Genomic DNA, 72,089 nt, shown 5'->3' with positions numbered 1-72,089 from the left:
TTTCTTTTCTTAATTTATGTTGACTCCTAATTCACCAGTGCTAAAGCTAATATAATAATTTCGTTCCCGGTTTCATCGCCGTTACAGCTATCCCTATTCTCCGCTTAGTTAAATAATTGCATTCCTTAAGATACACCTTAACTCGAGCATTTAATTTGGATGTTATTTGCATTAAAAATAACGTACTACATAGACGGTCTTCACCTTACATTCAGTATCTATTGCCAGCAAAATCCAATGCTGAGCAAAGCAACGTCATGCTGCCGATAGGCTCTTCGGCTAGTGGCGCCTCTACTGGCCACAGCTTATGACTGGCTTCAAAATAGGAACATGCATAAAGCCCTAGTTCAGGGGGGCTGGTCAAGATATTACTGTGTTCAACGTGTATTTACCAAATAAGTTTTCTTCCGCCCATATTCTTCCTTGCTTGGACAAATCCACGAAAAAAAATAGAGCGAAGGGAGTTTGACGAACTTTTCTCCTTTCTCTTGTCACTTCCGTTTCCGGTCTCCCAGCGCCTAACCATCGTAAAGTGGCAACGTTCGGAACTACGTGACTATTGTCAGGACATGCATTCACACGGCTAGTTCGCCCAACTATCGTTAGGACGATCGCTCGGATGTTCGTCACGTGGACGCATTTCCGTGGGTTTGCCGAAAGTTTCCAAGTGTCCGCCCAGTCTTCGTACTTTGAAGAGGCTAAAAAATAAACCATATGTTATTGTAGTTCATGATAGGGAGAGGAAATATACATTTTGTTAGTCCATTTACTTTTTACAATGTGTTTGTACATAGATAATTGTAAATTTGTACAAAGATCTTGTTTTGTGCAAAGGTGATCGATCACTTCTGATATAACGATATATTGGCGTATAACGAGAACGAAAGGCATTGCTCTGAGGCATTGGAGAAATTACTCACACTGCAGATGTTGGACGCTGAATCTGGACACCGTTTTTCAATAAGGGTGACAACGAAGTCGCCGAGTAGGAGTATATAGTAAACAGATGTAAATTCAACTGTGATTTCAGTAAATATATGTATAGCAAGCCCTATCTATCCGTAGATATCCTCGTATCTCCCCCAAAATGGACTAAGATGTGTCTGAAAGCGGCCTTTACATTCAGAAGGCAACAAAAATTATTAAAAGGGGAATGTAGAATAAGATACGATGGTAAGAACATATATCGACACATCAATTCTCTTGTCATAAATTAGAATCTGAGGAAAGGTAAGATATAAAAATAATTGGAATGAATTAATGATTTATAATAGTCGTGAGGTATTATAAGTGAATATGTTTCAAGTGAGTAAAGGATAGAATACCTTCTTTATACATTACTATGGTAATGGGATTCATTTAGAAGGAGTAGGTATGCAGGGGTAAATGCAGTCCAAAGTTTCTTGGTATACTTTGTGGAACCTCGATATAGGAAAAGAAAATTCATTTTAATGATATTCGAACATTATCATTAATATTCAATGACCATAATCGCCTCATTTTTCAATTAAAACCATATCTTCGATTTCATAATCCCAGTCAGCCCGCCCTCGTTCATTTCCGCCATTTTGACTTCGCTCCTGACCGGTCCGAAAAGAAATTCTCGTAGCGAACGTAGCGCCCACGAACCGGTGCTCCGGAGCACTTCCGTCATAAGGTAGCGAATGTAGCGTGCTTTGGACCGCACCCTGGGTTACTATACCATTCAAGTACTATTATATTTATTCTATTTGAGATCGGGACGAGAACGTTGCTCTGAGAAACTCACAGGATGCTTCTCTTTATCCCACCGCCAATCGAGTCAGCAAAAAACGTATTTCTCGGTAGAAGCCATGCTGATAACGAGTGAATCACATGCTATCTTTGGTTGCCGTGTTTGGAGTAACTAGATAAATAACAGATAAAGCGAAGTTATCGAAATGGGTGGGAGATAAAGCTGCCAGTCCGTGTCACATCGAAGACGACTGCACGAAGACCGCAGATAACTTCTTTATAAGACAGGCATTGAGTTTGTTTGGACCAATTTATTTGTATTTATTTGGACCAATTTGTTAGTATATATGAAATCCAGACAAGACATTTAAATTATTTTTTGATTTCTCTGAGGTTTTTTGGGGGGGAAATTGTTAGAAAATCGGAAAAAGATGAATCGATGAATTAAGATCCAACGCTTTCCGGGCGAATATATTCGAAAAAGGCTATTCGGGCTTCCAGCCGGGTGGTCTCTCTCCGTTCCGCTGACGTTTCGGAACATTAGTCGGGTCCTTCCTCAGGGCTAACGGTGAGTGGATGAAGTTTGCCAGCTTGTAAAGTCTTCATGGTAGCTTATATAGCCGTGATTGGCCGAGAGGAAACCCATCTTATTTTCAGAAGCGCCGGTTTCCATACATTAATTTAGGTGCGGTCCGTTGAAGGCTCATACTCCGGGGCGCCACCAAGCGGTCCGTTATTCACTACGGAGCGCTACAGGTTAGGCTTTGACGTCACGGCAAACGCCATGACGTACACCTGTTTCCCGCCTCGCTCCAGACACTCCTGTAAACTTGGGTCAGCGTAGAAGCGAATCATTTTTTTGGCGGAAATTCGAAGGGAGTGCACTGAGGCAATGGAGAATTACTCGCGGTGCAGTTGTTGGAAGCTGAATCTGGACGCCTTTCTTCAATAAAGGTGACTCCAATTTAGCGGAGTAGACGTACGTAGTAAATAAATAGATTCAAACAATACTGTCAAACATCGCATTTTTTAAAAATACCATTTTTTTGTTAAAACCTCGACTGAAATATTGAAAAAAAATTAAAAAAAAAATGGTAAACTAAAGGAACTTATGAATAAACGGGGATATAGTATGCAAAAAATAAGCAATAACAAGGTAGGAGTGAAAAATGACTTCATTCGTAGTGCTGGGAATATTATGTTTAAAATACCAAATAAGTAGCTAATACTACTCACAATCATATCTCAATTTCACCTGTGCCACGATAACCACTGTTGATGTGATCGATTTTCGGTAAAAGATTTGGATAAACAACTAAAAATATTTACTTTTCAGCGACAAAAAATTCAAATTTGCGTCTCCTTTGTGAGGATTACCCTAATGGACACATAATTGTCCTCTTTTGCACTCCAGCCCAGGGGTCTCCAAAATAAGGCGTGCGGAGGGCTTTCATCCGGTCCGCGCACTCGTTTCAAGTTGCGCACGATTCTCGCTCGTTTAACTCCGTGAGACGCCGCTAGGAGCATTGCAGCGCTGTACTGCTCGTCAAAGTCGCCTTCAACTGTTCGTAAATAAGAAATACGCCACCGGATGCTTCAGTACTTCTTCAGTATACGTTGGTATCGAATACTTCAGTCATCGGCAAATTTGCTATCCGGTCCGCGGGGCGATTCGGAACTTGGAATGTGGCCCTCGTGGCCATGTTAATTGAAGACGCCAGCTCTAGTCTATCTTTCACATAATAGCTTAGTTTAAAGCCGCTAGGTTGCATGAATTGCCGGTAGTTGCAAATGTTCCTAGGTACACTATGTCCTAAGTACACCACCCTCCTCTAAATTGTGATAGCTGCTGCCCTGCTCGGAGATTTTTGGAATGAAGAACACGGAACACATTTTGAAAACGCTGCGTGCACTGAGAGTCGGATTTACGGAAATGTTAACTATGCTTGGGTTCATTACCTTAGAGTGATCTTTGAATTGAGATATGCGTTGCAGGTGGCTCCCGTAAAAGTTGTCACCGTGGCTAGTCCCGGAACTAAAAAACAGTTGAATTAGTTAACATGCCTGACTTGCCGCTAGCTTATGCAGATGGTTGCGTACGTCTATGTATCAGAGAGTAATGATTAAATAATTCATGGTGTACAGGTCATGACGTAAAATGCAAAAAGTTGTTTGCCAACGTTTCGGTTTATTTTAAAACCTTCATCAGGGCTTAGTTTTGCTCATATTTGTAAAAAAAATAAAAAAAATATGTCATGTTTTTTAATTGTGTACTCAGTGAAACCTCGGTTAGCGAACGCCTCTGATAACGACGAAACATTTCGCTAAAAATTTGCCTCGGATGGCGAACAAAATTTCAGTTCGCGAACAGATGTGTAGCGGCCATGTTTGTGTTCGGTGCTGTGCGATCCAAAATGGATACTAGGAAATACAATGTCTACAATAGAAAGTCTACAAGTAATACAATGTAATACAATACCCATAATATGGGTCCAATATACCCAGTGACTTTCATATTATAGCGAGTCAATAGGATCTAGGAACCAATTATTCCTATTTCCTTTATTTCTTATGTGGAAACTTGTTTCGGAGAGCGAACATTTCGGATAACGACCAGCTTTCTGGAATGGATTGTAGCCGTCATCCGAGGTTTTACTGTATGTGCATAACTAAGAGCTGATGAAGGTTTTAAAATAAACCGAAACGTTGGCTAACAACTTTTTGCATCATATACATTTGACCTATACTCCAGGAATTATTTAATCGTCAATATTTTCCCGATCAATTCCTTGCCTTCCCTCTCCCCTCTGTGTCGGACATTTCTTGCACAACAAAAAACATTGTGTATATACTGTTGTGCCAGAAATGCCCCGCTTTTTATATCGGCTTATCCACCACTCCCCTTTGCATCCGAATGAACGGGCATCGCTCTTCATGCAATATCGTTTCTTCTGTTTCTGCTTCCCTTCCAGTCGCCGTTCATGCTTCCTCCCACAAAGCTCTGTTTGACCAATGCTATAAAGTGGGAATATTAGCCTCCCTCCCCCCGTCTACCACCCCCCTAGAACTGAAGGACTTGGAACAGGCATGCATATGGGCTTTCCGTGCGTTTTCTGGTCCAGGACTCAACCGCGCCCATTAGAAAGAACAACCAATCCCCGTCCACCGTTTTTCCTCCCTCCATCTTAGCCCTCTGCCCTGCACCCTTCCTTATGCCCTTTTCTCACTTTCCCTCCTCTTCTCACTTGAGAAAGATGGGCTGCGTCCCATCGAAAATTTGTAAAAACAACCTTTCCCCGTAAGTTCCTCACTTTTATTTTATTTTTCGTTTTTCTGTCAATTTCTAAGTTTTTTTGTGTGCCCACCCCAGGGCAAGAAGAAGTTCCTTTACATTATTTATATATATATATATATATATAAATAATGTAAAGGAACACAATATATATATATATATATATATATATATTGTGACGGAACACGACATCACATATAGGGTAGGAAGGAGATCGAGCAAAGGAATGATCACGCCAGAGAAATCATTCTTTAACATATTACACATATATTTTCACCTTCCAAAAAAAACACACAAAAAATACCCTGATGATAATGATTACAATGAAACAATAGATTTTTACCCTCCAAAAACACACAAAAATACCCTGATGATGATGATTACAATGAAACAATATATTTTACTTTCCAAAAACACACAAAAAATACCCTGATGAGAATGATACTACTTTTCTTCAACGAACAGTACTTGAAAATTAAAACTAATTGAATCTTGAATGACAGTGAGAGATTATTGAAAATGAGTTCTTCTTCATAACACGAAGAAAATATGAGAGCATTTATCGCGCACTTGGGGAACACTTTCACGTAGGATTGGAAAGTTTCACTTTGGGAAAAAAAAGGACTGGGGCGTGGTGTGCTTACGCTTCCGTTTTTCCGGTGAGGATAACTTGTAGAGGAACTCTGCAAGAACAAACATCTACTTGCGTTTGTTCATTCGTGGCAAGTCCTCTTTTCTTCCGCTCAAACCGGCGTCGACGTCATCCACTGCCAAAATGGCCCTTTCCCACTTTCCTTCCTATTGTAGGTGTTCTCTCCTCTGCGTCCGCGACCAACTGGGCATGAATCACCCTGCAGTGCTCATTCACAACTCACTGTCTCACTTTTTCTCTCTCCCTCGTCACCTGGGGACGTTTCCCTATATATCCGTCGTCACCTACCCATAATCCCAACCACTTGACGTCGTCTGCACTCGGCACTGGCAGAGCCGACGTAGTGGCCACTATTTGAACTAAGCGAACAACATACACTAATTTTTTTAATACAATGATGAATGAATCAAATATTGCTACAGAACATATTCTTTTATTTTATTTTATTTCTTTTTTTTTTTATCCCCTGCTCGAGTCATCACATAGCCCCCCAGCGTGAATGAATTTCTTTTCCGGGGTGATGCGGTCCGGATGAGAAATGAGTTCACGCTTACGTGAGCAAAGAAAAAAAGAAATTGCCAATTTGGCAAAAAAAAATAAAAAAATACATTATTATTGTCTGTGTGGCATTTTTTAGTGTCCCCCCCCCCCAAAATTTCTGGTACCCCCCCCCCCCCAGTAATTCCTCGAACTTCCTCGAACTTCCTCCGAACTTATCCGCAGAACTTTCCCCGCTAAGGATTTTTCGCGCTAAGGTTTTTCGCGCAAAGGATTTTCGCGCAAAATCCTGTCTCGCAAAATCCTGTCTCTGGAAAATCCTGTCTCTGAAAACCCTGCCTCTGAAAACCCTGCCTCTGGAAACTCAGCCTCTGGAAACAGCCTCTGAAACAGCCTCCGAAACAGCCTCCGAACCAGCCCCGAACCAGCCTACCTGCAATGCAAGACTTATATAGGACTACTGCGGAGAAATACTTCTCCTTGGCAAGCAAGGGGAAATCGGTGCTAAGGCCTTAGTATTGCACTTGGAGTGAGAAGTTTTACCATTGTCCTATCACAATTCTCTCTCCCTCCAACACCTCACCCCAGTATCTCCTTCCCCTCCATGTGTTCCAATGAACTATCCCTCTGATTCCTCTGATGTCTCCAACCCAGAAGTTGAGGGGAAAATTCTGGGTGCTGGCTGTTGTCTCAAAACCAGGGAATGGTGTTTTGCGGAGCGGCCGTTTCTGCAGGGGCGGTGACGCATCAGTGGGCGGTTGTTGAATTCGCCTGGCTACCCCTCCACTCCCTGGAAGAAGCCCTCCCCTCAAATGCTGTCTCGCCTTGCATAGGCGAGCCCTCTTTCTGGTCGTGACCTGCTGGGAGTCACATGTCTTGTGAGCCATGGCATATTTAGAGCAATTTTCTGCTGGTAATGTTTCCTTTGGGATCATGAATTTACTATCATTGTTTTCTGTAATACTTCTGATTTTTTGAATACTCTACTTTGAATAGATATCGTACGGTAATAACTCGTAAATTATTTTTGGCTACCTTTTTCTTGTGAGCTGTTTTTCTTGTTTGTGGAGTCTTTCGCTGATCCAGCATGTGACCGACGGTTGGAGTATTTCCCTTGTCTGGACTTACGTGAAAAATCAACCAGATTTTACGACGTAACGTCACATTTTGGTAGCAGAGCGTGGTTCGATTTCCTGTCCTTTCGTCGAGGTCTCCGAGTACTGGACAATGGTGACAATTCTCCACTATTTCTCCACTTTTTGCAGTTTCTGGTTGTTTCTCCTCTTAAAAGTGAGTTATTTTATGTTCCATTAAGTGCTTTTTGGTTCGTGTGGGATTACGTGACTAGTGTTGCCGACTTTTCCTCGTGGTCATATGCCATTTGACATTAATGTTCGTAATGCTCGTAATGTTCTTGATAGTTTGGATAGCAGCTAGTTATTCTCGCACCCCTCTTTTCCTATTGGATTCTTCCAGTAATGAGAGATAGTTTTATTTCTCGCTTTTTCTCTCTCTTTTTCTCGTTGTCGTCACTTCACTTTTCAAAATGCCTGGAGGTACTGACAACCCGTACGAAAAAACTTATTTAACCACGGGCGAGGATCGTAAGGCTAGGGGTACGGCTAATGTGTCCGTAGGAAGTGAAGTTTCTAATAATGAACGGGAATCTTCTTTAGAAGTGGTTCCACCTCGCCCAACGCACGAGGAAAGCAGTGATGTTCACGTCTCTCACGAAATGTCTGCTTCTCAGACATTGCCAGTTTCTGAAGGGTTAGTAATTGTCAAACAATTACTCAGTGATTTTCCGCCATTTGAAGTGTCAAACAGTGAGAATTGGTTTAATTTCATGTTAAAAGTTAATGAAATCGTTTCTTTGTCCTTGGTTCCTCTGTCAACGTTATTGTACCTTGTAGTATCTAAACTTCCTGCCAGCTCTCGTCATTTTTGGTTGTCTATGTTAAACTTGAATCTCGCATGGTCTCAAATCACAGAAAAAGTTTGGGCTAGAATTGTTAGTGACAGAGAGTTTGATCGCTTGATCACTACGAAAGTTAAGAGATTTCAGTTCCCTCGCGAAACGCCCCACGATTTCGTGTGTTCTGTGCGTAATGCCACTCAGGTGCTGGGTTTGCAGTATTCCGAGTCTTCTATTGTGCGACTCATTATTCAAGGGTTAAATCCTTTAACAAAATCTGCAATTATGTTCTCAAATCAGCCTAACACATTTGTAGAATTGGACTCTGTTATCACGCAGGCTTCTAAACATTTAATGGACTGTGCTGAATATTCCAACACTTTCCATCGTATCTCTAGGAATCCGTCTTCTGTTGCCTCTTCCAGTGCGCCTAGGGAAGTTTCTTTTCCTATTAATTGTTCTTACTGTCATAAACCTGGCCACAAAGTGAACGAGTGTCGCAAAAGACGACGATTTACTCAGCCTGCCGTGAGTTTGATGAGTGTCCGTGACAAGTGTTCGACTCGATTGCCAATATTATCTATTAATCTTCATTCTATGCCATGCCAGGCTCTAATTGACACTGGGTGTTCAGTTTCACTGTGTGATGAAGATTTCTTTGCTTCTCTGAAATGTTGCCGGAGAAAGGTTATTCGTAAGAATGTTGACGTCGATTTAATCACTGTGTCGGGGCAGCCTTTTCATATTAATTCCTCTGTCTCACTCAAGGTTCAAATAGGCAAGTTTTCTTGGAACCACGTGTTTTATCTAGCTAAAATCCCGTTTCCCGTGTTACTGGGTGTGGATTTCATTTGTAATTCAAAGATGATTATTCGTCCGGCGAACGTCAGTTTTGAAATTGCCCCGAATTCTCTTTTTTCTTTTACGGACAATTGCGAAGCGTTTAAATCGGCGCCAGTTAGTAACTCGTCCGAATCACATGCTCTGTCGTCCACTGAAATCACGTTGTGTGATAAGTTGAAGGGCTTATTGTCAAAATTTCCTGATGTGATTTCTCAAGAATTGGGGGTCACATCTCTTATGACATATGAAATTGAACTGCTAGATTCAACTCCGATTCGATCCCATCCTTATTCGTTGTCACCTCCAAAGGCTAATTTAATGAAGAAGCACATCCAATCTTTACTTGATAAGAAAGTGATTGAGGTTTCCAATTCAAACTGGTGTTCGCCAGCTTTTCTTGTGCCTAAAAAGGATGGATCTGAAAGATTAGTGGTTGATTACCGTAAGTTGAACAAAGTTGTTAAATCAGACGGTTATCCAACACCTTCTGTTGAACATGCATTCCAATATCTTGCTGATGCTAAATATTTCACTGTTCTTGATCTCAATTCTGCCTTTCATCAAATACCATTATCTGAGAATTCTAAGAAATTAACTGCTTTTGTGACGCCGTTCGGAGTGTACCAGTATAATAGATTGCCATTTGGTTTTGTTAATTCTCCTCAAATATTCACTCGTCTCATTAATGAAGTATTGGGCGATTTGAAATATTCATGTGTCTACCCATATATTGATGACTTGTGTATCTATTCCAAGTCTGCTGAAGACCATGTATCTCATGTTAATGCTGTCCTCAACAAACTACGCAGTGCCGGTTTGACGGTGTGCGAGGACAAGGTTAAGCTTGGTGTGGAATCACTCACTTTTCTGGGCCATCTCATCACAAATGGAACCTTGCAAGTTGATCCTGAGAGAGTGAGACCAATTGAACAATTCCCAGTTCCCAGAAATGTGAAGGAAGTGGCCAGATTCATTGGACTTTGTGGGTTTTACTGCAAGTTTATTCCAAGGTATTCTGAAATTTCTATGCCACTGAATCGCTTGAAATGTAAAAATGTTCCTTTTCAATGGACATCCGTTGAAAATGAGGCTTTCTGCCAGTTGAAGAAAGCTCTCACCAATCCACCAGTATTATCTTTCCCTCGATTTGACGAGGAATTTCATTTATTTGTCGATGCCAGTAATTTGGCGGTTGGTGCCGTTCTGAATCACAAAGTAAATGGTGATTTTGTCCCTGTGGCTTTCGCTAGTAAGGCACTCTTGGAACATGAACGTAAATTTTCTTCTTATGAATTGGAGTGTCACGCAATTCATTTTGGAATTCAAAAATTCAGTGTTTACTTACAAGTAAAACCATTTCACTTGTACACTGATAATGGTGCCTTGACATGGCTTTTCTCTCATCCTAAGCAGTTGGGCAAATTAGGGAGGATGGTTCTTAAATTATCCTCTTATAAATTCACTGTGCATCATGTTCGAGGATCATCTAATTCTGTCGCAGATTGTCTTTCTCGCATTCAGCCATCCTCATCTACTAATAGTCAAACAGATGTGGAATCTAACACTCATAAGGAGTCAGCTGTTCCTTATTCTTGTGTGTTACATAAATTGCCTTTGTCATTTGTCGACATTCGAAAACACCAAGAAACTGATCTCGTTCTAAAGGATATTTTCAATCAGATTAATAATAATTCCTTGAACGACAAAAACTATTTTCTGAAGGGACAGCTATTATGTTATGGGAATTCTAAAATTAAGCGAGGAAGAGCTGTTTTGCCTACGGTCTTGAGGCCTATGATTTTTCAATATTTTCACTGCTCTAGTATGTCTGCTCACTTGGGCATGGCTAAAACTTATGATAAGATTAGCAGACACTTTTGGTGGAAGGATATGAAAAGAGAGGTTTATGACATGGTCAGAAAATGCTATCTGTGTCAAACTTGTAAACCCAGAAATGCTCCACCTCCTGGCATGCTATCGTCGCACAATCCTTCTGAAGTTTGGGAAAGACTTTATATTGATTTTGTGGGACCTTTACCTTTGACTAAAGGTGGACACCAATATATACTTTCTCTTATTGATCGTTTTTCTAAATTCTGTTTTCTTGAGCCAGTTCGTAAGGCTACAGCTGGTTCGGTTGTTTCAATACTCACTCAAAGAGTATTCCCGAAATTTGGTTTCCCTAAATATTTGGTGTCTGATAATGCACAAGTTTTTAAATCTCATGCCGTTAAGGAGATGTGTTTGCAACTGGGGGTTAAGCAAATTTTTGTTTCTCCATACTATTCCTGTTCTAATCAGGTAGAGAGATTGCATAGAAATCTAAAATCTGCACTTGCTATTTTGTGCAATAATGCTCACCATACGTGGGACTCTATGCTTGCTGACTTAAATTTTGCCTTGAACACTGCCTCTCATGAGAGCAGTGGTTATTCTCCTGCCAAAATAATTTTCGGCAGAGAACTTAAGCATCCTTTAATTAATCAGTGGGACATTCCAAAATCTTTATTCGAGAATGATCTCAGCGATAGTGACAGACAAGTCTTCCTGAATCATGTTATTGCTAATTTAAAAAAGGCCAGAAATAGGCATAAAGAATTCTATGATAAATCTCACTCCCAAATCACTTTCTGTGTGGGAGATCTTGTTCTCTGCAAAAACCATCCTGTCAGTTCTAAAGGTGAACAGAAAATGGCAAAACTGGAACCTCTGTGGAACGGACCTTTCGTCCTTAAAAAGTATCTCTCTCCTGTAACAGTTATTCTGGAAGTTTCTCTTGGGAAAGAGAAAATTTGTCATGTTTCGCATTTAAAGGCATATCATGGTGGCATTGCTAATTCCAGTAATTAAAAGGAGAGAAATATCATTGATTTTTTTTAATTTTTTTTTATTTTTCTCAATGAATGCTAATGTTTGCTTTCTCAAATACTATTTGATGCTTGATTTCGGTGTTGAATTTCTCTTGATTCCTAATAATATTGTTTTGAATAATGAATAATAAGTCTATTTCTATGCTTGTAATTGAAATTGTTCTGAAATATTGTATTGTACATGCTTATTCTCACTTTTAAATCACTCATGTTATTTAGTGTCGGTCTACCGTGGTTGTGAGATGGGGTAAGGTGGAGGATTATGGGTGCTTGGAGGGAGAGGACGGGAGAATAACTTGGGGATAAATCCCCGAGATGGCTCGTTTCCAGATAAGCTGTGGAGGTGGCCCCAGTTATTAAGATTCAATTGTGTTTTGTGTCACCTTTCCTCCACCAAGACTTTATGGACTTTCTCACAATTGGTGATTTTTGACAGTGATAAGTGTCGTGATTTTACTGTGTTCGATATTCTATCGATGGCTGAGTGATTGAATTGATCAGCTGATCTTAAGACTGCCTACTGTGTTTTAGTGTGGCTTTGGCGTTGAGTTGCGACCTTCATCGCCCGACAAGTATGAACTTTCATCTTGTCGCAACCAGCATGTAGCTCTCATGTCTATTGTTAATTGAAGAGTGAAATTTAGAGTGATTTCTTTTGTTGATGCAATATGCAGTTCTCATTTTGTTAGCATCGCCTATGATTCTTTTTGACTTGTCTAATTAATACTGAGGGATATATATATATACACATCTTGATTAAATTTAGTCAGTACTTGATCAATAGCTGACATGAATACCATATGCCTTGTAAATTGTTAATAATTATTGGAAAATCGAGGAAATTAGTGCAATCTATTGTCATTTATGTAAATCATGTTGAATTTTGGAGGATTCTTTATTTGATAATTAATTATGGACTGATAATATTTACAAACATGGAGGGTTTAAAGGGAGAATTACTAATGCCAATGTATATTAATTAAGTGAGACACATATTATGCTGAATATTTTTGCTGCTATTTTGATAACTAATAATTATTTAGTGAATAACCGTATTTTTGAATAAACTTGTACTTAATGATTATATAATATGGGGTATATATTTTGTTGGTCGACCCTAACTTTCTCTTGGGTTGCAATATGAATTTTGGGTAGAAGTTAAAACCCATTTTTTGTGAATCGTTGATTTTTGATAAGGTGGTTGAACCCAACTAATGGGACAACCCAGGGTTCTCATGAACCCAACTGCTTTACCAACTCAATCTTGCCCATTTACTAAGTGGTTGGTTATTGTATTGCCTTACTTGGTTTTAAAAACCACAAAATATCTCTGATGAGAGAAGGAACATTTGAGTTTGGTAAAGATATCCTGGTGTTATACCAATAAAAATCTTCCCAGTTCCTTCTAGTCGCTGATGATAATTATTTGTAATTTTGATTCACTGTACACCGAAACAAGCATCACATTATGACATGTTGATTATTAATTTTATTTTCTTGCTATGTAATACTAAATAATCTACTCTATATCAATTCAGCAATATTTTTTGTCTCACTCTTGTAATTATGTCATGTTACTCACTTAAGAATTCTGTTGAATTCCAAACATCACTCCTGAGGTTATTATTTACAGAGTGATAAAAATGTATGTTCTTGTTAAAACTATTTTTGAATGATATTTCTTGAAAAATGTTATCTCAATCAATAAACTTTTCAATATTCAGTTCAATTCTAACCACTGAATAATGGTTTTTTGTGAAATTCATGGGGGTTAAACAGTGGGGGTTCATCCAGTGAAAACCAGTGGACCTGTGATGCCTCGATAAGTTTTCTAGGCATTAATCAGTTCTTGGTGGACGTGTCTTGGTCCCCAAGTTCAAGCAATTTTTGTGGTCATTTTCCCACAGAGGATGTGGCATTTTTTAGTTACCCCCCCCCAAAAATTTCTGGTACCCCCCCCCCAGAAATTCCTCGAACTTCCTCGAACTTCCTCCGAACTTATCCGCAGAACTTAGCGCGAAAAATCCTTAGCGGGAAAAGATATAGGATATCTTTACACAAAAAATACCCTGATGAGAATGATACTACTTTTCTTCAACGAACAGTACTTGAAAATTAAAACTAATTGAATCTTGAATGACAGTGAGAGATTATTGAAAATGAGTTCTTCTTCATAACACGAAGAAAATATGAGAGCATTTATCGCGCACTTGGGGAACACTTTCACGTAGGATTGGAAAGTTTCACTTTGGGAAAAAAAAAGGACTGGGGCGTGGTGTGCTTACGCTTCCGTTTTTCCGGTGAGGATAACTTGTAGAGGAACTCTGCAAGAACAAACATCTACTTGCGTTTGTTCATTCGTGGCAAGTCCTCTTTTCTTCCGCTCAAACCGGCGTCGACGTCATCCACTGCCAAAATGGCCCTTTCCCACTTTCCTTCCTATTGTAGGTGTTCTCTCCTCTGCGTCCGCGACCAACTGGGCATGAATCACCCTGCAGTGCTCATTCACAACTCACTGTCTCACTTTTTCTCTCTCCCTCGTCACCTGGGGACGTTTCCCTATATATCCGTCGTCACCTACCCATAATCCCAACCACTTGACGTCGTCTGCACTCGGCACTGGCAGAGCCGACGTAGTGGCCACTATTTGAACTAAGCGAACAACATACACTAATTTTTTTAATACAATGATGAATGAATCAAATATTGCTACAGAACATATTCTTTTATTTTATTTTATTTCTTTTTTTTTTTATCCCCTGCTCGAGTCATCACATAGCCCCCCAGCGTGAATGAATTTCTTTTCCGGGGTGATGCGGTCCGGATGAGAAATGAGTTCACGCTTACGTGAGCAAAGAAAAAAAGAAATTGCCAATTTGGCAAAAAAAAATAAAAAAATACATTATTATTGTCTGTGTGGCATTTTTTAGTGTCCCCCCCCCCCAAAATTTCTGGTACCCCCCCCCCCCCAGTAATTCCTCGAACTTCCTCGAACTTCCTCCGAACTTATCCGCAGAACTTTCCCCGCTAAGGATTTTTCGCGCTAAGGTTTTTCGCGCAAAGGATTTTCGCGCAAAATCCTGTCTCGCAAAATCCTGTCTCTGGAAAATCCTGTCTCTGAAAACCCTGCCTCTGAAAACCCTGCCTCTGGAAACTCAGCCTCTGGAAACAGCCTCTGAAACAGCCTCCGAAACAGCCTCCGAACCAGCCCCGAACCAGCCTACCTGCAATGCAAGACTTATATAGGACTACTGCGGAGAAATACTTTTCCTTGGCAAGCAAGGGGAAATCGGTGCTAAGGCCTTAGTATTGCACTTGGAGTGAGAAGTTTTACCATTGTCCTATCACAATTCTCTCTCCCTCCAACACCTCACCCCAGTATCTCCTTCCCCTCCATGTGTTCCAATGAACTATCCCTCTGATTCCTCTGATGTCTCCAACCCAGAAGTTGAGGGGAAAATTCTGGGTGCTGGCTGTTGTCTCAAAACCAGGGAATGGTGTTTTGCGGAGCGGCCGTTTCTGCAGGGGCGGTGACGCATCAGTGGGCGGTTGTTGAATTCGCCTGGCTACCCCTCCACTCCCTGGAAGAAGCCCTCCCCTCAAATGCTGTCTCGCCTTGCATAGGCGAGCCCTCTTTCTGGTCGTGACCTGCTGGGAGTCACATGTCTTGTGAGCCATGGCATATTTAGAGCAATTTTCTGCTGGTAATGTTTCCTTTGGGATCATGAATTTACTATCATTGTTTTCTGTAATACTTCTGATTTTTTGAATACTCTACTTTGAATAGATATCGTACGGTAATAACTCGTAAATTATTTTTGGCTACCTTTTTCTTGTGAGCTGTTTTTCTTGTTTGTGGAGTCTTTCGCTGATCCAGCATGTGACCGACGGTTGGAGTATTTCCCTTGTCTGGACTTACGTGAAAAATCAACCAGATTTTACGACGTAACGTCACATCTGGTTGACTATAATGAGCATTGTTACCGCTCATAGTCATTGCTGATTCGACTGATTGATCATACAAACCCAGTAATACTAATAATCGATCAAGCGATAGGTTTTCAACCGATTTTAACAAGTTTTGTACATTCGGAGGAAATTGTCTTATCAATGCGTGGAGGATTTCTGGCCCGTTCAACGGTGGCGAGCACAAGCGTGCTTGAGCTAATTTCTCCGTGGCAAACTGCTTCATGGTACCCGAAGAACCCCTGAAATATCTACCCGTGATCACCTTCATACGGTAACTGTACTGCGTATCCGCATCCCAATAATTAGCCAAGAATTTCTTTTTGAATTCTTTTAGCGTAGCAGGGAATGGTAACAGCGTGTCTCCCCAAGTCTTCGCGTTCCCAGCCAACATTTGACATAACAAACGTGATTGCAAGGTTGAAGGCACAGTTACCAGTGAAAAGTAATTTTCCACTTCCTTGATAAACGCTATAGGGTGATCAGTAATATTGGCTGAAAAGGTAGGTAAAGATATGGATTGTGCTGAAACGGTTGGGGTCACAGAGACCGTTTCTTTCGCTTTTAATGTGGCGATTTCAACCTCTAGCGATTTTAAACGATCTTCATGCACCTCAGCATTATTATCATTTGAACGCTCCATATTTTTCGTCATTACCTTTAGGTTTTCCACTTCAATTCGAACTAACCCTAAGCATCCGTCACAAACATTTTGAGCCATTGTAGTTATTTTTCGCGTGCATTTGGTTTCAACTTCTTTTAGTTTATCATTAATTCGCGCAACTTCAGAACAGAAATTGTCAAGAATATTTTTTATTTCCACTTGCACCTGTCGGATCGATTCATTACTGGATTTAAATTCCTGTCGTATCGATTCATTATTTGATTTAAACTCTTGTCGCAATGTTTCATTACTTGACTGCATTTTGTCATTACTCGTTTTTATCTCTTGTCGCATTGTTTCATTACTTGTTTTCAATTCTTGCATTATGGACAAAAGAGTCCTTATAGTATCGTGTTGGGATGCCGTTTGACTGGTTTCGTTTTCGCCGTCGCCTACTCCATAAGTGATATTGGATTCACTAACCTCCGCACCGGGCGTGCTCAATAGCATGCCCTTGAATGGGCTCGTGAGTTCATCAGTTTCGGAATGCTCGCTTCGTACATCGGAATCGTCGGTGTCATTCCTGACCTCACGATATTGAGTAAAAGCAGACGATTTATTATCGGATCCCTCCATAGCTAAGTCTAATTGTCATATCTAAAGAATATGAAGTGAAAAGAATTATGAATTCGGTAAGCCGAACACACCGTAAAACTAAAATATAACTTCGCGAATACAATCAACATAAGAAAAAGAAACAAGGGACTGCACTTCGCATTACTCAATTCACACAAAAAAAAACCGGTGAAGCGTTTCAAACATTCACAAGCTCTCTGAACGAAATGAATTTTGACTTTCGAAAAAAAAAAAAAAAAAAACGTTTTTTCACTTTTTATCGGGTCGCGGGGTCTCGAGTGATCTATAGATGGTGACATACAAAATGAACATAAACGGACGCGATATGCACCGTTGAGTTAAATAACGTAGTAAGCACCTTAACAATCGAGCCGCGAGTTGGGCGCCATTTTATATGTGACGGAACACGACATCACATATAGGGTAGGAAGGAGATCGAGCAAAGGAATGATCACGCCAGAGAAATCATTCTTTAACATATTACACATATATTTTCACCTTCCAAAAAAAACACACAAAAAATACCCTGATGATAATGATTACAATGAAACAATAGATTTTTACCCTCCAAAAACACACAAAAAATACCCTGATGATGATGATTACAATGAAACAATATATTTTACTTTCCAAAAACACACAAAAAATACCCTGATGAGAATGATACTACTTTTCTTCAACGAACAGTACTTGAAAATTAAAACTAATTGAATCTTGAATGACAGTGAGAGATTATTGAAAATGAGTTCTTCTTCATAACACGAAGAAAATATGAGAGCATTTATCGCGCACTTGGGGAACACTTTCACGTAGGATTGGAAAGTTTCACTTTGGGAAAAAAAAGGACTGGGGCGTGGTGTGCTTACGCTTCCGTTTTTCCGGTGAGGATAACTTGTAGAGGAACTCTGCAAGAACAAACATCTACTTGCGTTTGTTCATTCGTGGCAAGTCCTCTTTTCTTCCGCTCAAACCGGCGTCGACGTCATCCACTGCCAAAATGGCCCTTTCCCACTTTCCTTCCTATTGTAGGTGTTCTCTCCTCTGCGTCCGCGACCAACTGGGCATGAATCACCCTGCAGTGCTCATTCACAACTCACTGTCTCACTTTTTCTCTCTCCCTCGTCACCTGGGGACGTTTCCCTATATATCCGTCGTCACCTACCCATAATCCCAACCACTTGACGTCGTCTGCACTCGGCACTGGCAGAGCCGACGTAGTGGCCACTATTTGAACTAAGCGAACAACATACACTAAATTTTTTAATACAATGATGAATGAATCAAATATTGCTACAGAACATATTCTTTTATTTTATTTTATTTCTTTTTTTTATCCCCTATATATATATATATATTATATTTTGATGAATTACTGTTATATTTTTCATTTGCAAATCAAGCTTTTTTATTTATTGTACGTGAACCTTAATATTTTCATTATAATCGTATAATGTGCCGGTGCTTTTCCTCCTCTTAATTAATCTGCTATATAAATAAATTTGAATTTGAAATAATCTTATTAATTTCTTACAGAGATTATGCATATTCATTTTAAGTTATGTATGCATGTAATGGATTTTAATAAAATTTTACCTTACGTAAATATTTTACTTAAATACATATCTACCATATCACATGTTAATGTGAGAAATAAATAATTTTGAACTGCCCATTTATTCAATCTGCACCTATCAAAACGAATGTATTCAGTACTTTTCAATGTAAAACTTTTCATTAATATTATAAAAAGTTCAATTATTCGCCCACATTTTATTTTAAGTATTGTTTCAGTGCACTTCTGGTGTTGGTGATTAAATTTCAAAAACCAACGTTTTTATCTGCACCTTAAGGAAACATTGTATTTTCATGTTTCTTTTAATGTGTTTGTCTTGTTATTTTCTACGTATGTGGAAACAATACTCATGTAAAAAGTGTACTTTGTCGATATTTTACTGTGTGATATAAAAACTTGAACTTACGCATTTTTATTATCCAAGCATTCCAAAACAAATGTACTTACTTCAATGTCATCATCATCATCATTAGTCAAAAATCCTAAGATTGGTTTGACGCAGCTCTCCATTTCTCTCTCCCATCCGCTACTCTTTTCATAGCTACATATTTCTTCTCTTTTACATCCTTTATAACCTGTCCTATATAACTCATTCGGGGCCGTCCCTTGCCCTTTTTCTCTTCCACTAGTCCTTCAACGATTGTCTTCATCAGACCATCGTGCCACAAAATGTGGCCAACCAAGTTGTCCCTTCTTCTGCATAAGGTTTTTAGGAGGCTTCTCTTTTCTCCCACTGTCCTTAGCACTTCCTCGTTCCTCACACGGTCAATCCATTTTATCTTCATCATTCTTCGGTAGCACTACATTTCGAATGCGAATGCAATTTCGAATTCTTGACTTCTCTGCTGCTGCCAACGTCCAAGCCTCGCTTCCATAGAGAAACATACTCCATATGTAGCATCTGATGAATTGCTTCCTTACTTCTATGCTGGTATTTTCAGCTATAAGGTTCACTTCAATTGAAGACTGCCTTGCAATTTTCAATAAAATTAAAAAATTCATCCATGTTTAACTTTAAATTTCTCACTATAAATGCACTGCTCCAGCAATAAATAAAATAAAATCCTTCATTATGTTCTTCTGGGAACAGCCATTGCATTAGCATTTCTTATTTAATATTTAGATTTATAGTATACATACGCTCAGTATCATTGAATGACTCAACCATGTAAAATATTTTATGTCAACTTTGTTAACGTGCTATTGTGAGAAATGAATTTTTAAATGTATGTATATGACATTTCAGCCAATACTTCATATACTCCGTACTGAGTGAAATTTCCTTGTAATTTCAAAGCTGCTCTTCCGTAAGCGCAATAAATCCATTTCCACCCGCGCTATGTCTTTGGTGGGTATGATGTATTGCTACAGTGAGGTGTTGGATTTAATTGCTCTACTCGCCTTCTTCCTTTCCTGTGTCTCTCCGGTCCTGGAATACTGCAGCCAAATCTGGTCTACGGCCCCACTTTCTTCATTAAAGCTCCTGGAACGCCCGTTGAATTTTTTCCTTTCCATTGTCCGCTACCGCCACTTGCCTTTTCGTAACTTCTCCCTAAATAAGATTAGATCCTCTCTTGGCATTGCAACTTTAGCTGATCGCCGTATCCTCAATGACCGGAGACTCTTCTTAAATACCATTAGTTGCAAATACAGATCATCTGACCTTCTTTTCCGCTTCGTGTTCCTTCGCGCACGACGAGGTCGAGTGACCTACTTCATTGTTTCACCCCCCGCCTTTCTGTCTCTAAACGCTCTTTTCTATTCAGACTTCCTTCTTCCATTAACTCCTAATGTGTTCCAAGTTTGATCCTTTTTTCATCCCTCATCCATCTTGCACCATAACTATCGTAATTTTCACCCTATTCCCTGCACCACCCGATGAAATTTACTATTCTTTGCTATTTATTTGTGAATACTGTTGAATATTTTTTGTTCATTATTGGTTACGTTGCTTAATATTATTTAATTGTATCTCCTGTTATTGCAGTCCTCTGTAATTGGCCTCGTGCTGTTTTTGGACTGGCTTAAATAAATAAATAAATTTGTAGATATCTAGGTTTACATTATCTCTTTCTCAGTAGGGTTTCCCAGGTTTTTCACGCCCCCCTTCTTGTGTGGGCATTTTCTGCGTTAGGTTTTTTCCAATAAGGACGACAGTCAATGTCCCTAGGTTTTTCCCATCTTTTTACACTTAGTAAATGAAATTGATGGTTTGTGGTGTAACTTTGTGAAAGCGATTCATTATGAAAAATTAAAAAGAAGAAATTTTGTGCTTTCACATAAATGTTTATTCACACATTTACACGACCATGGATGCAACGTTAGACGTCATCATCAGGTGAAGTTCTACCGTATGACCAAGTTCTTTCCCCCTCCCTCATCTCTGTTGACCAATCCGTTCAACCCAGTTACCTTCCTCCTTCCTCCTTCCTCCGCCTAGCCTAGTATTAATTGATGTTATACACTTGTGTAGAGTTCACCTGATGATGACGTCTAACGATGAAACCATGGTCGTGTAAATGTGTGAATGAATATTCATGTGAAAGCACAAAGTTTCTCTCCCTCAATAACCTTTAAGGATCGAAGTAGCCATGAAGGAAACAATAATGGAAGTTGATGTTGATTTTGACAGGTTAGGAAAAACGACACGTCTTAGGACAAGAAACTGTAACTAGTGGTCAGAGAAATAATTCGATCGCTGTATTACGACTGTGATATTAATAATTAAAAGTTAATAAAAAACACTTTTCTGCCGGTGTCTACGAGAGAAAAATATTTTCCGTGCTGCGAGTAGCATGAGAATATTTTAAAACGCTCTGTTCGGAGCTCTTTTTTGGTATTGAGTTATCCTGGTATTCTTGACCCTCTGAATTGGGACCCAACTCAACCTGGAAGCCTGGCTATTACCACAATCACGGGACCCAGGCCTTTAAACCGTATCGTTGGTTACCATGGCAAATCAGTTGATAAATACCAGCGCCTTCTTATCGCCGTTCATATCCGAAAAACAGCGAAAAAACCCAAAATTTCTCAACTTTGAGTGCGATACGACACGTCTTCCGTTTATCCGATTGCAAATAATATTTTACAGGATATGTTTTATATCAATTGGCATATAATGGGAGGTGTCTTGAAATAAATTCGAAAAATTAAATAAAAGGCACCACTCTAAGGTCACAAAGTATAAAATTAGGAAATAATGTAATTCAAAAATTAAAAAAAAATAATCGCAAAAATGATTTTTTATATATTTTGTCAAACAATAGGTCCTAAGCGCAGCCAAATGATGTCAATCGATTTTGATAGTTATTTCTTTTGCCTTATCTATCTTATTCGCAACTTTTTTGCGCAATTATTTACAACCTCGAAGATAAAAATACAATTTTTATATGAGCGCCTCTCGCATGAGTTGGGGATTGTAAGACTAGGGATGAGTTAACTAACTATTTTCAAAGTCCACGTTGTGCGGTGGTCCTTCTAATACGTGCTCGGCGATAACGGATACGCGATTTTGTCTTTTATTTTCTAAAAATACCCAAAACACGTCATTTTAACAGGGAGGACAACTCTTCTCTCTCCAAAGCCTGGAAGAAACTCCATTATAAATACTGTATGCATTTCACTCTTGATGGTGAACACAGTGGCGCAGCGAGGGGGGGTTTTTACTCAATTTAATTGATTTTACTAATAGAATAGAGTAAGGATGAATAAAATATCCCTCAGAAAGCCGTAAAACTCACCATTTTGAACCATTTATCTTTAAAATTCCGCAATTTATTAATCTCGCACCTACCGCTTATCCTGGTAGGTATACCATACCCCACACACACCGGTGTTAGTTGCACCTAAACCCCCCCAGCCTTAATTCCTAGCTGCGCCCCTGGGTGAATAAACCACTAAGAGCTGCTTTCATCTGAACGGATAACTGTTTGAAGAAGTTTACACAGCAATCCAGTACCTTCAGCGCTTGTTTTACCTTACCTCACCTATGTGGCCCATGAAACCTCAGTAGGATTATGATCTCACCAACATTATGTCTTTCTCTATCTTCCATCCATGCTGTCTCTTCTCTACTCTTTTCTGAGTCCCACCGCACTTGATCCTGCTATCTTAAGGCCGTATCACACTAGCGACTGCGGCCGGCGCTGCGGCTGCGACCGCGGCTGCGACTGGCCCGTCGACCAATCAGAGCGAGGCAGTCGACGCTGCGACTGCGACTCCGAAGAATAGCCGACCGGCTATTCTTCAGAGTCGCAGTCGCAGTCGCAGCCAATCAGAGAGCTCCATTTCAATCTCGCGCGCTGGCGGCAGACGTGTTTGTTTGTTTTGGTTACTGTAGCGAGGGAAGTTCAAGAAGGTTATAAGATAACGCTGAGATAATTTCGGATTTTTAAAGTGAAGATGGAAGCCCAGTATATTGGATATTGCACCCGAGTACACAGGTGAATGAAAATGAAGTACGTTTTAACATATTTTAGGAACATTTTCAACAATTGCTGCTCTCTATCTATTCTTTGGGCTTTCGTAAACAAACAAGCCACAAGCAGAAACGTTCATACGTGCGCATGCGCGATCGTGGCGTCGGCCGCAATGTGTGATGGGGTGTAGTCGCAGCCGCAGCCGCAGTCGCGGTCGCAGCGGCGGTCGCAGTCGCTAGTGTGATACGGCCTTTAGACGAGGCTGTCCGTCGAGAAAGACTTTCTGACACCATTCTTAAAATCGAGTCCCCTTTTCTCCTGTGTACAGTACCAGTCAATCTTAGCGTGTTACTTTTAATTTGAATATTTGGATCTCTTTACAGCTCCCAATGGTCTTCGATACACCTGACCCTCCAAACACCATTTTCTTAAATGAGAACGTAAATGGTTGTAAATATTTTCTTTTCAAATGCTATTATTTTCTTCCCTTGATTCTTAGTTAATATCCAATTTTCAGATCCGTAGAGTACTACAACTGCATTGTACTCTTGTATATTTTTGATTTTGTTTTCCTTGACAGCATCCTACTTTTCAGCAGAGATTTGGGGTCCCAATAACAAATACTCCCAAGTAATAATCTGGCATTTATTTCTTTTTCCTCCCTAATTTTCTGCCCTATGGTCAATCTTAAGTATATAAACTCTATCATACTTTCTAATGTATAACCTTTTATTTTTAATGAGTTATCAAAATTTTCTGGGCGTCGCACAGTGGGCTGAAATTGAAAAAAGCTGGAAAAAACCTCGAAATAGATTTTTTGAGTGCGGAAATTGAAACTTTGCACAGTAGTTTTCAATGCACTACTGCATTTTTTCACGCAAATTGTTTTTCATAGGTAAATTTTTTAATCAAATTACTTGGCCTCAAAGTTGAACAAATTACGTAAATGTTGCCCTAATTGAATTTTTTTCAAAATTCAGCATGTTAAAATTAATGCCACTCATTCTTTAGTTTTTCAATAGAAACAAAAACTTACAATATAATATTGCGGTTTTTTATTGTTAATTCTTGGCAACTTTCACGACTCAGTTGCGTTTTTTGTGGCCGATACGAAACAAAATGGCGGACCCTGTTTTCGTCGAAATTTTGTGTTCATGTAGGATTTTAAAAAAAGCATCACCGAGTTACCACGAGATATTTACATCACATATACAACAAAACCTATAGAGTATGATACCAAAAGTAGAACTGCGACCACCGGCGACGCCGAAATTAAATTCGATTTTTCGAACGTGCGGCACAGTTATGAACTTGCTTATGGCCACGCTGATTACCGTACTCGACGGACTTTGGAAATTGTATCTTTTGATGATGAATGGAGAAGCTTTAGGTATTTTTGCGACCTAATGTATCCATTTTACCTGTTCAAAATAGTTATTATAGCAATCGACGACCCATGCAAGTTCCCCATGCCATGCAAATACTTTAGGTTCAGTGTTCTCATTTTAGCCGGCGACAGTCATTAGTATAAAACACAGAAATAAATAATTGCTACTTGCGAAGAGTGTTATGACAGATACGAAGAAATTCTGTGGGAATACAAAGTTTAAATTTTATTCATCAAACCGTTCATTTAATTTTACAAAGTATCACCGGAAATCACCGGTGCTATGGATGAAAGCTTCTCGGGCTTCCAACCGGGTCAGGGTCTGCATTGTGTAGGCCGACGTTTCGTTGGGAGACTTTCCCAACATCCTCAGGGCTGATGATGCCGATGTCGCTGTGTTTTCATATCTATACCCTCTTCCTTCTCCTAGGTGGTCTCTGATTGGTCCGGGATTTTTCCTCCTTTCTCCTTCTATTTATTGCCAGGTTCCAGGCGCTACTTTGCTGCAGTCCTCGATCTCTATTGATGTTGTTTGGGTGAAGACCGATCTCTACGGCTTCTTTAGTAATGCGGTCCCAATGGCCTCATTGACCCTGACCCGGTTGGAAACCCGAGAAGATTTCATCCATGCTATTCACCGGGAAAAGCTCAGATTCTTCATTACCGGTGCTACGTCGGTGGTTCATCCATTGCTTCCACTTTTGTGGGTTTAGTTGATGTCTTCCGCAACTCCGACTGAACTCCAAGGTGATTCCAACAAAGTCCTATCATGGGCAGCCAATGGTAAGCCCATGAGCTCACATCTGCGATCGCTTTCCCGTTCATTGAGTCTGGCTCCCTGTAAACAAGAAAATATGAATTAGAAATAAATTCGGAAAATTAGAATCTAAATCGAAACTTGGAGACTATACGTGGTGGAATTACTACATAATCTCTTCGGACCCAAGTTACGCACACGTGAATCTCCAAATTTTTATTATTATAAACCTTCATGCGTGAATTATTGTCGCTTAAACTTATTAATATTATTATTATTATTATCATCATTATTCCTCACTGATTAGTGTGTTGTTAAAGAAAACAAAAATGGATCAATTCCAGTTTCTTAAAAAACAAACAATTAAATGTTATGAGTATGACTCTCTCTCTCATCCAGATATCATGAATAGGACTAGAGAAAAACTGCTTATGCATCTTAATATAGATCCCTGAGAAAAAAACTGGGATGATTTTCTTGTGTACATTAGTGATCTTAAAAAATTAAAACCATATGGGCTCATCCTTACTGAAGTAAATATACATCAAGATGAAGCTGCCCTCTATACAACTGAAGGATATCAATCACGTGTCCTTTTAAGGGACTCCAGAAGGGGTGAAGGCATCATTATTTATCTTAGAGATGAAAATAGTGCGGTGAGACTATACAGAGAAACGGAAAGCTTTGAACTGATTGAACTGAATACGATTACTGATGACTATCATCTTAGAATTATAAGTATCTATAGACCACCTAATCTAAGTAAAAATAGATTATTAGAGGAACTAGATTATTTAATCTCAGAAAAATGCTCTGGTGATACTATTGTAATAGGAGATATTAACATTGATATAAAAGATAAAGAAGACATTTCCTCCATTAAATATTATGATGTTTCAGCAAGTTTTGGTTTTATGTCAATCATAAATACCTTTACTTGGAAAGAAATCAAACAAGGGCTTGTCTCTCAAAGTTGCATAGATCATATTTTTTTATAATGGTAAAATAGAAGGTGTTGAAGGTATTGTAGTCCAAATGAAATTATCTGATCACTGCTTGGTTGGCATTGGGCTAAATCAATAAAATGAGAATGATAACTCTAGATGTGAAGTTACCTCTAATGAGTATTGTACGGATGGTAAGAAGGTAAATTTCTAGGTTAGGAAACAAAATTGGAATAATCTTTTCAAAAAAACACTATGATGTAAATAACTTACACAATGAGTTTTGTGAAATATTTAGGAAGATATATAAAGAATCTCAAGTTGAAGCAACGATTTTTTGTAGAAAACCAGGTAACAAATGGGTTACAAAAGAGATTACTGAATTATGTCAGCAAAGAGACAAAGCATTTAGAAGATGGAAAATTCATCAAAACAGAATTGATCTTAAACAGGCATACAAAACATTAAGAAATAAAGTAAACAAAGAAATTAGTAAATCAAAATTGAAGTACTATCATGACATGTGTGTTAATGCTAAGGATAGCAAGGGAGTCTGGAATGTAATAAACCAAATAAATGGAAATTACAGTAGAAAGAACCAAGATGGATTAATACTAACAAGGGGAGACCACGAAAGTTGCTCCGCCTTTTTCAATGCCGTATTTTTTATGGCCTTCGGAATGGTGAACACATCCCTTAACTAAGTGGTTCCGTTGTATAGGCCTTAGTTTGGCTGTAATTAATTAATTTTCATGCGGTACTTTTCACAAGCCGCGTATAGTTTCATGATATCGCTCCCTTCAACAGGAGGGTCAGGTGGGGTAGTGGTTAACGTTCATAGCTACCACCCAGGGGGCAAGGTTCAGGGCTACGTTTTGACTTTATATTTTCTTGTCTCCATGGTGATCATACGGCGTCGACTTTTTCATTAATTTTAATTGCGACAAGCATAGACATGAGACTATTTTTTTTATCGGAACGGAGCCTTGAACCCTGGCCCCCCGGGTGGTAGCTGTAAACGTTAACCACTACCCCACCTGACCCTCCTGTTGAAGGGAGCGATATCATGAAACTATACGGGGCTTGTGAAAAGTACAGCATGAAAATTAATTAATTACAGCCAAACTAAGGCCCATTCAACGGAACCACTACTAGTTCAGGGATGTGTTCACCATTCCGAAGGCCATAAAAAATACGGCATTGAAAAAGGCGGAGCAACTTTCGTGGGCTCCCCTTGTAAAACTATTTTGCAAGGATAAGGATATAGGTCAAATTTGTGATACTTTTGTTTCTCATTTTACAGAGAGTATTGAAAGTATTAAACTGAATTGTAATGACAAGCTTGAAACTTCTCAAACACAAACTTGTCTTGAAAGCACGTACCTTCCTGAGCCGAGCATTGAAGACATAGTTAAAATCATTAGGGCGATTCCACGCGTCACGGACTGACCGTCACAATGCGTTTTTGAACTTTTAAGAACACACGTAACGCGAACGGACTGACATACAAAACTTTTTCAACTTCCAAATTGCTGCAAAATGGTTTGAAGTTTAACTTTGGTCGATACACTGCTTTGTCTTGAAAAATACAGGACTTACGTGACTTAAAATTCTCTGTCACGGACTGACAAAAATGAAACGAACTTTCAGCTCAGAGTAAAACCTCTAAGGTTTGCTCTGAAACAAAGAGTGATCAGAGTTTCAGTAAAATATATCTCAGAACACCACATGCAAATTTCATAATGCTGCAAAGCCCATTACAATAACTGATTTTACAGAGGAGTAATTCCTCTTGAAAAGCATCGTCACGGACTGACCAGAAATGTCACGGACTGACTTTTGTGATTCCCTTCTGGTATAAATTTATTCACTGCCAAAAAATTTACCAAATAACCTCTTTAATTCAAAATAAACAAAATAAATTTGTGCAAAAACCCTTAAAATCATTCAAAATAATGAACGAACCTCAAAATAGAAAAAAGTTACTAATACAGTGGCCATAAAAATCAATTAGCAAAACAGATGTTTTTTGCACGCAGATGACTCATTAAATTTAGTATGTGGCTAAAAACTGTGGTGAGCACACAAACTGTGGAGAGCCTCCAACCTTTTTTTTATTTAACCAGTCAGTATGACATTTACGTGGAATAGGGTGGTTTCCTATTATTTTTTTATTGCCTAAATCGAAAGATTATTACTCCTGGAGTACGTATTTCACGCTTTTAGATTTTTAAATGACGATATCTATTTTTCGCGATCAAATGAAAAGTGAAAAATTTCAAGCGCGCGAAAACGCGACGCGTAAGTAGGAATGAAGGGAAAAAGTCCGTGCGACGCATTTCTGGTTCCCCCTCCCGCCTGGTAGGTGACCTTGATCGAGGCTCTGAGCGCTGATAGGACGCAGGATGCTAACGGGTAGCTGAGTACCTTCCTGTCTGGTAGCGCATTGCTTAAAAAAGGTTTATTAATACCTTATGAAGCGAAGAAAACTTTCCGACCTTAGCCAGTTTTAATAGGTGATTATTAAGACCTGTTTCCCTGAGCTCTGTGACTCATGCATGCATTGGTAGCCTCTGACGATGCATAACTCCTATCCTCTCGTGTAGAAACTAGGTCCCTGTGACGTCACGTGGAGTGGAATCGCATGGGCGCCAATCTGGCCTTTTTCAAATGAGGATAAAATTTGACCCTTGCCATTCGTCTAAACCGGTATTTCAAAAACCAAATAATTTGTGTATTATGAATACACTAATGGTGGGTAACGAATCGCCATCAATGCCTTTTGTTTTCTTTGATGAAGGAAACTACCCTATAGCTCATTAAAAATCTAAAGAATAAGGGAAAAGGTATTGATGGAATCAGAATGAAGGACATCAAGGAAAATAGTGAACTGTGGCCGGTAATTACTACTTTAATAAAAAAAAGCATCGCTGAAGGTCGGGTACCTGATGGAATGAAAATAGCGATAGTTAAACCAATCCACAAGAAAGGATCTCATACAGAATTTAACAACTACAGACCTATATCAATACTGCCTGCCCTAAGTAAAATTTTAGAAAAATATGTGGTAATTCATCTCCCAAAATACATAGAAAACGAGGTATTATATCTAAATACCAGTATGGGTTTCAAGAAAATAAAGGAACAAAAGAAATTTTAGAGTATTTTGCTGACATTGTTAATACTAACCTTGATAAAAACAACAGTGTGTTAATCACATTTATTGATTTCAAAAAAGCATTTGACTCAGTTAATCACAATATATTACTTGGGGATTTGCAAAATTTAGGCATAAGAGGTATGACACTGAAATGGTTTAAAAGCTATCTTGAATACAGAAAAATATCCGTTAGTTTAAATGATACACATGGCAAACAGGTGGTTTTGAAGTATTTGGTACCCCAATTTCTGTTTATGTTGTATTGATTTTGCTTGCAGGTTTATTTTTATCATTATTTTTTTTTAATTTCATGCACTTTCTCAGCTGGTTATACCAGACGGTAATATTCACCTATCCTTAGGGAAAATTAGGATTAGGCTCGGATGTTAAGGAAGAGAATTCACCCTCTCCTACACTGTCCGATCATGCCCGACCCAGGAATCTTCTCACGATCTGGCAGGTCTGTAGTAAAACAGCTTTTTGCCCGAGGTTAATCAGTTGTTTTTTAATTCCCAGGTCTTCGACTTCTTTTTTGAATCTTTTAGACAAGACTCCCTCCGCAGAGATTATCAGTGGGTGAATGCTGACGTCTTTCAACTTCCAAATATTTTTTATTCCACCGGCCAATTTCTGATATTTTTGTGTTTTCTCTCTTTCCGTAGACTCAACATTGTGATTTAGTGGCACTGCTACATCGACTATGTTTGCTCTTTGCTGTAATTTGTGGATCAAGAAAATATCAGGTCTATTGTAGTATATGGTTTTATCTGTAAGTATCGGTCTGTCCCAGTATAAAATGTGTGTATCTGTCTCTAGTACGGCGGGTGGATGGTATTTGTAATATGGTGGAGTATTTTGTTAAAGTCCATAGGTAGTTGCTAGGTTTTGGTGGATAATTTTAGCCAACTGGTTGTGCCTATTGAGATAGTCATTACCAGCAAGAGCTGAGCACCCCGAAGTTATGTGTTCAATGGATTCACCCGTTTTCCCACATTTTCTACATTTATCTGCAATTTCAAGTATTAATATGTTTTTTTCATATTTGTGAGTTCGTATAACTCTGTCTTGAATTGCCATTACAAACCCTTCAGTCTCCGGGTATAAATAGCCATCTTGGAGCCATTTCAGAGATGCGTTTCTGTCAACCCAATCCTCCTGTATGACTGTTGGGAACTTTCCATGCAAGATTTTAGACTTCCATTCCTGCTTTTGCTGGTTTAGGTCTGGTATTTGGATCCGATTTTGGTTCTCTCCAAAATTCAATGGTGATTATCCCACGTCAGCCTTTATTACCTCTTTCATTAATGCATCTTTTGACGATTTTAAGGAGCGGATCATTGACTGTTCCTGAGATCGGCATTTTCTAAGAATATTTATTAGGCCTCTACCTCCTTCCTTTCTTGGGATATATAACCTGATTACTGAATCTTTATCATGTAAACATCGGAATTTATTCAAAAGTCGCCTAGTCAGTCGGTCCAGCTCATTTAGATCCGTATCAGACATAATTTTAAAAATCCGAAGGAGTAAGTCAGTACAGGCACTGCCCAGGTAGCCGTTATATAGCCGTTATCATGTTCCTTCCAGATAGCTTTGTATTCAGGATCTTCGTCACCCGACTTTTATATGCATTTTCTCGGGCTTTCTTTAATTCAGTATGGTCAATCCGAAGATTTTGATAAAAGCCTAAGTATTTATATGACCCATCTACAGGAAGTACTCTATATCATCTATACATCCCAGTGTTGTCTCAGGTTTTCCCTAATTTAAGTGAACACTGGCACATTTATCCAGTCCAAATTCCATACATATATCCTCACTAAACATCTTCGCAGTTCTAATGAGTACCTGAAGTTTTTCTTTGGATTCGGCGTACAGTTTCAGATCATCCATGAACATTAAGTGATTGCCTCTAGTATCATTGCTACGATTTAACCAATATCCGATGTTACATTTCTTTAATAGAGTTGACAGTGGGTTTATTGCTAAACAGAACCACAGTGGTGACAGTGAGTCACCTTGAAATATTCCTCTTCGGATGTTTAGGGAACACATTTTTTGGCTTTGGAGGTGCAAATTGATTATCCAGCTTTTCATCATCTCAGCCAGTAGTTCCCGTACTTTCGGGTCTATTTTATGTATTTCCATAGTTTTCAACAGCCAATCATGGGGTACTGAATCGAAAGCCTTTGGATAGTCAATATATCCTACATGGAGGTTTCTATGGTTTCGCTGAGCTTGCTTCAGAATTACAGCATCTATTGTTAATTGATGCTTGCAACCAAGTGAATCTCTTATACATCATTTCTTTTCTTCTCCTATAAGGTGGTTGGTATCACAGTGTAGGTAGATACTTTCAGAGATTATTGAAGTTAAGAGTTTATAAATAACAGACAAGCATGTAATCGGTCTGTAGTTTTTTGGATGGCATGGATCTCATTTTTTAAACATTCATTATTACAACGTTCATTATTATTGTTATTATTATTATTATTTTAAAATTAAATTTCACAGCAGTTTTGCAGGTTTTAGGCGAGGTACGGGTATCACCAAGTACTCTCGTCTTTTTACTCTGTGTTGAAAAATTTTCTTTCTGACAATCCGGCAAGTATTTAAAATTGCTGATTTTTGTACTGTAATAAACAAGTTTTTCGGCAGTCCAATAGTTTGAAGACCTTGATGGATTGAATGAGGCACTACTCCTGTGGCAGAGATAATGTTTGGTATTATGTGTACTTTATCTGATTTCCACAATCTCTTGATTTCATTTTTAAGTTCTTCATACTTTTCCATTTCGTTGGCATAGGCTGAAGTGATATTATGCGAATTAGGTACGGCATTGTCTACATAATAATACATAAATGGCATTGTAAATGCAATTTTTATTATTATCATTACTATTATTACGTAGGGTCAATAATCAGAAGTGACAGAAGTTATAGTTTTTATGCTTACGAGCAGTGGAGGTCCTGTATATCGATGACCGCTGGCAGAACAAGCATGTGTCCATTGTGTCTCTCCAGCGCCGACGTTGGCCTCATTTCCATGGTGGAATATCGTAGGAGCTTGAAGACCTCGCAGTCGCACACGAAAGGGTTGTGTCCCAGAAGTAATTTGACACGGGAAAACTGGCTGCCTATGTCGCAGCCAGGGAGTACAACTCGAACCTGAGAGGGAGAAAATGACACACTCTAGACTCTAGGTCAAGATAATCGTAAAATGGGTTTTGTTAAAAGAATATTAGGAAAGTGCGACGACAAAGTGAGAGAAATTAGCTACTTTTCCCTCGTTAGACCACATTTGGAATACGCTGCCAGTGTTTGGGACCCTCATGAAAAAGGCTTAACAACAGAGTTAGAACGCGTGCAAAGAAGAGCTGCCAGGTATGTGAAAGGTCGTTACGATAGTCTTGTTAGTGTAACTGACCTCTTAGATAAACTCGGATGGGAATCTCTGTCAGACTGTATATTGAAAAATAGACTAAACCTTTTAGATAAATTCAAGAGCAGTGTCTTTTCTGACGAAGTTAGCCATATCTTACGGACGCCAACATACTACGGAAGATCAGATCATATAAATAAAATAAGAGAGATAGATTGCAGAACAGACAGATTCCGAATGTCATTTTTTCCACGATCAATAAGAGATTATAACGGCAGCAATAGAATTCGTAAATAGATTGCATGACTTGTAGTGTAGCCTACTAACCTGTGTAAAAATTAATGCATGTTTCTAAATTCAATTGTTATTTCAAACAGCATATAGTAGTATATTTTGTTAGTATACGGGACGTTTTTTGGACGGTGTGGTGTGCATGTGGGAGTCGAAATGCATGCTGCATGCTGGTGATTGATCACCCCCTGCCAAACACCCTAGAGGTGGCTCGCAGGGTATTATGTAGATGTAGACCGGGTGCTTTCCATTCGTCGACGCAAGTTGACATGCGTCGACACAAGTTGTGTTTTCTGCTTTCCATTCGTTGGAGTTGCCGACACAGGCGGACTCACACCGACTCTGACGAAAAGCTGAGTTTGAGACAGCGGACAGAGGAATTGCGCATGCATAGTTGTTTTGGCGCCTTTCACCTGCATTGGAGATAACACTATTTTTATAAGAGATCAATTTTTGTACTGGAGTTGAAACATTTTTACAACTGCTACTGCTACTATGTATTTCTTCCATTACATAGGCTATAAACTGCTCTTCGTTCATCTAAAATAAAAGACAATTTTCAGCACAAGTTTTTTTACTTTAAACGGTCAAGAGAACAATCCAAATGACCAATGATCAGAATCCAACATTGGTCAATAATATAAACAAAAAACATTCCAGATCTTCATTCTGAATCACTTACATCGTTCTCTTAGGATAAATTTCCTGGTGTTCTAAACTCGTGTTCTACCAAGTTCTACGCGCATCAACTACTGCGCATACGGTGCTTTCCATTCGTGGCTGGCTAGGAGTTGACTAGTGTTAACACAAGGTGACACGAGAGTCGCCTGAATGGCAAGCACCCATCAGTGTTTCCCAAACTTTTTCAAGCCACCGCCCCTTGGATCTATAAACCTATACTCAACGCCCCCATAATCGGTATCTTTCTAAATAATAATCAGAATTATATATTAATTAACCAAATGAGGAACATTGTAATAATTAAATTAAAAACAATGACCAATTAAATGACGAATGAATAATTAAGTTCTCTGTGTCGTGAAGTTGTACCAACGATAGTACCAAATGAAACTAAAACATGATTCCATTTTCAATCAATGCTACAAAGTATCCATTATTGCCTCCCTCCCTCCCACCGACTCCGCCCTCAACCTCCACACCCTCGAATTGGCTTGCATTTGGCACTTTCAAGCCAATAGCTTTCCGGGTCTGAACGTCGCATCCTAACGTCTATTCCTAACCCCCCCTCCCCATACACCTCTCCCCTTACCCTTCTTTTCCCTTTTCCAACACACTCCTTTCCTCACCATTCATACTTCAGCTGAGAAAGAAGCCTCAAGTGCTTCGAAAGCTTCGAGTTTATTTATCCAATGTGAGTGTTTCTTTTTTGTGTCTCTGTTTACCCTCTGATTTCTGGCTTTTTCCATCTACCACAGCACCGTTGTCCATGTCCTTTTTCTATTCCATGTTCCTATCCCTTTCTTTCCTTACCTGTGAATTTATTTGTATGTTTACGCTTAAGGCGTCGTGTGAATGAATGAAGTAGTATATATATAAATATACAATGTTTTGGATGTTTGTATAAACACCCGGTACAATAACGCAACATGCTACATTACCTTATCGTCTGGGAGTTGCAGAGAAGAGATGGAATTGTTCCTGAGGTCGATCGTCAGATTATTTGAGCCTGGAAATTCATTTTTCACGGTGCATGGATTCCATTTATCCTGGAACAAATCGATATCCTTGGTGTCCCGGGCTCTGGTGAATAGAAGATCTCCGTGCCAAATTTGTTTGATTTTGTTGTGGCTTAGGTCGACGTAACGCAGGTTTGGCAGGTAGTGCTGAAACTCCATGGGTATGCAAGCAATTTGGTTGTGGGAAAGTATAATGACCTGAAATTAAATATGAAACATATCATCACAAATATAGCAAAAGGGGATCCTCAAGTTGGCCTTTGGATGTATTGTCTACCGCGTCACGATTGTATTGTCACGAGTTTGGAAAAGTCGCCACTCGCGTCGCTGATGGACAAATGTATCCAAGTATCACATGAATGACGTATAATTATGGGTACTAACCGAATTTTACGTATATAATTATGTGATCCATGAAATTCATAACTTTTCCATGCTGTTCCTCGCATTTACAAGCACAACAATGCAAAATATTGGAAAAAAAACTAAATAGCAATGCACTCATCATCACTGCGGTCATTTTTGAAAACCGATAAAAAATGCGACCGAAGTGGTCAAAGAAATCTGCCGTCTATGGAATGGATTTTTGGCCTCCTCTTAGTATCCCCTTGGACATATTTATTTCGATAACCCTCTCCGTTCGTTGTGTTCGTTGATTCAGAGATGACGGTTGACAACGCACCGTGGTCTGGATCCGGAAAATGAGTAACAAAAAGAATTTTTTCAACTTTCTTGAAACTGCCTTAGACTATATAAGTTCTGTAGTAATATTTCTGGGGTTTCACCTATCATTCTTACTTTTTTATAAAAAAATTGTTTGCTTAGACGCATGGCGTCAAAGTAGCGCTATTTCTAATGGAAACTTGGTTTTTCCGTATTTTCGATAACTACGTATTTTAGATTTATTTTTGACTTTACGCAGCCAATTATATCCATAAATTAACTTCGTAATTATTTAATATATACACTGCACTGTCATAAAATATAGATTTCAACCTTTTGCAGGTGTTGATGATTGCTGTAGACTTTAATAATAATATTTTTTTCGGAAAAAATCGCATAAATGTTGAATTATAAAAACGTGACGTCGATTTGCGCGGATTCGGCTATTGGTGACAATAAAGTACAGTGTTATAAAGATATTAGTAAATAAATCACCTGCTAGTTTTTGCAAGTAACCTAATAACAACCCACCCCACCCCACTCCACACCCTCTAATTACCTACCTCTTCCTTAACCCCGACTAACGGGAAAACCCTTTCGATTCAACCAACCTCCCCCCTCTCTCCCTCCGTCTCACCAGCGCCGTCCTCCAACGGTTGTTTTCTCAGTTCTCAATACAACCTCCACTTGGGGTTTCCAACCCAACACCTTCCCCTCCCCCTCCTGACACCCACTCCTTAAACCCCAGCCCCCATTCCCTTCAAGGAGTATATATGTTTGCTTACCATTCAAATTTGTTATACTTGATAATGACGTCTATGGTTCGAAACATGTCGCACGGACGAAATAAATCAGTGGAAATCAACGAAGTCTCCATTTCATTTTCGAGCATTAACTTCCACATAGTTGGGCCTAATACAATTGAACGAATTGTTCTTGAAATCCTACATTTTTTCGAAACACCATGTATATCAATTACTTAATACTAATGAGATATGAAGTGAAACACTTTGCACTTTCCACATAAAAATTTTATTACACTAGTGTAATAAAATTTTTATGTGGAAAGTGCATAGTGTTTCAATTCATATCTCATAATGGATCTCTACAAAGTATCTGCCTCATCCATCCAATTCATTGCTTAATACTAGTAGATATCGTTTCTTTTCTTCACCATGTTTCTGTTCCAAACTACTTTTAGACAAAAAATCACTCTTATCCTTGCCTCCCTATTTGGCTCACGAAATCGTCCCCGAATTACGATATGCTCCGAATTTTCTCACCTCCAACGCTGTAAGCCAGCTAAGGGGCGACAAACATCCCCACACGAGCCTTGCTTCATCCATATCCTCGATGCATTCCTCCAGGTCGATCCGGTTGTGGGAGAGGTCCACGTGCTTTGTCTTCCCGTAAAGCGAGCGCCGACGTTCGAAGAATCTAACCGACTTTAAACTGTTAAGTGACATGTCAAGGATCTCTAACGCTTGGTCGGTTGGCTTTAAGCATGGATTTTCAGGTTCATGCGCCAACTCTATGAAATTATTTCTGCTGACGTTGAGGTACTTTAAGTTAGTCCGGACGGCCGCAATGTGTGGAAAAACTGTTAATCGGTTAGATGATAGGTCGATGACTTTCAAGTTGACCAAATGCTTGCTAAAGAGTACATTATCTTCGCCCGGCTTCAATGGCATATCTATGGAATGAATCATGTTGTGGGACAGGTTAACCTCCAGCAGACGTGGTACTTGAGATAACATGTCGGATTTGATCAAAGTCAGACGATTTTCGGATAGAATTAGGTTTGTCAACAACGGAATCGACAACTCCGGCACATCCTCCAGAAGATTTCTGCTCAGATCGAGAACAAATGTCCGACATGTCCATATAAATTTTTGTGATTTGAATGGCTGAAATATCCCTTCTGGCAAATGGCGGATCCTGTAAAGGAAGATTCAAATTATTTATTTATATATTTACACTTATCAGCTTATTCTAGAAATTAGAGATGTCTGAGTATCACATTTTGATCTCGAGTCGAGTGTAAGTTGAGCATTGTAATTTCTGGACCAGGCAATACTACAACGCATTCTCCAACATATACTTATTTGACGAATCGCCTTTACGATTTTCTATTCTGAATCCTTAGCCTGATTTAAAGTGAAAATGACGATGAGGAGCGTTGATGGTAATTTTGTCATAATTGGGAAGACTCGGCATTGTCCGCGGAAATCTTAAAGTGGCAGATATTTCTTTCTTTCGGAAACATTAAATGTATTACCAATCTCTCGGAATTTAAAAACGAAAGTAGGGGAGGGTACAAAAGGTATCGTATAAAAAAGTTTGGGCGATGCAGCGGTCCAATGGGATTACTCCGAATACTCCACCGGATCAGAAGACGGCAGGCCAGCGCGGCTGACAAATAGGTATTCGGTGCCCACGTCGATAGCTATTATAAAAGATACAGTTTCCGGCGTGATGCGGTGGAAATCTTTGACATTCAACTTATTAAAACAACTTGTCTGTTTCCACACTATTTTATTTTCACCGACCATGGTTTCGGCAACTTGTGCCATTTTCAAGGTACATAGCCTTGGGTGACAGCCTTTTTATATTGGTTCTCCCTCCTCCTGAAAAACCAATATAAAAAGGCTGTCACCCAAGGCTATGCACCTTAACCATGGCACAAGTAGCCGAAACCATGGTCGGTGAAAATAAAATAGTGTGGAAACAGACAAGTTGTTTTAATAAGCTGGATTGCTATTATGGCTGACTGCTACGTGTATATCAAGCTGAAATCCTCAGGCCAAGGCATTGAAGCAATGTATCGACTTAAAAAAACGAAATGAATACCTGAATTTTATAATAGCGGTTCCTTTCGCCAAATTTTGGAACTTTCTGGTCTCGACAGCTCTTTAACCAATTGTACTCGACTCGACTCAACCAGGAAAACTCAGAGATAACAAACCTGTTGTCGTTGATACGTATGTCGCATAATGGAGTAGAATTGGTGAAGAAATCCAAGTCTAGCGCCTCAATTAAATTGTGGGACATGTCCAGTTTCTCTAGTCTGGTGTTGTTTCTCAACAGTCTCGCCGGAATGTGGGTGAGGAGATTGTTCGAAGCCAGGAGTACGGTTAGATTTTTATTCTGGGAAAAGATGTTTTCAGGCAAGTGCGTAATTTTGTTGCTGGATATATTCAAGAATTTATAGCCGTCCATCCTGTAAAAAGCTTCATACGGCAGCAACGATAAATAGTTATTGTCCAGACGAAGATACTCGAACGGAGACAAACCGATCGGTGCATAATTGAAGTTTCCAGATGGTTTAAGCGTTGATGACGAATTGGGAAACGTTTCATCAGCACTCAATACTTTGTTGTAGGTGGGTGTTATGCTTTCCGTTTCGAGTCCTAAGGTTATAAGTCTATTACCGTTAAGATGAATAGTAAACAGTTTATGGAGACTGTATAAACAACCTGGGATGAAACTGATCCTATTGTACTCTGCATTCAGAAATAAAAGTTTACTTAGGATGCATACACTCGTCGGTAATGCTGTGAGTGAGTTTTTTTCTAATTCGAGAGAAGTCAAATTCTCCGTTTCGAGAAAAATATCGTCATCCAAGATTTCTATCTCGTTTTTACCGAGATTGAGTTTTTCTAGATTCCGCATGCTGCTCAGAAAACTACGTGTTAATGATCTGAGTTTGTTTCCCTGAAGATCTAACACCTCCATCTTTTCCATGTCGGAGAAAGATCCTTCTGGTATGTATTGTATATCCGTGTCTTTAATTTGAAGGTATTGGAGCCGTTTTGATATCCCAGAGAGTAGGTCCTCGTCCATCTCCGACATTTTTGGACAGATGACTCTGAGAGCCTTCAGTGTTTTTAGGCCACTCCAATAATTTTTGGAAAGGTGTAGTGATTCCGACTGCTTGCAATATATCGTGAGATATTCCAGTGGAAGTTGTCTCCAGCCACCGACAAAACCTGTACTCCCAATACCAAGTAACTCTGATTGATTACTAGACGGAGCCGAGCAATTATGTACCATAAGGGTTGCGAACCTATATAATCTATGGGAAGGCACTGAGAAGTTGGCGAATAGGATAATAGAGAGGTAATGATATGGGTCCACGTCTGTTTCCCCCAAGCATTTCATCTCGTATCCTACCGACGTACTTTCTTCCGTCCATCGGCGTATTAAAACATTGTCTTCGCAGAAGAATTTGGCAATTTTATTTGTTATCACTCTGATGCATCTGGGCTCATCTTTACAATGATAGCCCATCGTTTTATCCTCTTCGCAATCAATCGCCAATTTTTTGGCAGAACATCCAATGAGGGTTAGCAGGGTGATGACGATATAAACGTATCTCGGTCCTTCGGTAGCATTGGAGCTGCAGCGTTTTCGAGCTCCTGGCATATTTGAACCTGAAATAAAATTAATAATAAAATAAATAATAATTTTTCTTTTAATTTAACTGCATACATATATATTACATTTGAAGGACACCACAGGTGATATAAATATAAAAAATGCCATGAGAGGCCATAAAAACTTAAACACAAAGAAAAGAGCACTCACACGTGAGGTATATATATATATGATAGGCCACAAAAAACAGTAACCAAGCCTGATTTTTGTTTTGACTTCTTTAAAATTTTCAAATCATTTAATTAACTTTTTAGCTTGTTAAGCGGTTTAGGACAGGCAACTTAAATCCACCTGAAAACCTGATCCTTCTTTAACTCACAGCTGCTCCTAGGAGAAATTAAGTTTCAAGCCTCTCATTTTAAAAATGGGAAAATTCTTTTCAATGATATTTACATCGGAAGCTATATTAATCGTCTTTAAACTTCACGGCACAAGAGATCACGTAGTTGAAATGTTTCTTTGAAATAGCTGAAAATTTATATATTTATATGTTACTCAGAAACAACATTGGGTTATAATTGCTAAGTGTATAAAAACGCGGAAACTCATACTTTGTTAAAGCTCTCAAATTCATATTAGCATTATTATTTCTCTCCTTCTGTATATATTATTTAATTTATAATAATAATAACAATGGTAATAAAAATAATAATGCATTTTTATCAGAAGGATGTTTGTTTACAACGATATTTGTTTAAATGCAATCTCTTACGACAGCCTCCCAAATCTAATGCCTCATTCACATTACGATCGTCCTAACGATAGTTAACCGAACTAGCCGTGTGAATGCAAGTTCTGACAATAGTTGACGTAGTTCCGAACGTTGCCACTTTACGATGGTTAGGCGCTGAGAGACCGGAAACGGAAGCGACAAGGGAAGGACGAAAAGCTCGTGAAGCTCTATTATTTTCATGGATTTGTCCTAGGAAGGAAGAATATGAGCGGAAGAAAAATTATACGGTAAATACACGTTGAAAACAGTAACATCTTGTCAATGCAAACCTCAACAGCTTTGCTAATCATCAATTTACCGTTCAATTTAGACGTCAGCACTAGAGAGCAGCACAGGTTTCAACCATCGTCGTGTGAATGCACGATAGTTCCGACGACGGCTGGAACTATCGTAATGTGAATGAGGCATAAGTGTCGCTTCCAACACTATGCGGGTTGCCAAGACTATGAGATATCTTGGACTCACGCTCACCTGCAATCCATTATGGGATCAGCATGTGCTTGAAGTATTCAATAAATGGAATAAGGCTCTATATTTATTGAAACTACAAAACAAAAATCTTCCTGTTCCCACTACAATTATGCTTGTCACACGTGTTATCTTCCCCTTTATTGGTTATGGTGTATAAGTTCATAGTGACTTTACTAGGGTACTTTCGTAGAGACGAACACTTGTCCAAATTCTTTACATTGATCTGTTTTTTCTCCTTTTCATTGCCGAAGGAATTACATCCTGGGATCTTCCCATTTCTTCATATTCCATACCCTGAATCCTGCGTACATGTTCGAACTATTCAACCCCGCAAGAAAGTTACGGCAATGTTTACCCATCACGAATCTGACGATCAAATTCTTCGAGCCCACACCAATATACATTTTAAACATTTTCTGCTAATAGCACCTAGAATTAGGAACTCTCAACCGCTAAATATAGAAAAAACACAATCACTTCAGTCATTTAAAGAAAGCCCGTACTCCTATATGAAGTCCAGGGCTTAAGTTTGTTTATCACCTTCAGTTTTTGATGTCATCAAAACTTTCCATATTGTGCGTGTTCATTAAGATGTTTGATATAACTTTGCGTCATCGATATTCAATATTTTACTGTTTTTGTTAAAACATTTACAATATCTTAAGCATTGAAATAATCTCTACGAAGTCAACCATTTACTCTTTGTAAGGGTGTCATGTTATATTTTTGTCAAAATGCTATTTTATGAGAGCAGAACATTATGTATATTTTCCAGTCTTTTCCCATTGTTGGTCTTACATAGAGCACAATAAATATTTATTCATTCATTCACTTAATTCAGGATTTTTAGTTGTATTTTAATCATTAGTCATAATCATATATATTAATATATTATTTTGGTTGTACATCTAATGTCTTAAGGAATAATTATTCCACGATAGTAAATGCTTATTATTATTATTATTACATGTTACATTACGAACGCAATTGAAGATTGGACATGCAGAGTTGGTCTAAGTAAAAATAGCGAGTTTTGGGGAAAGGAAAAGTTCAATTCTTAACAAAATTAAGTAATTGGACTGATAGTGAGCGGTTGCGGATTCCAACGACCGAAAATCAGCCAAAGGATTTTACAGCGACTTAAACTAGCAGCGATTTAAAATAAGTGAAGAGAGGACAAAATACTTAATTCGGACGACACTTGGAAGATTTTGATAACTCATTAAAAAAGAAGGATTACACATTAGAAAGGACGACCAAGTTCAAATACTTAGGAGTGACCGTAGCACAGGAAAATAGAGAAAAATCAGAAATGAATGCCAGATTATTACTTGGGAATAACTGTTATTGGGCCCTTAAATCTTTGCTGAAAAGTAGGACACTGCTAAGGGAAACAAAATCGAAATTATCCATGACTGCATAAAGCTGGCAAAACTCTACGGTTCTTAAACTTGAGCATTAACTAAGAATCAAGAGAAGAAAATGATGGTATTTCAAAAACAAATATTAAGAAAAATCTACGTGTCTCATTGAAATGGTGTGCTATGGATCAAGTCGAACGGAGAGCTTAGAGAACTGTATATAGATCCAGATATAAAATGTAGGAGACTAGTAAGGGCTGATCACACCCTCAGTGCGGGCGTAAATTTGGAGTACATATTCAATGGCTAATCTTTTTTTTTCTCTTATTTTATGTTTACAAGACTGAAACCCGTACAATTATGTCATATTATCACATTTCTGCGAGAAACCATATTTCTTAAAACTTGACCTATTAAGCTGTCATTCCTTATAGCTAATGGCATTACTTAAGCAACACGACACATCAATAGTAAATTCCTTTAGTCGTCTTGCCCTGGAGATATTTTTCGAGAAATATTATGATTCAAATCACAGAAAAGTGTTTGAAGACAACGAATAAAGATTATAGGACGAATTCAATTACAATGTTAAAATGTATAATATTGTATTTTTTCGTTAATATACCTATTAAATTATATTCTTAATAATAATAATAATAATAATAATAATAATAGTTTATTTACGGGAAAAACCTCCCAATTACAAAAATGCACAAATTAACACAAGATTGAAAACATTTCCAAGCTCCCAAAAATACAGGAACAATCGCACAAACTTGCTGCAAAAACCAACAATAGAAAAAAAAACCTAAAATCTTGCCTGAATTGTGAAACTAACATTCCTATAAGGAAATTGATTGAACATTTCCACACAATAGATATAAAAAATACATCAAATATTGCATAAAATATGAAATCGTATCTTGATATATACCTCCAATAAATAATCAACAAAAGGAGTTTGATGGAATTGTAGGTAAGAGGTAGCCGGTGTGTAAGGGATATCCGAGTCACAGATAAACGATTAAGATGTTGATGGAAAAGAGACGAGTTCAGTGTTTTGTAAAACACGGAGAGAGAACATTGAGAGAAAGTCATGATAGACTTGAAGTGCCCATTCACGATTTGGAGGATAAACCTGATTTTATAAATGTGCGTCGACGCTGCAAGGAAACTACATCTACTTTATACCCTGCGAGTGATATCTAGGGTGTTTGGCGGGGGGTGATCAATCACCAGCATGCAGCAAGCAATTGGATTACCACATGCACACCACACGGTTGTAATATAATAACGTCGTTCGAAATAAACATGTTCTGGTCTTTTATTTCTTGTGATTCTACCGCTAATTAAAGTAGAATTTTCAAAGCATTTTTGTGTTTCGCTGCAACCGAGGTTTTCACTCAATGCGACCGTGAGCGTATCAGATTTTTTCCACCTTTGACCCGACGCTTTATTCTGGTTTTTTTCTTACTGATCTGTTTTATATATTAGGTTGATTTCTTCAAATGTGGTAAAGCTAGATAAATTTCCCTCTTTTTATAACATTCGTGTTTCTATGTATGTTCTCAGCATATATATTGACACAGTTTTCTATGCATCGGCCTTAGTTTACGTAATATTTGCTGTATGTCTAACTGCAATGTTGACAATAAAAATATAAAAACCTGATTCAAACAACTTACTTAATGAGTAGCAGTGAAATGACACCAATACATTGACAAAACTTTTTTGTAAATCCCAATGAACTCACCTCGGGTCACAATGACCCTACGCGATAGGTTACTTAAGTTTAGCGGTTAATCCTAGCGGTTAACTCGCCACTTTGAACCATTTATCTTAAGATCCGCATTACCAATATCTTAATCTCGCACCTACCGCTTATCCTGGTATCCTGGATATTCCATACCCCCACACACTCCGGTATTAGTTGCACCTAAACCCCCCCTCCACCTGCGGCCCTGGTTCTGTTAGTTTCTGTCTCTCGTTGATTAAATGCCTATTAGTTAATTCAATACAAATTTTAATAAATAATTCCATGTGAATGGCCCAGCCAAATTTGAGGGGGCCGGATCTTTGTGCGAAGGCCCTAAGGGATGGGTTGGGGACTCTCAAGACGACAATGAATAACTTAAGAGGAAGTAAGAAGAATTATTGCAGCATAAATTTGAGTGCCGAGAGCGAGTAATGTATAAATGCATGTTATAAAACACTAAAATATTATATGCAAATCCGACAAAACTCAGCCCGGGGGGGAGGGGGGGGGGGGATGCCTTTAGTGCTCAGTGGTAGAACACCTGGTACGAAATCAGGACATTCAGGTTCGGAACCCGGTAAAGGGAAATGTTCGTCTGTGGAATTTTCTCACTTTACCCCTAACCAGCGACGTACGATTCTCGTTACACTACCAGTGACGTGCGGTCTGCGAGACCGGTATAAAACAAAAATTCATAAAACGTTGCAAAGTAATTTTTATTGCTTAGTTTAATGTTCCTTTGACTTCTCAACTATTATAAAACTTATATTTAATATTATGCATTCCATATACGAACAATTGTTTCAGTAAACATTGTTATTTGAAACAGGATCAAAAAACTGATGTAAAAAACACTTGAGTTGTAATTATTATCCTACTTTTTTAAATTCAGTACTAAATTATCCACGTTATGCCACTAAAAATGCTTCCTTACAAATAATACTCAATAATTATTATTATTCTTATAAAAATTACTGGGAATTTTTCTTAAAAACTTTTTTGAATTATTTCCACCAGCATTACGTTTGTTTGGTTTTTCGAATTTAGTGGCGTGAGGTCTCACAGACCGCTACTAAAATTCGGTTGCAAATTTTCATAAATAAATAATAAGAACGTTCAGTTTTAAGAGTGCTATGTCCTTATTGCACAAAATTATGACGCTCTCGTGGATTATAAATATTTGTAATATCAATTTTGAAAATATTCGTAATTTTAGAAACGCAGCGGTCTCTCAGGCCGTACGTCACCGGCTAAGGGTTAACGTACACTTGCGGGTGACTTCGTATTGGCACACCGCGCCGCTGGCTAACCCGCGATTGTTTCCTTGAATGACCAATTAAGGGTTAATCCTTTATTTAATTTCGGTTAATCCTTTGCGGTCCAATTACCCAGATGGCACAGAATCCTTCGTATCTAATTTGTATGCAGATAGTATCCATTGACTACCGCTCCGTCGCTTTTCGTCAATGGATACTATCTGCATACGAATTAGATACAGAGGATTCTGTGCCATCTGGGTACGAGTCAAACTAGATAGGCTTAGTGCTAGTATCACATCCAACGACAAGTTTAGCTCAACATCACAATGCACTGCGATAGTAAATTGGATGAATGGATTATGTATTATTTCAAGACATCACACATCAAAAATTCTCCTCGAATAACCCTTTGATAGAACAAGGATATAATTAATGCCAGTATATTTTTACTTAAAACGATAAAATAAGTACATAGACAGGGATCAATCCTGTCAATATTTTTTCTTTTTTCCTACAAATTATTTTGAAAGATACTTATATAAAAATGTTGGACCGAAAAGCGTAAACAAAGAAATTAAAGGGCCTATTCAAAATTTTGATATTTGAAGGGTATAGGAAGATATGAATGAAGAATAATTATTTCTTGGAAGATTATTTAGGGAAAAGACAGATTTCAGAGCTAAAAGACTCGTAATATCAATAAATGTGTATTAAAGTCCAACTGGAACCATTGCTTTGGTAGATATGCGCTTATTGTGAGGGGCGAGGGTAAGCTTTGAGTCCAAAAGAACCCCTAGATGACTGTGGGATGTAACTTTTGGATACGGTTGGCCGGTAACAGTATAGGATGAATTTACATGGTATCATCCCATTTGCTGCCGGCGCCTGCAATACGAAAAAATATATTTTAAACGAGAATATTTTAAACCTCTCTGTACGGAGCCCTTTTTTTTTTTTAGGTGGAATCACCCTGGGATTTTTTGCGCCAGAAATTTGGGACCCCATTCAACTGGGGATCCGTCTCCTATCCCGGCCACTGCACTTCACCCTCTAACCCTATCTGAGCACGAATCCACATTAAACTTATTGCGGTACCAGTGTTTTATTTTAAAACAAATATTAAAATATTTCATTATTAATAATTTACTATTATCAAAAAAATACTAACATTATTTTAAGCATTGTGGAATTTAAAACGGGTTTCTAGCGTAGTGACAACAAAGTTGGTGAATACAACATAATGAGGCGATATGTCCGAAATTCCGTTTAAAAATTGCTCACGCACAGAAAAAAACGAAGAATTCGTTTTAAAATATTAAAAATTGTAGTATGCAGCAAAATGTATCATTGAAAAAACTATTGGCAATATTATCATCTTGCAACGGATTCCTGCGGTTAGGATGATCATAAATGAGCGGGAGAGTGGGGCTAAAATTCCGCGAATTAGCCATGAGGACCCGATAAGCTAGGTCTCTGGCCGGGCCTGAATTCATTTGACGATTGCTACTTTAGCGGTCACATCCCGTCGTTTGCGTTCAAAAATCAGCAACAGCTATATACCCGACGTCAGGTAATTTTCCTATGGAAATGCCCGTCGGATCAACCCGACGCTCGGAGCGAATGAGTTAAATTACAATAAAGCCAATGGATATGAACTGATCTTACCTAGAAAGGGCACTTATTTAGAATGGGGGCCATAATAATTATAGAAGAGAAAAACTACGGTTAAGACTCACTTTTAATGGAGCAAATCGGATGTGGTAACACTAAACGGCCCAGTGTCTGCTGTCCCTGGTCGACCACACACGTCTATGGCTCTCTTCGGAACTACCGTCCTCTTTATGGACCCTCAGAGTAAGGATGGGGGAGAGTGCGCTTTAGCTACTGCGCATGTAGTTAGGATTGGTTTCTTTGTGTCACGTGACGCATGGAAGGAAGAAAAAACCTCGCCGTAAGATGAAATAGGGATATCCGTCAAGGAAAGAAGGCTTTAAAGTGAAACGCGTAAATCCGTGATCACACCAAGAATTAATGGTAATTATTTCATCCCTCGATGTTTTTTCCTTTTTACAATGAATTTCTGTGGGTGGTTTATAGTCTTCATTCCTGTTCATTTCTAAAATACCGCAGCGTCAGCGTGGTAATGTTTTGCTATGCATGGAGCTGCAAAAAATCTTACTAGTATTAAGTAAAATATTCATGAAATAAATTTAAGAAATTAATGCCTAGCATTTTGAAACTTGTAATAATACAACAAAAAATAAATAAAGCACGTGTCATCAACGTAATGTGACGGTAATACTACATATATATAACTTTATTGCGGATAACAGTTGACTTTCCATCGCACGAAAGTGAGGGTACTTCTCTGACGCAATCAGTTGCGCTTTGGTGTATCGGAAATCATTCTCATCATTGATTTTTATAAATGCCCTAAATAACTCTCGGTCCTGAACTCTGTATTCTCCTGAAATGTAGATTCGCGCACTTATATTCGTAAAATAAATTTGAGAAGTGGATGCCTTGCATCTTGAAAATCGTGATTATACAACAACGGTTAAAGAAAGCATGCGTATTCAACGTTTCCCGATAGTAATACCACGAAAATAAACAAACATATAACTATATTGCGAATAATAATTTACTTTCCCTAGCATAAGAGTGAGAGCCATTCTTTGTGAGTTATCAGTATCGGAAATAATTCCCTTTATTGATAAATAGAAATAATCCAAATGACTCGGTGCCTGAAACTCTGTATCTTCCTCGAATGTGGATTTGCACTACAAAGTCGCGATGTGGTTTCCTCAAATTCTTTCCCAAATTTTACGCGGAAGTTGGGAAAGATGTTGTTTCCGAAACCGCAGGAATTAAAAAAAAAACATCAAATTGGAAAATTAACCGTCGCACTGTCGGTGACTAATCTCACAAAAAATGCTGGTCGAGTTGCGAAAGTAATGCGATTATATTTTTGAAAAGGATTTTATTGTACCGAATTCCTCAAGCGCTTAAAAAATCATTCAGAGAATAGGGTGGTTTCCTATTATTTTTTTATTGCCTAAATCGAAAGATTATTACTCCTGGAGTAAGTATTTCGCGCTTTTAGATTTTTAAATGACGTTATCTATTTTTCGCGAATAAATGAAAAGTGAAAAATTTCAAGCGCGCAAAAACGCGACGCGTAAGTAGGAAAGTCCGTGCGAATCATTTCTGGTTCCCCCTCTCTCCTTGTGAAGTGACCTTGATCGAGGCTCTGAGCGCTGATAGGACGCAGGATGCTAGCGGATAGCTGAGTACCTTCCTGTCTGGTAGCGCATGGCTTAAAAAAGGTTTATTAATACCTTATCAAGCGAAGAAAACTTTCCGACCTTAGCCAGTTTTAATAGGTGATTATTAAGACATGTTTCCCTGAGCTCTGTGCCTCATGCATGCATTGGTAACCTCAGACGATGCATAACTCCTATCCTCTTGTGTAGAAACTAGGTCCCTGTGACGTCATGCGGAGAGGAATCGCATGGGCGCCAATCTGGCCCTTTTCAAATGAGGATAAAATTTGACCCTTGCCATTCGTCTAAACCGGTGTTTCAAAAACCAAATAATTTGTGTGTTATGAATACACTAATGGTGGGTAACGAATCGCAATCAATGCCTATCGTTTTCTTTGATGAAGGAAACTACCCTATTACACTTGGGCTTTTACATATTTTTTCAGTAAATCTGCCATGACTCATACTGACCACGGGGGGCTTTTTCGAGGATCACTCGCAAGATCATTGTCACGAATGGGTTTATCTCTCAATAGAAAATATACGATATAATATTTCCTGGAGTTTAGGTAAATTTTAAAACAAGTTTCAGCCAACGTTTCCATTTATTTTTAAATCATCATCAGGGCTATGTAAGAAAAAAGTATGAACAATATAACATACAAAGATTAAAAAACGATATACAATATATATACATGAAAAAGGTACAATCGGGTTTTTAATACAATAATACAATTAAAAAAATATTTAAAAATATGTATAAGTACTGGGCCGAAAAGATTAAAAACTCACATTAATGACTGAATTTTCGGTGGCATTACCACCTTCCTCGGAGTTAGGTAAAAGACTATAAGTAAAGGGAAAAGGATAGCTGAGGGAAGGGGAAATAGAGGGGAGGTAGGGTCCAAAGATGGGGGGGAAAGAGTGAGCTGAGGCAATTAAGGGATTATCGGTTGATGTTTAAGGCGGGAGGAAGAAATGCTTTGAATAGCCTTATGTTATTTTCTCGATAACTAAAAGGAATGGAGCTGACGTATTTGGTCTTAAATATCAAGGAAAGACCATTGCTATACACCAATGGAAAAAATGAGTGCTTGCTATAACCAAATTAAAATTATTTACATTTTTTACGTTTTTCGTTAAAAATTTCGAAATTTCAAGACAAAATGGCGAACAGAAGATATTAACCGATTTTGAAAAAAAATCATACCTGTAATACCCACCCGGGTACGCAACTTTTGCCGGGTATTACGATTCGCTCCTAAAAAAAAAGTGGCAAAACGAGGCACCCTAGTCAACACCTCCAAGACCAGGGGAAGGGTGGCTTCACTCGACCCACCCTAGGAAATGAGCAACTTATCTTCGCCAGCGAGACAATGACCATGTGTCCAGAAAATTTATACGTTTATGCCCGGTCGAGGAGACGCGGCGTCCATATGCCTCGACGACCGATGACCCAAATTTATGAGCGGGAACCTTGCCTTCGACAAATATGGTGACGAGAAGACAGAAATGTGCTCAAAGTATCGTCTCGCAATCTTGGGACAAAAACATACCATGCATCATGCGTAGCAAGGTTTTCGGGTTGACCCCCGCGTCGTTTCATCTTCATGACGACAGTTTCGCCGGCGTTGCAGCTAGCGTCTTCAGGTACGAAGTGTTTGGTGCAGGTCCGTCTTATATAGGCCTTGGTTTGGACTAGGTGCGTTCATAACCAGTTTCGGTTATCCGCCATCGCCGAGCACGTATGGGAAGGACCAACACACAATGTGGACTTTGAAAGTGCAAAAACCATCGCTAGAGAAAAGCATTACTTTCCCCGACTCATACGAGAGGCTATCGAAATAGCGAAAACATCCACTTTCAACAGGGAGGACAGCTATTCGCTCTCAAACACCTGGAAGAGACTCTTACCCAAACGGACCAATCAGAACGCACCTAGCCCAAACCAAGGCTTATATAAGACGGAAAAAAACCTGCATCAAGCACTTCGTACCTGAAGACGCTAGCTGCAACGCCGGCGAAACTGTCGTCATGAAGATGAAACGACACGGAGGTCAACCCGAAAACCTTGCTACGCATGCTGCACCACCCCGCGAAAGTCTCCATCAAAAGATACCATGCACATTGAAAATATCTGACACTTTGTCATACACATTACAAAAAATAATTACACAATATTACACACCGTCATTACAGTATATAGAAGTGAACTTTCGGATATGTTACGATAAATGTAAATAGTGATGATGTATATATTCCCGTCCCTGAGTCACTCTTTCCTTTTGATGGCACTTTTTTACCATTTTTTAAAGCACAAAACTTATTTTAAGAATTAACAGGAATAAAGGTTGATCAAAGAGAAACCTATGCTTGAAAAAATTCTGTTTCAACGAAATTTGAAAACTAATCGTGAAAGAAACGGATAGAGCCCCGAATTTCCTTCCTTCAAGGGCAAGAAAACAGCTAGTACGGAAATGATATGTATTGATTTTGTTGATTTGCTTTATCATTGTATAATTTACATTCGAAAGCTAAGAATAGCAATAAATAAAGGATTTAACAATGGTATGTCCACAAATTAAAGCATCAAAGATAATTGTGGTGATTACTTTCTCACTGAAAACTGTAAACATGTCATCCTAAAAAGTTTCATTGCAATGAAATGATTCGTTTTTTTACAAAAGAGTCTGTTGACAATATCAGTACATTTCGGGAATCAGCCGGAACAAATAAAAACGTTTTGTTTCGCCATGATGAGTAACTTTTGGCCAATGTTTCCACGAATCCAATATATTTACGTCTTCTTCAAACAATATTCACGCGACTTTCGTGAGATTTACACGTCACTCGGTGTAAGCCAATAGATATACGTATCGCGTCGTGTGAGTGCCCGAGGCTCCTACAGGACTTTAAAAGATTCTCATCTCGGTTAAAAATCGAATTTGAGCTCTAACAATTGGCCTGTATGCTTTTCAAATATATCTTTTCGGTTTTAAATTAAGAAAAACAATTTTTAATTTAGAGTGTTCCCTACTTTTGTAAACTGTTAATTATTTATTGTCTAATTGTTACAAATCCTTGAATATTTAGCGAGAAAATGGGATCCGGTGTAGAAAGACTTACTCTCCAAATTGAATAAAATAAAAAGGAAGGCTGCGCGCTTCGTCAAAACTGCAACCGGCGTACAGACAGCGTTATCAAGATACATATTAAGCGAATGAGGTTGGGAGCCACTAGAAACTCGGAGGCTGCGCGCTAGGCTTAGATTGCTTGAACAATTGAGAAAATATATCTTTAACAGCGTCCCGAAGAACATAATATTAGAGCCTCGTTACATTTTCCGGTCCGAAAGAAGAGATAAATTAAGAGAGATATTTAATCGAACGGATACATATTGGAATTCTCCCTCGAGCCATAAAATACTTAAATAATCGTTGACCATAATTTCGAATTTCTTTTTTATTAGTAAAAGGCTTGTGTCCTAACACACCAGCAACTCACCTTTTAGGCGGCTTTTGGGGTAGTATGTAGTTGCAGTGGCGCAGCGAGGGGGGTGGCTTGGGGGATAAAACCCTCCCCAGAGCTCAGAGAATTTTTTTAGTTTAATCCATTTTACTTAATTGGATAGATTTTACTAATACAATAGTGTAGGGATGAATAAAATATCCCTCAGAAAGCCGTAAAACTCACCGTTTTGAACCATTTATCTTTAAAATTCCGCAATTTATTAATCTCGTACCTATCGCTTATCCTGGTGGGTATACCATACCCCCATACACCCTGGTATTAGTTGCTCCTAAACCCCCTCCCAGCCTTAATTCCTAGCTGCGCCCCTGGGTAGTTGTAGGTGTATTTATGTATTATTACCTGGAAAACTAAAATTGGCAACTCATTGCAGTATGTGGTTCTTCTCCTTAAAAATATTAATAAAATGAAATTTAAATTTTTTGCCACTTTGATTGCAAGGTCAAAGTTTAAATGTTTCCGGCAATTTCAAACGCACACTTCAGTTGCTGGAGTTTCTCAGTCCTTTGAAACCGCAAACTGCTCACCATCAGCCCCGTTTCTTCCTCTTGATAAGACTTGAACATCCACTTTCCTCAAAAATTGCTTTTTTCACTTGGCCCAACTGTATACGTCCTAACTTCCATTGCTTGCGTAATATTGTTATGTATGTCGCCCCCTCTTCTAGCTGTATGTATCAGGGTGGAAACTGTCATGCTACTTTATGGATCCTGGAGGCTGGCGTGGGAGAGTCAGAGGGTCACGCTAAGAGTGAAGGGGAGATTTTAAGGTCCAGCTGCTCATTTCTAGGTGGTCTGGTCCACTCGTCAGGCGTCATAATTTTGGCAGACGTCCTCCCAAACCGTTTAGGGATGTAAATGTTAAAACAGGGGTTTTGCTTATTGGACCACCTGCACACTGGCCGAATATTGCAGTTGCTCTCCCTGGGAAACTGTTTCCGTGGAAATCCTTCGCAAAGGGCCCTTCTCAAGCCACCCACTGCAGCCTCCTGGTCCAGAGAAGCGTATAAATGCCCTAGAATTTTGGTTCTCGGGGAACAATCTCCAAGGTGCAGCCGGAGCCTCTGCTACGCCCCGGTCAGGGCTAAATAAACATCTTTTAAAGCCAGCGCTTGAGTTTCTACTCTTTGGTGCCTATTCCCACTCTTCGAGACTTCGGTCTAGCCACTCGGGTCGGAGATCTTTATTGTTTATTCTACGTTACGTTCTGTCTTTCGGGACACAACAATATGACACAACTTTGTGATATGGAGGGCAGTTTTTTCAACCTCGGACGGATCATGAGGAGAAGACGAGGAGATTGATTAAACATTATTTCAAAGCTGAATAATTCACTCACCTGCGGTGTCTTTTTGACACATTGGGCTGAGCGATTTAGGAATAGGGCGGTTTCCTATTATTTTTTTATTGCCTAAATCGAAAGATTATTACTCCTGGAGTACGCATTTCACGCTCTTAAATTTTCGAATGATGATATCTATTTTTCGGGATTAAACGAAAAGTGAAAATTTCCAAGCGCGCGAAAACGCGACGGCTAAGTATTAATGATGGGAAACAGTCCGTGTGACGTATTTCTGGTTCCCGCTGCTGCCCTGTGAGGTGACCTTGAGGCGAGGCTTGAGCGCTGATATGACGCAGGCTGCTAGCAGGTAGCGCTTAGCTTAAATATGGATTATTACTACCTTATCAAACGAAGGAAACTTTTCGACCTTAGACAATTTTAATAAGTGATTATTAAGAGATGTTTCCCTGAGCTCTGTGACTCATGCATGCATTGGTAATCTCAGACGATGTAAAACTCCTATCCTCTCGTGTAGAAACCAGGTCCCTGTGACGTCACGCGGAGTGGAATCGCATGGGCGCCAATCTGGCCTTTTTCAAATGAGGTTAAAATTGACCATTGCCATTCGTCTAAAATGAGATTTCTAAAACCAAATAATTTGTATATCATGAATACACTAATGGTGGGTAACGAATCGCAATCAATGCCTTTCGTTTTCTTTTATGAAGGAAACTACCATATTGGTTGTGCCAGTGGAGAAGCTACAGTGGATTCGGGGGTCACAGGGCGGGCCCCGCAAAGGATACGCTCTCGAGGACCGGGAACCAAGTCTGACAATGAGACTTATACGCCGGTGCCTCTCGAGAGGGGGAGGACAGAGGAAGGACAAAGGAATGGAGGCATCGCCGCGATGAGAGCCCGACGACACCTCCAGGGAAAGGACGGGGGAGGAAGGGAGGGGACGAGGAATCCCGCACCGTCACAAAGGCGGGCGGGCCCTACTAACAGCGAAACCAAGCTTACGCAATTAATATTCTACCAATCCTAGTAGATTTTCCTATGAGGAAGAAAAATCTATCGATCGAATCGGTAGATTGTGGAGAAGCTACACATAATGCTTTGTAATGCTAGGACATATTTTACATATTGCATTACAGACAATTACAATTTTTTTTTCATTCCATGGCTTCATGATGTACTTGTACCACATTCTTCCACATCAAGTGTAATTTTATTTGCTTTTAGCATTGTTTTTCCTTCCTTAAAAAGGGGGATGGATGACATTAATTCCATGGTGTGAACTGGCTGTTATTAAAGTCTAAATCTAGTTTGAACATTGTAAATCATCCAAGATATGACTACAACTGTTGGAAATAACATCACTTGGACATATTTCATTTATTGTAATGCACTGTATTATGTATTTTTTTCATTCTATGCCTTCATAATGTACCACATACTTCCATATCAAGTGCATTTTTTAGCAGTATTGTGCCTTCCTTAAAAAGGGGGATGAATGACATTAATTCCATGGTGTGAACTGGCTGTTATTAAAGTCTAAATCTAGTTTGAAAATTGTAAATCATCCAAGATATGACTACAACTTTTGGAAATAACATCACTTGGACATATTTCAATTATTGTAATGCACTGTATTATGTATTTTTTTCATTCTATGCCTTCATCATGTACTTGTACCACATTCTTCCACATCAAGTGTAATTTTATTTGTTTTTAGCATTGTTTTTCCTTCCTTAAAAAGGGGGATGAATGACATTAATTCCATGGTGTGAACTGGCTGTTATTAAAGTCTAAATCTAGTTTGAACACCTTGTTTCATTTAACTCCTTCAAGACCCAAGTTACTTGCTGTCCATGCCACCAAGGTCAACTCTTTTGCATGTTAGAATGTATTTCTTATGTTCTCTATGTAGATTACTGTGATTGACCTCTTTTCACTCCATACTCCTTTTGAGGGAAGAAGGTACATATTCCATGTAGGAACAATGGGGATACATAAAATATATGTTTTTCTTTTTATTTGCACATATTTTCTGAGAAACTGTTGCCATTGTGGAGAAACATTGGTCCAATCTTTGGGGGTCTAATTGGTTGTAGCTAGAGGGGCTGCTGGTATGTCACAGGTCTGGGGAGGGGGGGAGCTACATCCGCATATGAGTCAGTATGTGGTTGTATTGCTGTCATCTATGATGAATTGATGATTTCATGTAGGTAGGTTAGTTCGGTACACTATTACAGTGGGCCCAATTTTAATCCTTTAAGTACTTGCATGTATAATTGCAGTCATATACAGCTAGTGACTTGTTTAGGTAATACCTAACTAACTAATTATCTTATAGCTTGATTATAGTTTTCGATCGCAGCTGTAACTCCATTTATTTTTTAAAATTCGATGCATAGGATAGAGAATAGAGTATGTGCGCATTTTTGGGAAGTGATCTTAAAAAAGAATTTACACCTCAATTAGGCTAAATTCCGAGTCTGAGAATAGAGAGGTACTTTTTAAGCGAGATATTAATTATTAAAATTAGCAAAATTAATGATGCGCTGAAACACCAGTCGGCCATATTCTCAAGGCTGTGACGTAATTTTGTTCGACGTGTTCTCAGGCATTCCTTGTTCTTTAGGGTGAGCCCCTCTACAGCGTATACTGAGTTTGGAAAGAAGCCATGGAATGCCTTATGAACTAGATTTAAAGTGTGTACATGCCATCATCTACATCTTTTAGTTCATTTGTTTCTCGGTTACGCTGACGACAAGACTCTATCAACTTTTCTACCTCGAACTACCTAATCGTATTTCTTACTCCTCGGTTCTCGCATTTGCGTTCGTTTGCAGATTTATAGTGACATTAAAATTAAGAGAAACTTAAACAGTGATGATCCTTGAAAATAGTACGACTTAATTCGTGAAAACTAAGTCACTAATTAGTAACTAACTTAGTAACTGTACCCGTACTACTAACTAAAAAACGGAAAATTAATTTTCGATTAAAAGTAATAGTTTGGGTATTCAAAATGTTTGTAATTTAATTCCAAACACAGTGATGCTAATATTTTCCAAATCGGATGTGAAATAAGCTCATTATTACGTATCACAAGTCGGGACTACTTTTTGGAAATGCACCGCGCGCAGGGATTCCTCGATTAATGGATACTGGATAGTCATAACCGGTCATAACAAGACACTTGTACCTTGAAAACCAATAAACTAATGCTGTGAAGAAATATAAAATGAACCAATTATTAAATTGTGCTAACAAATGCTTCGAGAAGCATATTGAAACCGAATGAATGAAAAGTAATCGTCTGATCTAACTATCAAACATTTGATTTCCAGCCCGAGAGATTTCCGTCATTCATCCGGACCAAGTTTTCAATAACCAATTTTGAGATATACCTCACAAATGCTATTCATAAACCTCAACCAAGCAAATGTACATCTGACTGACATATCTATGTTAGCGAACTGAAAATAACTTGTAGAAACATTGAGATAATCAGAACTCTGCTTTTGAATACATTAATTCTACGAAAGAACAAATACGTCGACTAAAATTGCGTTTTTTTTAGAAATTAAGATCAGATTACTGCTTAAACTGGACCAAAATGTAACTTTAGTTATTTGTGCTTACGTTTAAAACCTTAAATAGCCCAGAAGAAGAAGAAGAACCCAGCTCAGTAACGGCAATTTAATAATTAACTATGGATATTCATCCAGTCACCACGGGCCATAACTGAATATGAAAAATTATTTTTCGCGAGTCAGTAGGTTAAATAATAATAGAATAGGAAATAGTTAAATAGATAAATTAAATTATGATCGGTATTTGAAATGACAATAATACAAATATCGATAGTTATCTACCTACCGGCACTTTTACTTCCGTAAACCTTCGAATCGTGCTAACAAACTTTTGGCCAATTACCTACTGTAAACAATCTTACTTAATTCACTTATGTTAGACCTAATTTCCGATGAGGTTTTTCGTCCATTTCTCTTTATTATGAATGAGACAAGACAACAAAAAAGCTCCAGTTCAACATTACAACCTCGTGCCGAGGCATGTAGGTATAGTCCAACATAATCAGCACGGTCAATCATTGAAGCATCCACCTTCGGGATATTATTTGAAGAAACCCTCACGAAACCTGATTCCATGATAAGCACTTAAACGTATTTCCCTTTAGACAGATCAGATCCACCAACTTTTTCCAATGCACACGTAGTTTATTGAATCATAAACACGATCATAACACGATAAACACCTTGCACGCTGATGAGATAGACCAGAATGACGTCACATACCGAGGAGCCAATAGATGAGCGTTTTCGTCTGCCTAATATCGTTTCGAAAACAATGCATATTAAATAGTAATTATTAAACAAACTAAGCAACAATGAATGCTGTTAATCGAAAGTAATGATATTTACGATACACTTTATCGAATAAACTGCATTTCAATCGTATTCCTCCCGAGTGCACATACTCTATTGGATATGTACCAGAGAAAGAGGTCAGAGTAGACCAAAGTGGTCATGATCTATAATTAAAATAGCTCTTCCTTATGGTGAACATGCCAATGCCTGGCACAAAGGTTTTCTCCATTCAGTTATATCCCAACAGAAACAATTTTAATGTAAATTAAATTTATTTTCAAATTAGTAAGAGGCTTGAAGCTTCTCCTTTAAGACTGTTTATTTGTTAAATTTCTTTCTTTCCTTCCTTCAAATTAGCTTTCTTCCAACTTAATTGTATGGTACTCTTGCCACTGACTTGATGAACACTGCCACATCCATAAGTTAGTAGTAAATGATTGACATTTTTTGCATTACCATTTATGAATACTGAAGTTTAAATTAATGTAGCATAAAATGATCAACCACTAACAGCTAGTAATACAGCCACTTACTATTGGAACTTTAACCCTTGGTTAGCTTTGGCATTGCAGAGATGAGTGAGTGTTATGATAGCTTAGTATTCTAATCGTTTAATAGGGGATTATTTATGCAACAATATTTTTTCAGAACTAAAGGACGAGCATCATATTAATGGAGAAAACCTTAATGGGCCAAGCATTAGCATCTTTACTGGGTACATATGGGGTCAAGAGAAAGGAGGGTAACATTAATCCAAAGAGGGCATGATAAAGTATTGAAACGACTCCCCTCTTGTATGTTTTAAATTTAATAGAAGAGAAATCAAGAGTGATATCGAAAACTACAAGCAATACATCTTCCCAAAAAAAATAAATTCAATATGGATAAATATTTACACAGTATTTCATTACATTTATTGTTTTTTAAAATTTCAATAAGTACATTTTCCAAAATATAAAATTCGACAAAAGGATCACAATAGCAGCTAGAATGAATAACTTGGTAATGAATTAAATTCACTCTTGTATGCCATACTCAAACTTCAATTTTGAGTCTAAACAGAAAATTGTGGCCCTGGTTCTTTTGAAACAATTGGCCTTATCAATGATAGTTTTTGTTACTTACAAAGAAATTGTGCAATAATAGGGTGGAAATTGCAGTCAACGAAATATCCTTGAAGGAAAGTGCATTTTAAAAGTGAGTTTGTTGATCACAGTGGGACTTCACCTAAGAATTAAAATTCATGGCTCAAGTATAGCTGTGGATTCAATTGTGCCAATCGGCACCGTTCTTCATTTTTGGACTAAATTGTATTGTAAGGAAGATGAATGGCAAAGTTTTTGTGACTTATGAAGAAATTGTGCGATATTTGGGTGGAAATTGCAGTCAACAAAATACCGTTGCAGGAAAGTGCATTTTAAAAGTGGGTTCAGTGATCAGAGTGGGACTTCACCAAGGAATTAAAAATTATGGCTCATGTTCTTCAAACAAGTGGCCTTACCAAGGAGCCGCTTCAAATAAACCGACTCAATAGCCTAACAACTGATGAAAAAATCGAGATCCGGAAGTTTGATTGCTCTTGCAAAGCAGGGCAGTCAAAAAATGCAAGCACGTGGTCGCAGTGACATAAAGTGCATGTGTAACAAGAAGAAGAAGCTGTGTGGAAGTTTCATAGATTATGCAAAGCTGGGCAGTCAGCCACTGACTATTGGAACTTTAACCCTTGCTCAGCTGTGGCATTACAGAAGTGAGTAAACGATGAAAAAATTCTTCCAGGGCAGTCAGTCACCAAATTTCTTACAATTCCATTTCTTCTTCCCTGAAATGAGAGCATTAATGAGTAATACAAATTTTAGAGCAGTATCGATGATGAAGTCTTATACATTCATATGATAAGACCGAGATTGTAAAGCATACACAGGATGTTTCAGGAGGAATCTGCAGTTCTTCAGGAGGTGGTAGGGTATAAAATTGAAAGCATTTTTGTCCTATAAACAAGGGGTGGCAACTCCATTGTTACTAAGGTATGGTAACACAAACATTTTGTTGGATGCACTTTGCAATTACCATGGAAACTCAGAATAAGACATTATGCTGTGCTGGAAGCGATCTGAAACTTGCGTTGATTGTGCTTGATATGTGTTTCCTTTATTTTATGCCATCCACAAAGAGAATGGTGGCATATTTCTACAATGATGAACATCACCCGTGAATTCATTCCCCTTCAGTACATCACCTTTGTGTCAATCTTCCACTGTCATAGTCAATCACCATGGTAGTTAAAATGTCTAACATAATTCAGAGTCCCCTGTAAGAATAAGCTAACATTCTCCTGAAACCTGAAGCTATTGCCGATTCATCCTGGAACACCTTCTATATTAGGAAATCCAAAGAGGGATAGGATTGACATGAATGAGCAATAATGAAGATGAGGTAACTAGAAAGATATTTCCGCTCATGTAATGCGTTGCCTCCAGTGGCGCAGCGAGGGTTTTGGGGGATAAACCCCCCCCCCCCCCCCCCCGAGCTCAGAAAATTTTTAAGTTTAACACATTTCACTTAATTTGATTAATATTATTTATACAAAAGTGTAAACTTTAATAAAATATCCCTCAGAAGGCCGCTCGTAAAAAAAATTTTCAAGGGGAGGGTCCTCGCACCTCCCCCTTACCCTGGCGAGTATTCCACACCCTCAGACACCACAGTCTTTGCACCTAAAATCTAAAGAGGAGGGCCCCTAGCCTTAATTCCAATCTGCGCCCCTGTAACACGGGGTTCAGGCTAAGTGGGGATAATCTCCCAGCAGTAGTGGGGATCCGAAAAAATTACCATTCTATCCAGTGTAAATTGTGCACCCAAGTGGGGAGTATAGCCAGCCCCCCCCCCCCCCATAGATCCACCACTGCAAGAAGCCATTTATGTCCTAATACTGTTTTTATAATATGCTAAGTTGTCCGTAGGAAATTAGTGATTAGAGTGAGAAATTTCTATGTCAAGTACTTCCGAGATAAAACTTTCAGAACCACTTAGGCCGCCCTCTTCTTGGATTACTTGTCCTCCAGTTCTGAAAAAATAATTTTCATAAATAACTTGCAGTCAAACAATATAATATGAAACTATTAGAATGTTCACTTACTTATGCAAAGCCAAAGCTGAGCGAGGGTTAGAGGCAAGAAGTACCTTTAACGCCCTCTCACTAAATGCCTGTGAGACTGGAGACCTTGCAGCAACCGTCTTCACATGACAGAAATTCTTGATCCTCCCCGCCGAGTAATTAATTCCACACTGCTTCTTCTTCTTGTTCCACATGCACTGTATGTCAGTGGATGACAATTCTTCTATTTCATTCAAGTCGTTCCTTAGACGTGAAATTGTTTATATTAGTTATTTGTGTCAAGTTGTTTGGCGGACTACAATGATATAATTTTCATGTAATCGTAGAAATTGATATTAACACAAAAATGTATATAGCATCTTAACAATCGCGATGCAGAATACACAATAATGCACTCCTGAATCCATTGTTTGTAATCGACTGATGAATTTTACGTTTATGTTAACTATTGTCTACTACCACTCAACATCTATGCTAATGTGCAAACGATCTAAAAACTACAAACATGCTTACCTATTTAAATACCATAGCACTGCGGCTACGTGCTTGCATTTTTCTGACTGCCGTGCTTCGCAAGAGCAATCAAACTTCCGGATCTCGATTTTTTCATCAGTTGTTAGGCTAATGAGTCCGTTTATTTGAAGCGGCTCCTTGGTAAGACCACTTGTCTGAAGAACGAGAGCCATTATTTTTAATTCACAGCCATTTCGTTGGTGAAGCCCCACAGTGATCACCAAACCCGCGTTTAAAACGCACTCCCCTTCAACGATATTTCGTTGGCTGCAATTTCCACCCAAATAACGCACAATTTCTTCATAAGTCACAAAAACTTTGCCACTCATCTTCCTTAGAATGCAATTTAGTCCGAAAACGAAGAACGGTGCCGATCGGCGCAATCGAATCCACAGCAATAAGGAGAATCACGGAGATTGCAATTGAAATGTGTTGTTATTTACGAGAAGTATGCCCGGACTGACGGCCATTTTGGATTATGACGTCAGCGACGACAGCGCCGCTAGTGGTGATTTGGTTTCCGAATACCTTCTTCTTACGTTGCCGACGATGACTACCAATCATTTTTTTCTTTATCCTGATGTTCATCGTCCATTTTAAAACACTAGCCAGATCTTCATTTTCGTGTAACGGCGGAAGTCACTCGGCACTAGGTTCGCATTGCACGGCCGTTGATCGAAAATATCCCGTCGAAATCGCTCAAGAAGCAGCGGGGCTGCAGCTGTTCTGAAATAGCGGTCTTTTTCATGGATCAGAGCACTTCTACATCTACATCTGCATAATACCCTGCGAGCCACCTTTAGGGCGTTTGGCAGGGGGTAACAAATCACTCACATGCAGCATGCAAGAGGACCGCCACATGCACACCGCACGTTCATAGAGATATTACGCATGCTAGCAAAATATACATGCATATTCATAAAAAGCACTTGTTAATGGTTAGTAATTCCTAGACCAAATACATGCAATATGAAGAACTATGAAACTATGACTATGAAAAAATATATGCAATAATTGATCCAAACGAGCGACGCCATTAATCCTATCAATTGAGACGAGGTTGCTATCCTTAATAGTACGAGGGAAGAATGACATTTTAAATCTCTCTGTTTTTCAGCCTATTTATTTTATTTTATTCTCATGATCATGTTTACCATAGTACGATGGTAAAAGAATGATGTGATTCATGTCGTCTGATAAAATATTTTCTTCGAATTTCCTAAGTTAAGCCTATAATTTGATCTACGCTCCTGTAAAGATTCCCATCCTAACTCGTGTAACATCCTGGAAACGCTGCACTTTTAGTCGTTTGAACAACCCATTACAAATCTGGCCGCCATGCGTTGTACTCGATTGATCTCAGCTATCAGTCCAACTTCGTAAGGGTCCCATACGCTAGCAGCATATCCAAAGTAAGGCCTCACTAAAGTCAGGTAGCTTATTTCTTTCACCATTTTTGGGCTTTTACCGAGAATTCTTTACGGTTTTTTCAGTTTATGGTTAGCTTTCCCGCATACTTCACGCACGTGTTTACCCCACGAAAGATCCCGGTTAATGGTGACCCCCAAGTATTTAACGCATTCGGAATTTGATAGTGGAACCCCGTCAGTGGTGTAGCTCCTTCTTGAAGATATATCCTTTTCCCAAAAATTAATCACCATACACTTTTCAAGATTAAATTTTAACTCCCAAGTACTGCACCAGTCATTTATGGCAACGAGGTCCTTTTTTAATGCTAATCTATTCTTATGGTTTTAAAATTATCTGTATACAGGGGCGGATCCAGGATTTCTTTCTGGGAGGGGCACAAGCAAGGCCGTATCCAGGATTTTGTTCAGGGGGGGGGGGCACAAGGATTCCTCGTCATACAAAACGAACGAAATGGTAATGGGACCGTATTAAAAATCTAGCATATTTTTAAGGGTCTGGGGGGGCACGTGCCCCCGTGCCCCCCCCCCCCTGGATCCGCCTATGTCTGTATACAACTACATCATCTTCGAACATGCAGATTTTGCTCGTGACCACGGGGGTAATAACATTAATGTAAAGAAGGAACAAAAGAGGGCCGATAAGACTTCCTTGGGGTACTCCTGAGGTAACTTGAATTGTACCCGAGCTAACTCCATCCAAAACATCCCTTTGTTCGCGACCATTTAGGAAATCTTTGATCCAACCAATTACGTGTGTATCTATGCCATATGCTTCCAAATTTTGAATCAACTTTAAATGCGGAAACTTATCGAATGCCTCTCTGAAGTCTAAAAATAGGGCGTCGACTTGAACATGTCTGTCATCCGCGGATAAAATATCGTGAGCGAAGACAGCAAGTTGAAATTCACAAGACCATCCGTTTCTAAATCCGTGCTGTTCTTTTGATAACAGATTTTGGCTATCTAGATGACCTATTATCGAACTGAAAATAATGTTGCACAAGGGTTAAGAAAAGACTTAGCTGTTTCACAAAATAAAATATATTTGCGACCGGTTTCGATACAGCGTATCATCATCATCAGATGATGATACGCTGTATCGAAACCGGTCGCAAATATATTTTATTTTGTGAAACAGCTAAGTCTTTTCTTAACCTTTGTGCATCATGAAGGAGTTTCACCATGTTACGCCAACCACCATCGCATTTGAAAATAATGTTTTAATATTTTGCAAGAAATGTAAGTAAGTGAAGTCGGACGGCTATTACTAGGCTTTTCCCTATCCCCACCTTTAAATATAGGTGTGACGCTCGCTGTTTTCCTATCTTTAGGGAGTGTGTGATATCCTATAGATTTTTCGAACACTATCTTCAAGTAAGACGCTATCTCTGATGCTGATTCCTTAAGGCCGTTTTACACGGGGCACGGAATTGCGCAGGTTAGAGCTGCATTTATTTCTAAAATGGCGTGGAATTGCGCGCATGCATGAATGAAATTAGAACAGGGGCTCTTTTGCCGTCTGGCATCCACGCATTCTCGCATGTGTTCTAGCAATTCACCGCCTTAGACGACTCAATTTTGATTGCGCCTTCGCATGTACGTTAGATTGCGCAATTCCGTGTACCGTGAAAAATGTCCTTTATACACTCGAGCTGGAATGAGATCAGTGCCTGTCGATTATTTTGGATAAATGGAGCTGAGTTTTTTTGTAAACCAGTGCTTGAAATACAGATAGACGGTATCTGCTCTTGGCAGAGTCGAGGTAAAGATATATCGGTCTTGAAATTAGAGAAGACAGTATGGAAAAAGTTTTTAAAGAGATTAGCTTTATCTCGATATTTCGTCACTCTATCGCCACGTTCATTTATGAGTGAAGAGGCTATCGCGCTATTTCCTTGTACCTCCCTTACATATGACCAGAAAGCCTTAAGGTCGTTTTACACGGTACACGGAATTGCGCAGTCTGACGTACGTGTGAAGGCGCAAAAAAATGAGGGTCCCAAACACTGGCAGCGTATTGAAAATTTTGGAAAAATCTTGAACATTTCCTTCAATCTTGTATTATGTTGATCTCTCGTAGATGTGAGCTATTATGTGATTCACCTTGGTTTTCCATTGGAAAATTGGTAACCGTTTTTATTTGCAGTTGAAGAGTATAGCTTCTACTCAGGATGTACCGAATGGCCCACTCCTATTCCTTCTTTATAGAAACGACATTTGCGAAGTAGTGCAGAGTAAGTTACGATTATTTGCAGACGACGCTGTAGTTTACAGAGAAATCCGTTCCAGCAAAGATATAGATGAACTAACGAATGACCCTTCCTGCTATCCAAGCTTGGTGCGATGCTTGGCAGTTAGAATTAAATTTGGAAAAATGCGTCGTAATGAATTTCCGGAAGAAGAATAACTCCCTACAGCGTAACTATATCATTCGGGGCACGCAGTTAAAGGCAGTTGAATCCGTGAAATATCTAGGGGTTAGACTCAATAATGATCTATCGTGGAATAAACATATTCGAGAAATAACCGGTCAAGCTAATCGTAAAATGGGTTTTGTTAAAAGAATATTAGGAAAGTGCGACGACAAAGTGAGAGAAATTAGCTACTTTTCCCTCGTCAGACCACATTTGGAATACGCTGCCAGTGTTTGGGACCCTCATGAAAAAGGCTTAATAACAGAGTTAGAACGCGTGCAAAGAAGAGCTACCAGGTATGTGAACAGGGGCGGATCCAGGATTTCTTTCTGGGAGGGGCACAAGCAAGGCCGTATCCAGGATTTTGTTCAGGGGGGGGCACAAGGGTACCTCGTCATACAAAACGAACGAAATGATAATGGGACCGTATTAAAAATCTAGCATATTTTTAAGGGTCTGGGGGGGGCACGTGCCCCGTGCCCCCCCCCTGGATCCGCCTATGTATGTGAAAGGTCGTTACGATAGTCTTGTTAGTGTAACTGACCTCTTAGATAAACTCGGATGGGAATCTCTGTCGGACCGTAGATTGAAAAATAGACTAAACCTTTTAGAAAAATTCAAGAGCAGTGTCTTTTCTGACGAAGTTAGCCATATCTTACGGACGCCAACATACTACGGAAGATCAGATCATATAAATAAAATAAGAGAGATAGATTGCAGAACAGACAGATTCCGAATGTCATTTTTTCCACGATCAATAAGAGATTATAACGGCAGCAATAGAACTCGTAAATAGATTGCATGACTTGTAGTGTAGCCTACTAACCTATGTAAAACTTAATGCATGTTTCTGAATTTCTATTCTATATTCTATTTCTAACAGCATATAGTAGTATAGTTTGTTTTTATACGGGACGTTTTTTGGACGGTGTGGTGTGCATGTGGGAGTCCAAATGCATGCTGCATGCTGGTGATTGATCACCCCCTGCCAAACACCCTAGAGGTGGCTCGCAGGGTATTATGTAGATGTAGATGTAGAATGGATCCTGGAGTGGCTGCATAGCCGGATCTAGAATTTTCTGTGGGGGGCACAAGAATCTGACGGAAAAACGGGATATATTTATAATTCTTATATTTAGAATATAGTTATTATATTTAGGATTAAAAACAACATACCATAATTACTTTGCGAAGTGTTCTTTTTATTTTAAAGTGAAAGTTATAAATACCAAAATCAAATTAAATTATAAAGGCTCCGTAACATAACATCAAGCAGAAGAAATCGTCAGCACCTGCTGGAGTTTTTACACTAAAAACGTTTTTTGGGAGGAGACGAGAAATTAAAAACTTTGCTTACGGCCTTCATTCAAAAAGTGTTTTCTCATCAATTTTCGAAAGTGGTATGCGTGCACCAGAGTTAATAGTAGATTTCTGAAGTTGAATCATATTTGGTTAAAACAGCCAATAACACTTCCTGACGCTGTGTTAAAATATCTCCCATTTTCGTATCCTTCTGTTGAATGCTAATGTTTACGGATAAATGTATGAATATGTACTACACGCATAAACAACTGCGCGAGTATTTCATTCCTTGTTACCTTAGGCCGTGAATTGTAATTATTTCGTAATTTATCATTGTTTTACGCTTAACTGAAAGCACTTCTCATGGAAGACCGTCACTGCATTTCGACAGTGCAAGTGAGAGGTCTAAACGTAGAAAAAAATAAAACTGAGAAGTTCTACTTCACTGGAGGAAATAAGTGTAGCATCTTCCATGGAATTCGCGAAAAATACACCAGGAAAATTTCTAGAATTGCCACAAACTATGACCTTTTCCATAGGCTTCTGATTACGTCAGATCCTTCCACTTCTTGTACTGCGGGGGTTCCCCGTAAAGAAAAAAATTATCGGAAGAGGTGAAAAATCTTCTGGTGAATAGCGAAAATATTTTAGAATGTGAGAAGTCTTTATCCTCTGACTCAGAATAGAATTTAATGTGGCACAAATTTGTTTTGAGAAATTTTCAATAAAAATATTTGTCAATGGTATTCATTTTTATTATTACTCTTCAATGACCAAAATTTCAGGTTTAAAAGACTCAATAACAATTTTCAATCATCATATACCTTATGAGAAGCTACTAAGTAGCTTAAACATAGTTGAAAATGGAAGAAATTCTGAATTTCCCTATCAAAATTTCGACTTACCCCTGGTAACTATGGTTCCCGCATAACTTACCCCTATTTTTTAAATTTTATTGCCCCCATAAACACTATTCTGGACTAAATCATCTTAAATAAGATTCATTGTGCCCATACAATACCCAAATAGTAAAAAGTTTCATTCATTTAGCAATACTTAAGGCTACAGCGAATTTTGGCCAGCTTTTTTCGATTTCAGCACACTGTGCGACGGTCCATACGATAGATGCCTCAATACGTCTCGTGAACGCACAGAGATACCATCGTTGGTCTTACATGGGACACCTCTTACCTCGAACTCCTGGAACTGCACGAAACCGAACTCCGAACATTTAGCAATTATAAAATCAGTGGCGTGTATCATTTCCATACAAAACAAGGCATTCTATCTCAAGTAACACTTTAATAGGGAGACAAAAAGTGACAAAAATTCAATAGCATTGGAAGCAAATTATTTTTAATTTACTGGCGTCAGTGTTATTCTCTTCCTGATAACACTGTACCGAAAACAGCCAAATCAGTGCAGTCCGTGTAAGAGAATGGTTTCACTTGAACGTTCAATGTTTCCTTCATTTGAACGGTCGTCCGTCTCCTTCATCGTGCGTAATACTTTCTCGAACATGTCGGAATGTTTCAATCCATTAGTAGACTCTCCGTTGTAGCAAAACACGTACCGGTATACGTTCCCCTACTGTACCGCAAGTCTTCGATGAATTTCGGCCCTTGATACGCCTTACGAACACAAAATCGGATCACTTAACGCTCCTCTTCTCTGGTGCAAATATAAAGCCAAGATGACATCATTAACAGCATGACAGGGATGACTTCTTAATTCTCAATATTCTTGTTACTAGAGAGCTTCAAAGTTCGCAAAAATTACTAAATTCTTTTGCGCTACAAGAACGCCCTGTGACGTCAGAATGCGAGTAAGCAGACTCACTCCATGGTAATAACAAAATAGTAACGACGATACAAACATCTACGATGATACTGATTCATAACTTGAAGGGTGTGTGAAAACAGTTGTGAATAGTTAGTTTTACGGTGCGTGTATTGCGCAAAGGTTGACTCCGACTTCGAAAAGACGCATTCTGGGAACATTCTGAAGGTAGATAAATTTAGTAATTTTCTAACACTGTGGAAATCGCCGTAGATAAGGATGATGAAAAAGTAACAAGCGCTATTTGTCAAGACTGTGCTGCATCTTCCTGCATGCATACATTCTTTAAACCTGTCAATTATTCAGGATAAATATTTCACATGACCGTTGATGAAATTAACATACAAAAAAATAAATTGTACAGAGAGATGCATAGATTTTTCTAAAAATGGGACAAATAGTCTACTCTCTACTGGCACCACGTAAACGTATTGTTTACTGGACTCTGGCGTCACGATCAGCCAACATGGCGATTGGTCGTTTGGAGCGCAGGGTTCAAAGACAATTTTCAAATTGGAATTTTACGAATAATACAAAGGTTAGAGAAGAACTACTTTCACGGTAATTTTCAGCACGAAGGATATTTTTTTATCGCATAATCATCCATTTTCAGTGGAATTCCCCATTGCATGTATGGATGAATCCCCGGATATGGATTCGCGATACAAAGTCGAGATGTGGTTCCCCCAACTTTCCTCCGAAATATTTTGCGGAAGTTGAGAAAGCTGTTTTTTCGGAAACCGCAGGCCACGAAACAAACATCTAATCGAAAAGTTAATCGTCCCATTGTCGGTGACTATCCTCGCTAAAAATATACTGGCTGCGTTCCGAAAGTAATGCGATTATCTTTTAAAAAATGATTTTAATGAACCGATTTGCATAAGCACTTTTAATTATTCAAAGAAATACCCTTGTGCTCTTACCCATATTTTGGGAACATCTCGAAAGATCCTCTGTTTCCTCCATCCGACTGATTGTCTCTCTTCTAAGGACAAAAACATAGTTCATTTCAGGGCTGCCTTTCTCCCTCCCTTGCTGCCTTAATGGTCACGACTGGTTGTATATATCTATGGATACATTCATGACTGCCTTTGGAAATTCGCTACCTTTAAATCAGGTATAAAAGTCATGTGAATGGCTACATAAATAGCTTTGAGTTAGTGCAAAATCGGTTGCTACTTCCGGTAGAAAACTGCTCTCAAGATAGTAGAAACTAATACCGTAGTCAGTGAAATTAGAACAAAAAGGTGAATAGAAAAGGTTTAGATTATTCACGGTCCGTACAAGTCCCTCGAAGATATTTATAAGTGGCCCGCAATACGATTAGAAGCAAAATATTTTACTTAAGAGGGATTATAGTCAAGGAAATGAAGCTCCAAGAAGTGCAAAACCTCGCAATATTTTCAAACTGAATATATTTGCATAAAAATTAGGGATTAGGGTAATCTTACTCTCTACTTCAAAATCCATGCTATGCAGATGGGCGCTTCTTATTTTTAGGGGTGAAAACTACCCCTAAATGGCAAAAGTTAAAAAAATACATTTTATAGATTTATTTGGGAATGATTTAGTTTGCATTAGTTGAATTATGATTGTTTTATACTTACCAACGTAATTCAAGGTCGATTTAGACTAGCGGCAGCTCACAGCGTTCAGGATTTGAATGACCAGACCAGGAAAAGGTTTTAAACAGGATTTTCCCAGGTTCCTTCAGTGAGTAGTCTACCAACCCACTTAATCTTTTGCTTTGGAAATAAGTTATCTTTACTTCGACGCCAGCACCACAGTGTTAATCCTCCTGCTTGGATACATCTCGGCAACAAAAGAAACAATTCGAAGCAAGGGTTGGTTAGCTACATGAATCAATTTAGGGCTCATTCCGAAAAAGACGTCGAAAAATGTAAAATCTCTGAATTCAACTAATCTGACCAACACGGAATAGATTACAAGAAAAAGATTGACTCTCTTCTAAGGGAAAAAAACAAGCTCATTTCAGGGCTACCTTATTCCCTCCCTTGCTGCCTTAATGGCCACGACTGGTCGTATCTATGGATACATTCATGACTGCCTTGAAATTATTACATCTTATTTGCTATGCACATACCCCTTTACATACCGTCCTATCTGCCACTGACCGATCCAACAAGGTGCGGTTTCATGGGATCTTTAGGCCAGGGGCGTAGCTAGGAATTAAGGTTAGGGGCAGTGGCGGATACAGATGGGGGGCGCAGGGGGCGCGCGCCCCCCCCTTGCGGGTCCGCCTGTATTGCCGACCATTGCAAGACCACAATTGTAACTTTTTAATACCATAAGATGGCATTGTCTTTTACATGTTTATAATCACTTTAAATAAATTTTCATATACTTTGCCTGTGTCTTGATCATATTTTATTACGATAAAAGTAAAGACAATTCAAGATATGTTGCGCCCCCCCTTGAGTTTTTTCTGTATCCGCCACTGGCTAGGGGGGGGTTTCAGGCGCAACTAATACTGGGGTGTCTGGGCGTATGGCATACCCGCCAGGGTAAGCGAGAGGTGTGGAGGCCTTCCGCCTGAAAAAAATAGAATAAATGGTTCAAAATGGTGATTTTTACGGTCTTCCTAGGGATATTTTATTAGTTCTCACACTATTCTATAAGCAATATTAATCCAATTAAGTAAAATAGATTTAACTTAAACATTTCTGTGAGCTCTGGGGGTGGGGGTTTATCCCCCAAAATCTCCCCCCCTCGCTGCGTCACTCCAAAGGCTATTAAGGATTATTATATGTGATTTTTTTGGGAATGATAATTCAATAAGATCAGTGTGTTTCATTTTGCTAACTCATTTAGGTAATAATGATTTCAATATGCAAGATTTCACCAATATAACTTGTAAAACTATGCTTCATATCCGCCACTGATCTGTTGGCGAAATGCGAAAAGCATAAGCCTGCATATGGCGAGTGGAAACAGACAACTACCATACGCGCCGAGGGTTGATGTCACCTAGTAGCACGGGGAAGTGAGTAATAATCTCCCGCTGGGCCTCTCAGATCCATTGCACCCAATCAGTCAGAAAAGTCACCGCTCTTTTGGCCCTAATTGGATTCGTCTATTTTTCAGACTACGGTCTGACAGAGATACTCAACTGAGTTTATTTAAGAGGTCAGTTACAGTAACAAGACTGTCGTATCGACTTTCCACGTACCTGGAAGCTCTTCTTTACACGCGTGGTAACTCAGAGCAGAGTTTACATTTACGTAGTGCCGAGCGACATCTTTACACTGACGTGAAAATGTGTCTTAGAGTTAAGCGTTTGAAAACGGACGATGAGCTTCAGGATAAACAAAAAATTCATTACAGGTCATTGGTGGCAACATATGAAGAAGTTATAAAAAATCTTGTCCACAGGCACGACCTATTCCTCAATCGCTGAGGCCACTTTGTTGAAAAGACGCCACAAATGAGCTAATTATTCACAAATGAAATAATTTTTAATCAATCTCTTCGTCTTCTCCTCATTATCCATCGGAGGTTGAAAAAAAACACCATCGTTATCTCATTTACGTACTATAATTCTTAAGCAATGTAAGCTAGTGCGTAGGCAGGTGATCCAAGTGAGAACAGCGAGTTTCGAGGGAAAAGGAAGTTCAATTCTCATAAAAAAAGCGGGGTTAAAGTGCGTTTGGTGGGGCCATGGAGCAGGTAGTCCGAAGATGGGCGTGGCACACCCTCCGTAGGGTCC

General features: G+C 38.9%; 3 protein-coding genes across 3 annotated transcripts; all 3 read right to left on the bottom strand.

Moving 5' to 3' along the window:
* Positions 1-24,687: 24,687 nt before the first annotated feature.
* On the bottom strand, positions 24,688-37,212 carry LOC124169712 (chaoptin-like). Its single transcript, XM_046548400.1, has 4 exons — positions 36,544-37,212; positions 34,520-34,795; positions 32,184-32,395; positions 24,688-25,205 (listed from the first exon to the last, which is right to left on the bottom strand). Exons 1-4 carry the CDS (start codon positions 37,015-37,017, stop codon positions 25,037-25,039), a joined length of 1,131 nt encoding a protein of 376 aa, XP_046404356.1. The 5' UTR covers positions 37,018-37,212; the 3' UTR covers positions 24,688-25,036.
* Positions 37,213-37,887: 675 nt separating this feature from the next.
* Positions 37,888-47,083, bottom strand: LOC124169110 (carboxypeptidase N subunit 2-like). Its single transcript, XM_046547602.1, has 2 exons — positions 47,014-47,083; positions 37,888-39,693 (listed from the first exon to the last, which is right to left on the bottom strand). The coding sequence occupies exon 2, from the start codon at positions 39,683-39,685 to the stop codon at positions 38,090-38,092; it is 1,596 nt and encodes a 531-aa protein (XP_046403558.1). The 5' UTR covers positions 39,686-39,693; positions 47,014-47,083; the 3' UTR covers positions 37,888-38,089.
* Positions 47,084-60,713: 13,630 nt separating this feature from the next.
* On the bottom strand, positions 60,714-61,795 carry LOC124168665. Its single transcript, XM_046546929.1, has 3 exons — positions 61,378-61,795; positions 60,886-61,107; positions 60,714-60,813 (listed from the first exon to the last, which is right to left on the bottom strand). The coding sequence occupies exons 1-3, from the start codon at positions 61,704-61,706 to the stop codon at positions 60,714-60,716; spliced, it is 651 nt and encodes a 216-aa protein (XP_046402885.1). The 5' UTR covers positions 61,707-61,795.
* Between the last annotated feature and the right edge of the window lie 10,294 nt (positions 61,796-72,089).

This window comes from Ischnura elegans, chromosome 12, assembly GCF_921293095.1.
Source record: "Ischnura elegans chromosome 12, ioIscEleg1.1, whole genome shotgun sequence".
NCBI lineage: Eukaryota > Metazoa > Arthropoda > Insecta > Odonata > Coenagrionidae > Ischnura > Ischnura elegans.
Note: the sequence above shows the minus strand (reverse complement) of the source record. Positions and strands in the feature narration are given on the sequence as shown.

Coding starts and splice junctions, on each gene's coding strand:
- LOC124169110 (XM_046547602.1), bottom strand. CDS start 39,685: ATGCCAGGAGCTCGAAAACGCTGCAGCTCCAATGCTACCGAAGGACCG.
- LOC124168665 (XM_046546929.1), bottom strand. CDS start 61,706: ATGAGTGGCAAAGTTTTTGTGACTTATGAAGAAATTGTGCGTTATTTG. Junction 61,108..61,377: donor GTGCTATGGTATTTAAATAG/GTAAGCATGTTT, acceptor TTCACGTCTAAG/GAACGACTTGAATGAAATAG. Junction 60,814..60,885: donor TCAGCTTTGGCTTTGCATAA/GTAAGTGAACAT, acceptor TTATTTTTTCAG/AACTGGAGGACAAGTAATCC.
- LOC124169712 (XM_046548400.1), bottom strand. CDS start 37,017: ATGTTATCTCAAGTACCACGTCTGCTGGAGGTTAACCTGTCCCACAAC. Junction 32,396..34,519: donor TGCAACTCCCAGACGATAAG/GTAATGTAGCAT, acceptor TCTCCCTCTCAG/GTTCGAGTTGTACTCCCTGG. Junction 25,206..32,183: donor ATACAGGACCTCCACTGCTC/GTAAGCATAAAA, acceptor TCTTGTTTACAG/GGAGCCAGACTCAATGAACG.